We start from the raw sequence: 72,089 nt of genomic DNA on the forward strand, positions 1-72,089 counted from the left end.
ACATGGTGAAACCCCCATCTCTACTAAAAATACAAAACTTAGCTGGGCATGGTGGTGCACGCCTGTAATCCCAGCTATTCAGGAGACTTTGGCAGAAGAATCGCTTGAGTCCTGGAGGTGGGGGTTGCAGTGAGCCAAGATCCCACCACTGAACTCCAGCCTGGGTGACAGAGCGAGACTCTGTCTCAAAAAAAAAAAAAAAAACAAAAAAACAAACACACACTAACACACACACAAAACATGGTAGTGGCCATGTGTGGCAGAGTTGATATGTGTTAACATCTTTTCACTTTCCCCTTGAGCATACAGCTAGGCTGCCTTTCCTAGCCTCCCCACTGCAATTAGAAAGGCCACATAGTTGTGTTCTGGCCAGTGAAATGGGATGTGTTTTAGTTCCCTCCAGACTTTCCTTGCTACTGACTCTCTTCCCTGTTTGCCATCTCAATGTCAATTCCCAGAGCAGTCTTGGGAGCCATGTGTGGAACGTGGTCAGACTTGCACCCAAATGATGCTTGGAGCTGAGCCCCCTCTCTGCCTACCTGCATCAGACGGAAGCATGAGCAAAATGCTAATCTTTATTGGGTTAACGCACTGAGATTTGGGATTTATTTGTGACTGTAGTTAGTCTACTACTCCGTGAGCCATAAAGTCCTATACAGACATAAGAGATCAACACCTGGGGCAGTGCAAAAGCGGAACTGATAGGTCAGGCTGGCTTTTTAAGAATAGGCTTTGGATCTGAGAGAGGTCTTCTGCTCACACATACCTCTTCCCTCTATGTTCACTTGTACCACTGGGCCATTTGTTGGCAGTGCATCATAGAGCCAACATAGGAGTTGGAAGGGGAGACCAAAGACTTTGTTAGCAATGAAAAGTAGGAACTAGATATGAGGGCATTGATGCATAGATGGAGGGTGGCAGACTAGGATAGCACAGAGGCCTGAGGTTGCTAAAGAGCTGGATTCAGAAGACAGGCAAGCAGTCGGAATTCAAGGAACACATGGGTAATGTCAAGAAAAGAAATGAGGCACTTTGTCCCAAGGCAACAAACGTGCAAAAGCAAGTGGTCAGTATGAGCCAGGAGACTGGAAAAGATGGATCCTGCATTAGTCAGGGTTCTTTAGAGGAACAGGACTAATAAGATAGATGTATATATGAAAGGGAGTTTATTAAGGAATATTGACTCACACAATCATAAGGTGAAGTCCCAAAATAGGTGGTCTGCAAGCTGAGGAGCAAGGAAGCCAGTCTGAGTTCTAAACCTCAAAAGTAGGGAAGCTGACAGTGCAGCATTCAGTCTGTGGCCAAAGACCCGAGAGCCCCTGCAAACCACTGGTGTAGGTCCAAGAGTCCAAAAGTTGAAGACCTTGGAAATCCAATGTTTGAGGGCAGGAAGCAGCCAGCACAAGAGAAAGATGGAGGCCAGAAGACGTAGCTAGTCTAGTCTTTCCACGTAGTGTTGCTTTTATCCTAGCCACGTTGGCAACTGATTAGAAGATGCCCACCCAGATTGAGGGTGGGTCTACCTCTAGCAGTTCACTGACTCAAATGTTAATCTCCTTTGGCACCACCCTCACAGACACACCCAGGAACGATATTTTGCATCCTTTAATACAATCAAGTTGACACTTAATAATAACCATCACAGATTCAAAGTCCAAGAACACTGTTCTTTGCTCCCATCTGAAATTCTAACCATTTTTCAGGACTTTATTCAAATGCTACCTTTTTAAATAAAACCCCCAACTAAATTAGGAGGTTTGAATCTGGAGTCCATGTGCCTGGGGGACGTAAGAATAAATTTCCAAAGGATTCTTGAACTCTCTAAACTTAAATGCAAAATCATGTGCCCATATTTTTAGGGATAGTCTTTTCCTTTCATCAGCTTTTTAAAGGGAGTCTATGAATAAAAACGTTTAAAAATATCGTCATTGGTTTTGTGAAGAAAGGCAAGTGTTTCTTCTTATCCATCACTTCACCCCTGCTTAGCACAATGCAGTTCAGTAAATGATCACTGAAAGAATATATGTGTCTTCCTCTGAGTCTCCAAGTTGAAATTTCTCTCTTGGTCCTTGTGATTCTCAAATCACTTGGTTTATAAACCTACAAAATGTTCTTCATAGTTGTTATACTAATTTACATTACCACCTACAGTGTCCAAGAGTTCCCTTTTCTCCACATACTTGCTAGCATTTGTTATTGCCTGTTTTATGGATATAAGCCATATCCAAGACATTCGGGGTGAAATGATATCTCATTGTAGTTTATATTTGCATTTCTCTGATGATCACTAATGTTGAGCACATTTTCATATGTCTGCCATTTGTATGACTTCTTTTGAGAAATATCTATTCAAATCTTTTGTCCATCTTTTGATCAGATTATTAGATTTTTTTCTATAGTGCTGTTTAATCTCCTTATATATTCTGGTTATTAATTCCTTGTCAGAAGTGTAGTTGCCAATATTTTCTTCCATTCTGTGGGTTGTCTCTTCACTTTGTTGATTGTGACTTTTGTGCAGAAGCTTTTTAACTTGATGTGATCCCATTTGTCCATATTTGCTTTGGTCCTTCCCACTCTTCCCTCCCTTTTCCAAAGGCAGAGGAGCCACCTCTGGCCACAAAGAGTACTGCCAGACTACCACTGATTTTCCCTTAAGTCTCAAGGTCCCTTAAGTCAGCTTGTGGTGAGTGCTGCCTGTCCTGGGACTCATCCTTCAGGGCAGTGGGCTCCCCTCTGTCACAGGGCAGGTCCAGAAATGTCATTCAAGAATAAACAATCTTGACTTGCTGCTCTACACCCCTGTGGTGGTGTTGGTACCTGAAGCCAGCAAGTCTCAGAGGCTCACCAAAACCCTTGATGTAGCATAGCACCTGGGTATTACTGCTGGTTATTCAGAGCCCATGCTAGCAGGACTGGATCCCTTTCTTCAAACAGGTTCTCTTCTGGTCCGGGGTGTATCTATAAATATCGTCTGGCTGATAGGGCCTGGAATGGGGGCCTCTTGACTCTGACTGGTGCCATATCCTGCTGTGGCTAAGCTGGTATTTCAGATGCAAGAAATGATCCTCCCCACTCTTCTCTCTACTCTCCTCAAGAGGAAGAAAAGGGTCTTTTTTTGAGCTGTGAGCTGTGCAGCCTGGGATTAGGGGAGGGGTGATGCCAGCACATTTTGCCTGCCAAAGCTGGTGTCACAGTATGTCATGTGGCCTTCTAATCCATTATCTCTAGGCCTAGTTAAGCCCTTGAACTCACCTAAGAGTTGCAGTGCTTATGGGCTAGAATGCCTTTCAAGTTTACTTAGAGACTAAGAGCACTTTGGCCCTGGGTGGCAAGGTTTGCAGGCACTCAAGTTTGAACCACTGGGATTGGAAATTCCCCTCTGGCTAAGGCTGATTTGAATGCTCCCTCTGTGGGCAGGCATCAGCTGAGTTTGGTCTGGTTTTTCTTTTCTGCTCTAACAGAGCAGCACTGAGTTCAATGCTTCACAATTGCTGTGTTCTCCCTCCCCCAGTGCCCAAAGATACCCTCTGCACCAGGATTCCACTGCCAGAGATTGAGGAGGGGTGGCATCAGCAATTCAAGGCTGTCTTTTCTACCTTTTTGGTGCCTCTTTCAGCGATATGAAGCTAAAACCAGGTACTGAGTGCTCACCTTATTTTTGGTTCTTATAAAGGTGTTTTTTTCTGAGTAGATAGCTGTTAATCTGATGTCCTTGCTGGGGGAACTATCAGTGAAGCTTTCTATTCCACCATATTCCTCTACCTTCCTTGAATTGGCTTCTTTATGATCATATAGATCGTAAGTTGAGTCAAATTCTTATCTGATTTTAAACACTTTTATCATGTTCATATTATATTATATTACATTTGGCAGTATTATGTTATAATATGGTGCTACAGTGTTGTGGGAATCAGAAGAACAGAGAGACCAATGGGTAGAACAGGAGGATTTTATTTAGGTGGCTACTGGCGCAGCAGATTCACATCCAAAGGCTGAGCCCTGAACAAACACAGGGCTTGACTTTTATATACACTTCTGAAAGGGAATTGGCTAGTTTTAATGCAGTGGCAGGAAACTGAGGGCACAAAACCTGTGAGGCGGGCAGGCAGGCAGGCTTACAGAAGCAGAACAAAGGCAGTTAATCAAACTGTGACAGGTTTTGTAACCTAAGCATAGTTTGTGACCTTACAGCTGCATCGAAGGGAAAACAGGAACTTAAAAAACTTGAGAAATTGAGTAATGGTAAGGGGGAAGAGGAGATAGTAAAGGAATGTGTTTTTCTTATCCTTGCTCCAGGGAGGGGGAGGGGTTTGTTGGGAGAGTCTCCGGAGCTCATTCCTTTGGGCTCTGGCTTTCCAGATAGTGTTATCAAGATTTTGCCAGGGCCCTGCCTATTGCTGGCCTTGGAGTGAGTCAGCCAAGTATAGGAAAACTTGTTTTTCTCTTTTTAACTTCTGCTTCAATAGCTGTCCCTCAAGATTGTTGGATTGAACTGACTTGAACGGAACTGAATTGAATTTTGTGGACATGGAGTCAGCATGGGCTACCAGGCAGTCAGAAACCTTTGCTCAGGTCCAACCATCTCATGTTACAGGTGGGAAAATGGAAACATACAGTGGAGAGTGACTTGCCCAAATTCAGACAGCCAATAAATAGTTAAGTTGAGTTTCTTGCCTCCTGGATAAGTGTTCTTTCTTCCATTATGTTCTGTTCCCCCTTTGTTTCCTTGGTTCATGCTGTACTGGAGTGAGATCAATGGGTCAACAAATACAGCTAAATCTCTATAAAAAATTATACATGTCTTTACAGCATAATTTAGCTCATAACATTTTAAGATATATTTTGACAGCTGGTAACGATTATGGTTATTGATTAGACAATGCATTTTTATGCATCTAATTTTCTACATTTTTAATTTCAAATATCTTTTAAAAACAGAAGTAGAAATGTGCCAGATCTTATGAAAAGTGTAGGCTACTTAATTTGAAGCAACTGCAGGCCCTCATTAGTAATAAATTAAGTACTGAAGAGAGCAGATCACTTTAATGTGTCAAAAAGAGCCTTGTCACTTGACATAATTTGAGAAGTCAACGTGTGCATTTTATAATTATCATCCATATCCAGTATTTCTGATCTAGCTTACTCTCAGATTCTATTACTCATGGGACTTACCCAAGACACTTGTTGAGTTACAAATAGAGCCAAATATAAAGAACAAAATAGTATCATAACTTGAATCTAAGAATAGTTGGAACGACATTTAGAACTGATCCACATCATGGAACTAAGTGTACCACCAGAAGAAGCTGCATTTGGTTGTGACTGTTTCTGTTACTCCAACGTGTCTCTTCAAACCATACAATTAAAAAAATCAATTGTTTTTGTACTGATTTTTACCAAAGCAGTTTCAGTGAAAAACAAATTTTTAAAAATCCTCAACCCTCAAAATACTAATTAAAAGTATCAGTTTAGTTGATTTTTCTTTTGAACATTATTGACCTAAATGCTTGTAAACAGTATCATTTTGTATCTTTTAGTAACTATGGGCAACTGCTGAGTGAGTTCAGTCAATGATTAAATTAGTCATAAAAATGAGTTTTGATAAAGAGAAACAAAAAAGATGGTGAATGGTGAATTTATGATTAAACCAATATTGACTTGATATAAATACAAAAAATCAAGTCCCTCACAACATAAAAGTGTTTGGCTTTCTGTGAGAAATTTACCAAATGCTTTTTTATGATATTTTTACCAAATTTAGAAAAACAGGGAGTGCCAAGCAATTCTTTAGCAGAAAGGCTAATAGACATAAATATCATAACAGCATTTTGTAAATGATGAAACTATATCATCAAAAGGAAAAGACAGAAATGCAATATGAGTACAAATGTTTATAGGCACAATCTACCCATTTAACAAGTACTGACTGAGTACATACTACTCTGAGCAAACCACCAGGACCAGTGGTACACAGGTTGGAAACCTGACTATGGCAGGAGGCACACAGTCCTGCCCTCCAGGAGCTCTCAGTCTGTAGTGGGGAGAGCAGTACAGCACTAGCTGGAATAAAAGGTGTTAAGAGAAAAGAGGGAAAACACAGAATGAGGTCAGGGAAGGAAGAGAACACAGTTTCAGCAGAGGAGATATTTGAAATTGCATAGTGAGTATCTAGAGCTGACACTCCAGTTGAAAAGACTGCCAGTCTCCTGGGCACACTATTCATTCTAATGTAGTGTGATCAGGTTGCACCAGTGGTGTAAATGGAATAGAAGAAGATCTGGGAAGATGCTTAAAGATAGTCATATGTGAGCTGGACTTAAAAAATAATAAAATATAGTGCTAGAGAAGTAAGTAGGTGCCTAATCATTTAAGGTCTTAAACACCATTTGAAGATATTTGAATTTTGTCCTGTGAGCAATGGAGAACCATCAAAGGGTAGTTAGCAGAGGAGAGACTGGTCATATTTGCATTTGAGAAAGAGCACCCTAGCTGGAATGTAGAAAATAGATTGGAGGGAAGGGGAACAGGCAAGAAGGCAGGAAAATCTATTGAACTAGTTTTTAAGTAGAAGATTATTATGAGAGCCTAAGAAGGTCGTGGTGAGACAGGAGAAAGTGGAATCTATTTGCCAGTAGAAATGAAATGGAAATGATAAATCTTAGAGATATACTAGGTAGAATTGATTGGACAGGGTAAGTGACTGGATTCAAAGGTATAGGGAAAAAGGAGATAAAATTACCCACTCTGGTTTTAGCTTGGCTGGCCACATAATGAGTAATAGCATTGTATTAACGTGTATAACACAGAAGGACTGCATTTCAATGTGAGTGGTGGCAAGGGTAGGAAACTGGGAAGAAGAAAGTGAGAAACTGATCTAACTCTATGAGAGCAAGAAATACCTTATTTTTTCTTATTGCAGCTTCAGCGCCTAGCTCAACAAATACTAAAATGGTTTAATGAGAAAAATGAATTGTTTTCAAAGTGCCATCGAAGGTATTTGAATCTATGAACAGAGCTGTAGACTGAAAAGAAAGCCCATTTCATGCATTGACCTAGTACTTATTAAGCATCTACTATATGCCAGGGAGAATTCTAGGTATTGAGGATATATCAGTAAGGAAAACAGTGGCAATCCTGTCTCCATAAACTTATATTCTAGTTAGGTGGGAAAGACAATAAACAAATAAACATGTAATATTTCAGTTGATGATAAATGCTACAAAGAATATAAAGCAGCATAAAAGGGTTAGAAAGTGACAGGATGCTTTTAATATAAAGTCATCAGTGAAGGTCTCTCTGAGAAGGTGATATTTGAATAAAGACCTGAAAGAAAGGGAGTGGGACATGTGACTATTTGTGGGAAGAATATTCCAGGTAGAGAAAATAGCAAAAATGACAATATCATAAGGCAGTAGCATGCCTAATACCTTCACGTTCAACGAATAACAAGGAGGTAAGTGTGACTTGAAGAAAGAGAGCAAGAGAAGGAGGTATAGAAGATGAGGTCACAGAAACAAAGGACTGGATTAGGTAAATCTTTAAAGGCTGGTATAAAGACTTTGTTTTCCTTCTCTGAATGAGGGCGGTTCCCTTGGATGGTTTGGAACAGAGGAGTGACATAGTCTGACTTACTTTTTAACAGAATCACTTTGCTATATAGAGAGTAGTTTGTAGAAAGGCAAGAGTAGAAGCCAGTTAGAAGACTAGTTAGACTAGTTAGAAGCCAGTTAGACTAGTTAGAAGCAAGTTAGACTAGTTGGAAGGCTCTGGAAGTCATCCAAGCAAGAGATCATGACTGCATCAAGGTGAGAAGTGGCCAGATTAGATTCTGCTGTAGTTTTCTTGTTATTTTATTTCTTAAAGGTAGAAACTGACAGGAATTACTGAAGTATTGGTATGTGGTGTGGAATAAAAAGGGAAGCAAAGCTGATTCCCAAGCATTTGGCTTGAACAACTGAACAAAAATAAAGAAGCGGCCGTTTGCTAAAATGAAGAAGAATGTAGATGGAGCGAGTTTTTGAGTAGAGTATTAGGAGTTTGGTATGGACATACTACATTTGAAATGCCTATTAGTGCATATGTGTAGTTGGCAGTTAAATATATGAATTTGTATTTCTGGTAAGAAGTCCAGGGAGGAGATAAAAATCTGGAAGTCTTCAGCATATAGATGATATTTATAGCCATGTGACTGGATAAGATCACCCAGGAAATGAGTATAAATAGAGAAGAAAATAGATCCAGGACTAATCTTGGGGAATTTCAATGTTTAGTGGTCTGGAAGATGGGGAAGGTGTAAGCGAAAGAGATAGAATGAGAGAGACCAGTAAGGTAAGAAAAGAAACAAGAATGAGTGGTGTCCTAGAACCACGTGAATCAGTATTTTACAAAGAAGAGAGTGATCAACTTTTCAAATGCTGCAGACAGGTCAGATGAGAGGAGGACCGAAGATCAAGCTTTATATTGGCAACTAGGTAGTAACTTGTGACCTTGACAACAGCTGTTCAGTGGTATGGCGTGCTTCAGATGAAAGCATGATCATAGTGGGTTCCAGAGAAAATGGAAAGAAAGAAAATGGAGATGGTAAGTGGAGACAAGTATTTCTGAGTATTGATGTACAGGAGAGTACTGATGTACCTAGGAATGTATCTACCTGGTCAGAAAGGGAGTGGGGTGCAGATCGCATAGAGTCTTGCAGGTCTTTGGGTTTTACTCTTAGAGATATAAGGAATCATAATTCTAGAACAGAATGCTGAGAAACTCCCATATTTAGAGGCCTGGAAAAGATGAAAGAGAGTGAGTAAGATGCTTTTAATGAGGTAGAAAGAAAAATAAGAAAACATGCAAGCAGAAGCCAGGACAGGAGAGAAGCGAATGGTCAGCAATGTCAAATGGTGCTTTGAATTCAAGCAGGATGAAGATAGGCTTGGCAAAATGTATGCTGTGATTTTCCTTATGAGAGCCGTTTCAGATGTTTCAGTGTGATGGAAGGGAAATATGTGATATTATAGTGGGGTGAGGAGAGTTGAGAAGATCCAAGAGTAATAGTAACCAGACACATTGATCTAGGACATATACTAAAGAGGAAACTCGTGTGTGTGTGTGTGTGTGTGTGTGTGTGTATGTGTACTGAACATAAAATGATAATAGTTCCTTTAAAAAATCACTAGCAGGGATTGACATTTTAAACATTTAAATATTGGGCTTAAGGGAACTGAGAATGCTGATAAAAGAAGATTTGAATAAATTACCAATATAATTCTAACTTGTATAAAGGTACAAAATTGTATAGAGGATTAAAACGTAGAATAGTGACTGAGTTTGAAAAGTAAGTGCAATTCAGATCTTAATGTCTTCGGAGCTAAAATTAGTGCTTAATTACAATAATTATATCTTTCCCTTTTCCTGGTACAATTATCTTCCCCATCTCTCTTTGGTTTTTGAGCCCTTCTTGATATTTAAGCCACTCTATCAATGTATTTTTACTATGAGCTTCCCCACAGTCAATCTGTGGGAAATAGGCAACTACAAATAATATTTAAATGCACCTTAAGAGCTAGTATTGATGCAGAAATATTGTAGAGGAAATTATCCTAACTTATGTCTCTACCTTATAAGAATGATTCTTGGAGTGTTTTATAGAGGAGTGTTTGATAAGGGTGAAGCTGGCCAGGAGGTAAAACACTGAGAATTTTAACAGTATCCTTCAACTGAGACAGACTGATGCCCTACGAGCTAGCCTGTCAAGGGTAAGAAAATCTTTGTGGGCAGTGATCAAAGCAGCCATATACCAGGCTGCTGAATAAATATGAACTATTCTTCTCTTGTGTTTTCTCTCTACATTTTCCCCTAAATTTCATACAGACTCCTTCCCTTCTATCAACATGTTTCTCTTTGACTGAGGTTTAACTACAATACATGAGCAATTACAATGACCCAGGTATTTTGTAAAGCTAAAACAATAGCTTGTCAACAACAAGAGTCAAACTCTGTAAAATATTTGAAGAGATTTATCCTAGGCCAAATATGAGTGACCATGGCCTGTGACACAGCCCACAGGAGGTCCCAAGAATATCTGCTCAAAGGAATTGGGGTACAGCTTGGTTTTATACATTTTAGGGAGGCAGGAAACATCATTCCCTAAAGTGATTCCAAGACATCAATCAAATACCTTTGAAAAATACATTGGTTTGGTCCAGAAAGGTGGGACAATTCGAGTGGAGTGGTGGGGAGGGGGTTCCAGGCAATAGGCAAATTTAAACATTTTCTCGTTTATAAATGGTTGAGTTTGTCTGGAATTAATGGAAAGGAAATGTTCAGGTTAAGATAAAAGATTGTGGAGACCAAGGTTATTTTGAGGTCTCATAGTGGTTGCCCTTAGAGACAATAGATGACAAATGTTTTCTATGCAGACCTTTAAAAGGTGCTAAACTCTCAATTAATCTCTTCAGGATTGGGAAAGCCTGGAAGAAAAAGATCTAGCTATATCAATAGAGAATTTTTACAGATGCAAATTTTCCCCCACAATGGATGGTCTTGCAGGGCCATTTCAAAACATGGCAAAGAAACATGTTTTGGGTAAAATATTTTGATTTTCTTCTTTGTCAAATAATGTTATGCCAGAGTCAGATTGGAAAGTAAGTCATGATATATAGGGTTAAATAAAACCCATCTGATGATAATTAATCATTTGTAGGGTATGACTCCCCAGGCCCCTTAGATAGGAATTTGGGCAAGATAAAAAAGATTAAAAAAAAAAAATCAGAGCTTAGTCCTCAGCTTATGTTGAGTGGAATGCTCACTCAAAGTACTTTAATACTATTTAATATTCAGAGAAAACCTTTTTGGCAGTGTGAAAGGAAAATAAATCTGGGACCCCAAACTCACTAAGCCAAAGGGAAAATTCAAGCTGGAATCTGGGTCATGCAAACCTGCCTCCCATTTTTGTTCCTAAATAAGATGGCTACAAAAATGAAAAGCGACATACCTCCCTCATATTTTTTTCCACAGGGAAATTTGCTGTGGGCCCCAACATCTTTACCCTAAAGTGTGTTTCTGTTAAAGTTTACCATGGCAATATAAACTTTAACAGAATGATAGCTTATCTTCACAGCTGTTGAGAAACAGGACAGAACTCAAAGTTATCCCTCTGCCTACCTGAGACAAATACATATCTGATTGTTTCCTTTGCCGTATTGTCTGCATTATCTTATGTGTTAGAAATGCTTGTTCCCCAGTGCCACAAAGAAATAGCACTTGAACATAAATTTAATTATCTCAGCAAGGCCATCTTTACTTTCTGCAGAAAGGGTGCTCCACACAGATGGAACAATGGCAAGAGCATGCTTGAACAAAGGAAAAGCAGACATATTTATCCTTTATGCATTTGGGTTGTCCTTACTGCTGTGTCCTGCATCCATTGGCTAGAGCTGGACCTCACAGTCTTAAACTGATAACCAATTTGCTAATAACCTAAAACTTTCCTAAATTGGTAAGTGCAAGGAAGAACAAAGAAGGAGAGGAAGTTGCTTACAAAAGGTTCAAGGAAGCAATAACATTTCCAAGTAAGAAAGGGGCATAAGCTATGAGCTAAGACTTGCCTGGGCCTGTCCAGACATACCTGAGTAAGCCAAAGCCACTAACTGGGCTAAAGTGTAAGAACTAATAGTTCATGGGAGGCTTTAGAGTAAGAAGCTATTATTTCTAGTGTCTGTTATTTTATTTTTAAACCAAGATGAGCTTTGAAGAGGAACTTTTCTACTTTCTACATTATGTACAATTATGGGCACTCTGAGCCAGACAATGGCATGTAAGATTATTTTCCTATACCACCCTCTCAAATTAAAATTGTGTATTTCTCAATATCTCTGCCTTTCCCCTTTAAATATTGAAACCCTCAAAAGCATCGTTGGAGAAAGGCATAGATCTGTCTCCTAGGTGCATGTCCTTAACCTTCGCAAATAAACCTCCTAAAATGATTGAGACTTGCCTTGGTCATTTTCTTTGATGGCAGGTACTATTTTTATCCATTTTAAATGTGAAAAAAACAAAGTAAAAGTAAGCTGCAATAACTTGCCTAACATCACATAAGTAAGCAGAGGTGAAGCCAGATTTCACACCCAGTAGGTGTGCTGCCAGAATCTTTGGGCTTAACCACTATGTGCTACTGCCTTCCTAAGTCTGAATAACTTACTGTGTCCGGAGTTTATCCCTTCTGGTGGGTTCTTGGTCTCACTGACTTCAAGAATGAAGCCACGGACCTCATAGTGAGTGTTACAGCTCTTAAAAGTGGCACATCCAGAGTTATTTGTTCCTCCCAGTGGGTTCGTGGTCTTGCTGACTTCAGGAATGAAGCCGCAGACCCTGGTGGTGAGTGTTACAGCTCTTAAAGGTGGCGCAGACCCAAAGAGTGAGCAGCAGCAAGATTTATGATGAAGGGCGAAAGAACAAAGCTCCCACAAGGTGAAAGGGGACCCAATCGGGTTGCTGCTGTTGGCGTGGGTGGCCAGCTTTTATTCCCTTATTTGGGCCCGCCCATGTCCTGCTGACTGGTCCATTTTACAGAGTGCTGATTGGTCCATTTTTACAGAATGTTGACTGGTGCATTTACAATCCTCTAGCTAGACAGAAAAGTTCTCCAAGTCCCCACTCAACCCAGAAGCCCAGCTGGCTTTACCTCTCATTACGTCACTCAGCATTTTGATTTCCATTTTATAGAAGAGGATATTGAGGCTCACAGGAAAAAATCAATAAGCTCTTAAAGATAATACAAGTGCGAAGCAGAATTTTCATGCCAAGCCTATTTATTACTCTTTTTACACTTATGAAATACAATTTATTTATGGCTTGCTTTTTCCTTAATTTGGTATTTGCCAAAATATGTTTTTGGTCTGTTTCAGTGAGCATTATTTTTTAAAGGGTTTATTAGCAAATACATTTGGCTAAAGCTGGGTTAAACAAAGCTAAAGAGGTATCTTTTCTATGGGTCTTTTTATTACCTTTGATATGCTAATATGCCTTTTGAAGCTTTGAGTGGGAGGTATGTTTTAGCAACTTGGCCATGGGACTTGTTTTTCTCAGAGTGCCTTACCAGCAAGAGCACCAAACATACTTTGGCTATCTGTATATCTACATTCCTAAGCTCATGCATACTCTGGTGACATTAATTAGATTGAAAGGCACTCTGATTTTTGTATTCAATAAAGAAGTACCCTGATCTTCATGGTAGAGATGTAGGGTGTAGGCTTTCCTCAATAATACCAGATTTTCATGCCATTCATCATGGTAGTTTATTTTGAAGATGTCTCATATTGCCCAAGAGGATTTCGTTCAGTTTTAGAGTGATATTTTCAGATTTTGTTCCAAAGACGTAGGGCTAAGTCTTTGTAGACATTCCCTGTCCTATGCACTGAAAGTCATCTTCAAGGATGCTGCCAATAATGTATGTTATAATTTTGTGGCTTCTGTTTTTTGTAAAGCGTATTGAAATAGTCTTTTCAAGTGTTTCTGCAATTGGATGAGTTACATAAGTAAGAGCCAATATAAGAAGAAGAGTATTTAAAGTATAAGAGGATAAGAATGTGATAAATATGTTTCTTCATTGCCATCATATTTTGGCTCTAATGAGGTCACCCCTAAGAGCATATCTGCTTCAAAGATGACATCTGCTTCAAAGACTATAGTGATGGGAAGGTCTCAAACCGGAAATCATCCCCATGTCCCCATTATGACATGAAATGGATAAACATATTTTGGGATAGCGTTAAACTTTGAGAACCAGCAGGGAGAGGCAAACCCTCAAAATTATAAATAAATCTAAGAATGTATTATGCTCCAGGAAAGAATGAGCTGAAATGCAAATGCTTTTTCCCCCCGCCTCAGGGAAGTCATTAGGAATAAAAGGTCATTGTGACTTGGTGCCAAATTTCATGGCTGTTAGGAAAAAAAAAAAAAAAAAAAAAAAGCAGAAATTCTCTTTTCCTAAAAAGACCAATTGAGATGGGGCTGGGAAAGGTCCACATAAAGTGAATATGCCTTAGGCCTAAAAAAGAGAAAAAGGGTGATTACACACACACACACACACACACACACACAGATTTTGCACTTGGGTTCTACAACCTGTCACAGAATCAGGAAATCATAGAATGTTAGAGTTGGAAGAGACCATTCTGAAACTGCCATTGAAAATTACAAATGAGAAAATTATTACAGTGAAAGAGATATGACCTAATCGACTCTATCTTGCTTCTAACCTCCAAGCTGTCATTGTTCATTCCTGGGTGTAGGCCAAACTAACTTTGGGAGGAACTTAGTTTATAGTTTAACTTTGAAACAAAGACAATAATATCCCTTTTCCAAAACAAGTCCCCTACTTGCCTAGGGACTAGAATGCCTTTGTAAGACCAACAAATTAGCCACAAGATTAGAAACTGTGGTTTAGGTGTCACGCAGCTGGAAGCTACAATATTCTGACCCTCACCAGATTGTTCCTGGGGATAACATCACTATTGGTAAACCCTAAGATTGTTACAGTAGGTAGCTAGTCAGACATGAGCAGTGCAGGAGAGCCTCCCCAAAACAGGAGTGTCAGGGGACCATCAAGTGATGGTCAGGCAGTTGACAGTCTCAGCCAGTGCCAGGGAAAGGTGGTCCCCCAATACATAGAAAAAACCTGAAGCTGGTGATCAGCAGCTTCCTAATAAGATCTCAGGAGTTGGGAGAGTTGGCGCGAGCATGCTCATTAAGAGGCAAAATGGCAGTTTAACTGGTGTATGACTTTCTAGGGATATTTGACTGGTAAGGGAAGAAATGCCTCAAGTAAGCATGTATACAACTCCATTAAACACACTGTACATGGGGCCACTCCCAAGTGCTAGCAGGCCACTGTGCATGCAGGCAGCCCATCCCAAGGGAAGAATCAGGGGAGAGAAAATTCAGATGCCGGAAGAATCCCAACTAATAAAACCCCAAGTCAAAAGTCAAAGCGTGCACTTGATCTCTTAAGTCACCTATTTGGCCCTCTTCCAAGTGTACTCTACTTCCTTTCGTTTCTGCTTTACAGCTTTTGAATAAATTTTCACCCCTGCTTTAAAACTTGCACCAAGGTATGTTACTGATGGTGAATTTGTACATGTCTGCAGAAACCTCAATTCTTGCCTTCTCAGAAGAAAGAATTCAACTGAGAGGCGTAAGGTACAAGGAGAGACCAAGGTAAATTTTAGAGCAGGAGTGAAAGCGTATTAAAAAGCTTTCGATCAGGAATGAAAGGAAGTAAAGTATACTTGCAAGAGGCCCAGGCAGGTGACCTGAGAGATCAAGTGCCATGTTTGACCTTTGACTTAGGGTTTTATATGTTGGTGTACTTCCAGGGTCCTGCATCCCTTCTCCACTGATTCTTCTCTTGGGGTGGGTTGTCTGCATGCTCAGTGGCCTGCCAGCACTTGGAAATGGCTGCATGCACAGTGTGTTTACTGGAGTTGTACACGTGCTCACTAGAGGTTTTCTTCTCTTACCAGTCCAATGTCCCCAGAAGGTCATATACCAGTTAAACTCTGCCATTTTGCCTCTTAATGCGTAAGCTTAAGCCCACTGGCCCAACTCCTGAGATCCTACTGGGAAGCTGCTGATTATAAGTTTCAGGTGTTTTCTATCTATTGGAGGACTGCCTTTCTCTGTCACTGACTGTGACCAAATATTATTTTAGAGAGATGGTTTAACAACTGCCTGACCATCCCCTAATGGTTGCCTGACTTTCTTGATGGGGGTGGGGGGTCACTCTCCTGCTCTGCTCATGTCTGACTAGCTATGTACTGCAACGAGATCAGTGCTTTAGATATGTTGCAGACCCTGCACCTGATGGGTCAGCTGGCACCACCCAGATGGATAAACTGGCTTGTCTAGTCTTGTGGCTTCCACCCATGAAGGGACTCAGTGTATGAGGACAGCTTCCACTCCCTATGATTTCAACTGCCACCCAACCAATCAACACTCCAAACTCACTGGCCTCCACACCCACCAAAATATTCTTAAAATATTCTTAAAAACTCTGATATATATACATATATATACACATATATATACATACATACATATATATGTATACATATATATATGAGTATATATATATGTATATACATATATATATGCATATATATATGTATACATATATATATATGAGTTTATTAAGTATTAACTCACATGATCACAAGGTCCCACAATAGGCCATCTGCAGGCTAAGGAGCAAGGAAAGCCAGCCCAAGTTCCAAAACGGAAGAACTTGGAGTCCGATGTTCGAGGGCCAGAAGCATCCAGCACGGGAGAAAGATGTAGGCTGGAAGGCTAGTCCAGTCTCTCTTTTCACATTTTTCTGCCCGTTTATATCCTAGCCACACTGGCAGCTGATTATATTGTGCCCACTCAGGTTAAGGATGTGTCTGCCTTTCCCAGCCCACTGACTCAAATGTTAATCTCCTTTGGCAACAACCTCACAGACACACATAGGATCAATACTTTGTATCCTTCTATCCAATCGAGTTGACACTCAGTATTAACCATCACACTAAGTACGTTTAGGGAAGTCATGTTATACTCAGAATGTAGAAAAATATATGGTTGGAAGGAAGAAATTGGAAGTCATTTAAGCCAGTGGTCCTAATTATATATCTGTGACCCAGCAACATAAGATTCACTTGTAGATTTTTTTTTCCTAAGGAGACATCCACAGGTCCCACTCCCAGCACCATTGGATCTACTGGGTCAAGTTTCCAAGGTCTTGGGTAGAGCTCCAGGAACTGGTGCATGGATAGGATTGAGAAGAACTCTGTAGCATCCTCATAGGCTTTCTTGACTTTATATCTTAGACTTGTTCCAAATATTGACATATGGACCAAATATGGTGCAGAACCCCTGGAATGACCATTAAAAATTGTTTCTAGAGCTTTCCCTCAAATTACAGAATCAGAAATCCTGGGAATTTGTCTCAGAAATCTGCACTTACAACAAATACTTTAGATGGGTCAAATGTGCAGCTAGGTCCAGTTCAATCTTCTTTTGAATGCTTGGACCTATCAACAATCTTGCCAAGACATTTTATAGAAAATATCACACTGAGCTTAATTAGGCACTTACACAGTGGACCAATCACAGATTAATCCAAGAACACAGGATATATATATCTGTATTCTCCTATATCTTCATGGTCTGTAACAGAATCATGGAATTGTAAGTGTTCAGTGTTAGAAGGGACTTGAGATTCCAGTTAGTCAGCGTTTCCCACAGTATGATCTATGGCACACAAGACTCTTTTTGTTTTTTTTTTGTTTGTTTGTTTGTTTGAGAAATCTTTTATTAGAAGATGTCCCAGAAGGCAATATTTTAAAATCAGCCAATCAGTAATCACAACTAAATACAAAATTTCAGGTGAACTTGCCTCTCAAAATAAATCAGACCCTTGCAACAGGAGAATTGCCCATGAGTTTTTTTCTTATACAAAAACAGTTAACACCACTTCCCGAAAGGCATACAAAAATACAATATATAAAAAAGAAGATTCCTCCCACCACAATACCCAACAGCAGCTTATAAAACTCAGGTGAGACATCAGTAACCTACACCCAAACTATCCTCCAGAGACAGTTCCAGAAGTCAGCTGGCTTTTGTAAACCATGCTCCAGAAGGGTAGAGAGGCTATTTCCAAACATCCCCTGGGGCTCTTTGAGGCCAAGAAGCAACCTCAGAAAGAAACCATTATGGACAATAGATTTGGAAGTAGCAGCTGTTTTTCCAGAGCCACATATAGTACTTACCACCCGCTACCCACCCCAGCTTCCAAACCCAGAGCCAGCAGGCACCTGCTGTCCTGAGCAGAGTTCTGGAGGGGCTGCTGGTCATTCTTCCAGGTCAGGCTTAGAGGTGCCTGAGGTTACCCACATGACAACTGCTAGGTTGGGTGACTTTCCCAGACTGGAGGCTGCACCTGGATTCCACATGAAGCTGCCGAGTCCAGTTGGGGCAAAATCCATCGTGGTTGGTTAAGCTTATCTCCTGGAGGCTCCTTTAAAACCCACCAGAAGCAAGTCCACCTTCTGGAGCACTGGATGAGTCCCAGTGGCTCTCCCCAAAACTTCGGAAAGGCCCAGATTCTGGGAAAGAGATCTGATTCATGGCAGGCTTGCGGGGGCCCAAGGGTGGCTGCAGAGCCAGTAAGTTCCTTGGAGTTGCATGAGAAGGACAGGTTTGCATGGTTGCAGAAGAACTTTAAACTCGCCAGTCAAGGATTGAGATGAGAGGCAGGTGGGAAAGAGGAAGCAGTACAGTTCTCCCTCTGAGGTGTCTTACACCTGCCTCGAGCAAAGATTGGGCCTCAAGTGTCCCCTGGAAAACACCTGGGCAGGGATCAAGTTCGTGGGCCAGGACTCCAAGCTTTCCCCAGGACCCAGGCTGGGACCCATTTCCCTGCCACACGAGACTCTTAAAAATGGAATTACTAAGTTAAATTAGATTGGGAAACGTGGAATATTATATCATATATCTTGGTGTATTAACATGCACATTTGCACAATGACTACTTTGAGAAGTCCTACATAGATAAACCAGTTTAATTTTACTAAAATTAACACTTTTAAAAATTATGATTTTAATACTCTTTTACTAGTTTCAGCCTTCTAAGTAGGTAGGCTTCTAGGTATTCTGCAGATCACTAGTGGTCTCGATTACCATTAATATATGTTTGTATTATATTATTTTTCAACTGAATCGCAGTTGGAAAAAAAATCTTTAATATTATGCCCTTGGATCTGTTACTGCATCACTAGCACTTGTGATGCAATAGGACACTTGGCCTGTACTAAAAGGGCCAAGAGTAAATGCCTTGTTTTTTGTTGTTGTTGTTGTTGTTGTTAAAAATGTCTATAAAGTTGGCAGTTAATGCTGAATTTGTCCAATAGCCCTTCCAGAATTATACTTGTATTTAAAAAATAAATGGATCTACCTAAAAAAATTATTAGAGCACAGAACCCTTCAAAAATATCACCCATTAGCCTAAACAATTAGTGTTCTCTGGAATAATTTTGGGAAACAACGATCTTGGGCATTGTTCATCTGATGTATGAATACCTTATCCAGTTTTCTGGCAAGAACTTACTAGAGTCGGAGGCTAATAATTCCATTTTTGCCACCTCTGTTCACATATGCATCAGCATATCTTATTCTGTCTCTTGTATTACCTTAGTTCAGACCATATACTTTATACATAGAGGCAACATAACAGAGTGAAATGCATGTGAAATTCACTGTCAGAAGTCCTAGGTTTGAATCTTGGCTCTACCAACTATTAACTATACTACCTTAGAGATTATTTAGGCTTCCTGAACATCATTCTTTTTATATATACAAAATTAATATAATAACACTCTTCTTACAAGGAGTATTGAGAAGTAAGATAATACATGTGAAAAGCTTAGCACAGTGCCCAGAAAAGTAACACTCAAATAATGGCAGTATTCATTTCATTCACAGATGAGAATGCAAAATGCTTAGTTTCAATAAAGAATGAAGGAAATCCTGTCTTGTACTCACCACATTGCACCCCACCCCCATATACAAACTTCCCCCTTTCCCCAGTGCTATCCCGCCAGATTCAGGTCTGACTTATACGAATCCGTGTTGGTCTGAAATTAACATTCTGAGAAGTTTCATTTTAATAAAAACAAATCTATTGACCCTATTATTCCCTAGTATGTTATTTTGGAACAATAAATAATACAATACAATGTAAGGATACTAATCTCTCAAGAAGACATGACAAATGAAGAAGCACTAAAACAAAATAAACTTTGTGGAGTTAGCCATAGATGTTGAAGACACTATTACAAGAACTTGTATGCTATGTGAAAAGACATTCCTTGGGAAATGGTGACTATTTCTCAAGAGGAAATAGTTAGTGGCGACTTTAGTAAATAGAAACTGCTGGTAAGATTACTGACTCATTAGCACTCTACACTTTTACAGGAAAGCCAAGTTAATGGGCCATTCCACATCTAAAACATATGGCTGCTATACAGTGAAATAAAGGGTGGGAGAGAGGTGATTATGGTTATGTCTATCTATTAGCAAAGCCAAGCTAGAACATGTTGTCCAAAAAGCAGTGCAGCTGCTCCCATAAAAGAAAACAAAACAGAACAAAAGCAAGGGAGGTTTAAAATTCAAGCTCTGTAACTAGAATGAGTTATTTACATTCTTTGAGAATTGGTTTTCTTCTCTATGAAATGGGTATTGCAGGTGAGGATTTTTTTCCTATTATTTTGTTTTGTTATTTGTTTTTTATTATCTTTGAGTCAAAATTCTGAAGGCTTCCAAACAATGGGATTAGTTTAGTTTTGAAATGATCATTAATTTTTAAATTCACAAAATTGTCAAATATCATAAATAGGTAGTTAAAATAGCTCGTACTCCCAGAAAAAGATTATTAGCTTTAATTATAGTTTAAAATATAAAAATTAATATAGCAATGAGATATTATTTTTTACACATTGAAATGGTAAACATATAAAACAAAATTAATGGAATATAAAGTTTGTGTGGGTGTGGGTAAACTGGGACTCCCATATAACGCTAATGGAAGAATAAAATGGTATAACTTATTGGAGGTAAATTTGGCAGTACTAATCAATATTTGAGTACATAGTCCTTTTAACACAGAAATTCTGCTTGTCAAAAATTATTATATCAATATGTTCATAAGTGTGGGCAAATGCAGTTTGGGGAAGGGTTTTCTTTATAGTAACGCTTCTAATGACAAAAGACTGAAAGCTTCAGTGTTTTTCAGTAGGAGACTGGTTATATAAATTATGCTACCCTGTAAAAATATAAAGCCATTACAAAGAACCGAGGTAGATATACCTTACATAAAAAGAAAGAAGGTGTAGATTAATTCATATTTAATGATCACTTACTGAGTGAATGTGCTAGTAAATTATTTATTAATTCCCTTACTCTTTATATCAATACTTATGAGGCAGGCTGTATTATCACCCCCATATTACATATGAGGAATCTGAGACAAAAGTTTCAGTGACAAGGCCAAATTCAAACAGCAAAAGATCTAGGAGATATAACCCCAGGGAGTCTGGCTTCCAAGACTGCACTATACTACTATGCTTTGCTTCCTCTTCTTAAATAGAGCCTTCTGTATTCTTCCTTTTGATTAAAACACAAATGAAAATATGTACATATGCCTGGATGTGACTACAAAAGTCCTGGAAAGATATCCAAGAAACCGAGAGCAGTGGTTGTCAGTAGGGAGCAGGGATAAGACTGTGGGTGAGAGGAAGACTTAATATGGGTGATATATCTTTGTTTTTGTTTGTTTTGTTTTGTCTTTATCTCTCACCTGTATTACTTTTGACTGAGTAATAACTACAAAGGCACCTAGCTTTTTAAGGGAAGAATAAAATAAAATAATACCCACATTCAGGGGACTGAGGCCTGGAGAAATGAAGGGACACACTGAGTTCAAGGAGATAATTAATAGTTGAGTAAGAACCATCACCCTTGTCTGTTTGAGTTTTCTTTCAGCTTTCTTATCCCTCTTATCTTTGACCCTCACGGACTCTTCTTGTCACAGATAAGAGAAAGACTTCAGTTTCACTGTTATTATTTTATTTTTTATAACAATAACATATTTTTAATTAAAGAAATACTATGTTTAAAATTCCATTATAATATTAGCAAAAAAAATTCAACAGCACAGTAAAAGAGTTATACACCATGACCAAGGGGGATTTACTCCTGGTATACAAGAATGGGTCAATATATGCAAATCTATAAATGTGATATACCACATTCACACAATGAAAGATGAAAACCATATGCTCATTTCAATAAATGCAAGAAAAGCATCTGACAAAATTCAACATCCCTTTATGATAAAACTCTCAACAAATTAGGTATAAGAAGGAATATACCTGAACACAATAAAGGTCATATATGACAAGCCCACAGGTCACTTCATTATCGATGATGAAAAACTAAAAGCTTTTCTCTAAGATCAGTAACAAGACAAAGATGCCCACTCTTGCCACTTCTATTCAACATAGTTCCTATGGTTTAAATGTGTTTCTCTAAAGTTCATGTGTTGGAGACTTTATCCCCAATGCAACAGTGTCAAGAAGTGGGACTTTTAAGAGATGACTGGGTCATGAAGGCTCTGCCCTGTGAATAGATTAATGGTGCTATTACAGGAAGTGGTTAGTTAACTTGGAAGTAGGTTCCTGATAAACAGGATAAATTCCACTCCCTTTAATTCTTGCTCTCCCTCTCACCCTCTCTTACCTTAATATCTTTTGCCATGGGATAATGTGGAATGAAGTTCCTTACTTGATGTCTTCACAGCCTCCAGAACTGTGAGCCAAATAAACTTCTGTTCTTTATAAATTACCCAATCTGCGATATTCTGGTATAGCAATATGAAATGGACTAAGAAAATAGTAGTAGAAGTCCTAGCTAGAGCAATTAGGTAAGAGAAAAAAAATGCATCCAAATCAGAAAGGAAGAAGTGAAATTATCTCTGTTTGCAGATGACGTGTTCTTACACATAGAAATCCTGAAGACCCCACCCCAAATCTCTTAATACTGACTTAAAATCTCAGTGAAGTTGCAGGATACACAATGAACAAAAAAAAAGTTTTGTTCTTATATATCAAAAGCAAATAATCTGAAAAGAAAATTAGGAAGACAACTCTATTTACTATAGTGTCAAAAAATAAGATACTTAAGAATAAGATACTTAGGAATAAACTAAAGAAGTAAAAAGACTTGTACACTGAACACTACAAAACATTGGTGAATGAAATTAAAGAAGACACAATCAAATGGGGAAATGTTCTGTGTTCATGGTTTAGAAAACTTAATATTGTTAAATTGACCATACTACCTAAAGTGACCTGCAGATTCAATTTAATCCCTATGAAAATCCCAATGGCAATATTTACAGAAATAGAGAAAAAAATTCTAAAATTCATGCACATATGCAAAGAAATCTGAATAGTCAAAACAGTCTTGAGAAAGCAGAAAAAAGCTGAAAGCATCACATTTTCTGATTTGCAAATATATTACAAAGCTGCTGTAATCAAAATAATGTGGTGCTGGCATAATAAAGACAGACATGCAAGACCAATGGAACAAAATAGAAAGTCTGGAAATAAACCCCCACATATATAGTCAACTTATTTATGTTCGTTTGTTTCCCTGCTCCAGTCAAGCGAGAAGTCAACTGATTTTTGATAAAGGTACAAATAATAAATTATAGGGAAAGGATAATCTCTTTAAAAAATGCTGTTGGAAAAACTGGATATCCACATGCAAAAGAATAAAATCAGACCCTTATCTTACACCATACACACACAAAAAAACTCAAAATGGACTAAAGACTTAAATACAAGACTTGAAACTGTAAAATCCCAGAAGATGACATGAGGGAAATCTTTGTGACAGTAGTCTTGGCAATGATTTAAGAGACATGACATTAAAAGCACAGGCAACAAAAGAAAAAATAGACAAGTAAGACTACATCACACCAAAAACCTGCTACAAAACAAAGGAAACAATATAGTTGAAAAGGCAATCTATGAATGGGAAAAATATTTCCAATCTATGAATGGGAAAAATATTTGCAAACCATATAGTTGAAAAGAGGTTAATATCCAAAATATATTAGAAACTCACCTAACACAACAGCTAAAACTGATAGCCCAGTTAAAAAATGGTCTAAAGACTTGAATAGACATTTCCCCAAAGAAGACATACAAATGACCAACAGGTGCGTAAAAAGATGCTCAATGTCACTAATAATCATAACAATGCAAATCAAAACCAGGAGGAGATACTGAGATACCACCTCGCAACTGTTAGGATGGCTATTATTAAGAAAAAAAAAAAAAAGACAAAAAGCGTTGGAAAGGATGCTGAGAAACTGGGACCCTTGTACACTCTTGTGGTAATACAAAATGGTGCAGCTGCTATTAAAAACAGTTTGGAGATTCCTTTAAAAAATTAAAAATAGAACCACTATGTGATCCTGCAATCTCACCTGTTTATTTGTACAAAAGAACTAAAATCATGATTTCAAAGAGATATTTGCACTTCCGTGTTCACTGCAGCCTTATTCACAGTAGCCAAAATGTGGAAACAACCTAAATGTCTATCAACAGATGAATGGATAAGTAAATTGTAATATATACATACAAGGGAGTATTATGTGGTTTCAAAAATACGGAAATTTTGCCATAAGCAACAACATGAATGAACCTGGAGGACATTATCCTAAGTGAAATAAATCAGTCACAGAAAAACTAATACTGCATGATTCCACTTATATGAAGTATCTAAAATAGTCAAATTTATAGAAGCAGAGTAGAATGGTAGCTGTCAGGGGCTGAAAGTAGAGGAAAATGGGGAGTTTCTATTCAAGTGCTTTCAGTTTTGTCACATGAATAAGTTCTAGAGATCTGATGTCCAGAGTTGTTTCTGTACTTAAGAATAGTGAAATGTACATGCAAAAATCTGTTTTAGAAGAACTTTTGAGGGATAGGATTTTTACAGGCAGAAAACATGTGAGTCAAGGATGATGGAATGTTAGACACACACACACAAACACACTCAATATGAATATACTTAGTGTCTTTGAGAAGCAATGAGTCGTCATGTGTAAAATGAGATTCAGTAGGAGGTTAAGTTGGAAAATTAGGTGAAAACTCGCTCATAGTTTTTCTCTGTTTCTCTCTCTCTCTGCCTCTCTAGCAGGTAATGCAAGCAAATGGCAAAATAAATTCAAACAGTACAATAGAGTTTATAATGAAAAATAAATTTCATTCCATTGCTATAAAAATCTGTTTAGGGGATACATCTCATGTTAACTGTTCTTAAAACAATAAAACAAAACTTTCATAATAATAATTGAAAAAAATAATTTGTTCTGGGAGCAAATGGGATGTTGTTATCTTCCAGGATACAAATATCACAGGAGGCCCAGTCTGTACAATTGAGACCTGATGGGGAGTATTGTAACAAGTAGTCCCAATGACAATCATTACAGTCTAATAGTAACGCATGAGGTATGATAGTGCTTTGTCCTTTATTTACTTGTTCAGTTATATAAAAAGTGAAGTAAAATTTTTGGTATTATAATACTCATCATATGAGGATACAAACTCTAGAAAAAGTCATTCTGAAAATTCTAGGTAAAATGTCTAATTGAGATCATGCTAATGAACTTATTTGTCCAGGAACTAGTCCATAGTAGGATTCAGTAACTGCCAAAACTTGGATCATTATTAGACAGGAGTTAGGTGGTAGACAAGAAGGGGACTACCTTAATCAATCAGTTGTTTAATCTGCAGAAAACCAACCAATCAGCTTGGCTACTAGTGCCACTGCATATATAGAATCCTTGGTGCCGGAGCTATAGAGCATTTGTAAAGTATTCTGGTAGATTCGATTTTCTAAAGTTGCTGAAATTTTTTTTCCAGCTCAAATTCTCAAACCAGATAAAATCGTGCATTCTGCTCAGGCATATAAATTTTCCAAGAAGTTATTGGCTCTTTGATATGCTGGAATTTCCTTAAGTTGGACAATTTAGTATATTTAATCACTCTTGGTGTTTTATCAGCAGTCTTATGGACAGACAACAAAAAGGAAGAAAAAGATCTATCACCAGATGGAGAAAGGCATTAGCCACACATGACCTTTCAAGTGTTATGCTATCTTTTAGATCCACATAGGGGATGTCTCTGTTGGATAAATGACAGAGCTCAAGATGTAGCCAGACTGTGTGCAGCGTGTACAATAGTAAAATCTGAAAGAAAACGCAAACAAGCAAGCAACAGTGTCTGAACACATTAAGTCACAGAAAAAAGTCTGAAGTGTTTATTTGTGAATTTATCTAGAAGTTGAGGGTAGATGTAAGGAAGGTGAAAAGAGAAAAAGAAATCCAGTTCCATCTTCTAATAAAAAGATAACAATTTTTTTCTAATATTCTATTATTCTATTATAATGAGTCATTTGAATTTGTTTATTCAAGTCATTTATAGTCAGTTTCTTTCCAAATTAATTTTGCCCCTTGAAATTTCTCATTTTTTGCTGTATAAAGTGGGTAATGATATTTAATGCCAAAAAATGCTATTATCATTTTTCTTTTTTTCTTTTTTTTTTTTTTTTTTTTTTTAGGTTTTTAATAGTTATATTTATTAATTTCATACTGAATGCATCCATAAGGTCTCTGGACTAGAGTGGATCAATCATTATTTACTTTACAGTAAGCAATTTCTTTTTTTTTTTTTTTTTTTTTTTTTTTTTTTTTTTTTAAGTTTACCCCTATCCTGGGCTGCCACATAGAAGACCATGACTGTAAAACAATTTTCAGTCCTGCCAGTAGTGACAGGTAAATCTACATATACAAGGAAGTAAGAAGAAAAGAACAGCCATTGCTGACCATAACATGACAAATGATAGAGCACTTTAAATCTTTATTGATAATTCGGCAACTTGTTTTAAATCCACACAGAAAAGCATACATATTATTTCTTCCCCTCCCTTGCAAAATAGCAAAATATAGAGAGAACACTTCAGAGGAGTGAAACAGCAAGGATGGGTAACACCATCTAGCCTCAACAAATGTATTCAGAGACTTTTTTTCACTTGTCATTTCAGGCTGAGATTCTAAGCCAGGCTCCTCCTCACCATTTTGCACTGAAGACTGGGTTTTCTGTCTTTCTCTGTTGCATCTTTGTGGGGATCGAGCATCATTTGCAGGGGAAACTTCTGCCCAAGTCCGCTTCCCATGAGACATGACTGACTCCATCTCTGTCAACAGAAGCTCCATGGGAAGAGGGATGGTGTAGACAGTGAGTCTTTCATAGTGAAGATGGCATTTTTTTAACCAGTTTTATTTTGGACCCCATAGAGATGGAAATACAGCCTCGAATTAGAAAGTTGGCTCATTCTCTTCACTATTAATATTTGACTTACTTGGATGTAGTATTTGAGACCGAAGTGCGACTGATTAGAACACCCTGCTTGCTGCTTTATTTCTTTTTTTTTAAATTTATTATTATTATACTTTAAGTTTTAGGGTACATGTGCACAATGTGCAGGTTAGTTACATATGTATACATGTGCCATGCTGGTGTGCTGCACCCACTAACTCGTCATCTAGCATTAGGTATATCTCCCAATGCTATCCCTCCCCCCTCCCCCCACCCCACAACAGTCTCCCGAGTGTGATGTTCCCCTTCCTGTGTCCATGTGTTCTCATTGTTCAATTCCCACCTATGAGTGAGAATATGCGGTGTTTGGTCTTTTGTTCTTACGATAGTTTACTGAGAATGATGATTTCCAAGTTCATCCATGTCCCTACAAAGGACATGAACTCATCATTTTTTATGGCTGCATAGTATTCCATGGTGTATATGTGCCACATTTTCTTAATCCAGTCTATCATTGTTAGACATTTGGGTTGGTTCCAAGTCTTTGCTATTGTGAATAATGCCACAATAAACATACGTGTGCATTTGTCTTTATAGCAGCATGATTTATAGTCCTTTGGGTATATACCCAGTAATGGGATGGCTGGGTCAAATGGTATTTCTAGTTCTAGATCCCTGGGGAATCACCACACTGACTTCCACAATGGTTGAACTAGTTTACAGTCCCACCAACAGTGTAAAAGTGTTCCTATTTCTCCACATCCTCTCCAGCACCTGTTGTTTCCTGACTTTTTGATGATTGCCATTCTAACTGGTGTGAGATGGTATCTCATTGTGGTTTTGATTTGCATTTCTCTGATGGCCAGTGATGGTGAGCATTTTTTCATGTGTTTTTTGGCTGCAGTTTATTTCTAAGATAAAAAATGAAGCCACACTCAAAATATGAGCTCTGTTTACAGAAAGGTGACAACTCATCAAGACCCTCCTTCCTCAAACAGTAGAGCAGATAGCACAGAATAGAAAACAAAAACAGGCTCTTTCTTACAGAGTAAGAGGAAAACAGAAAATGAAGGCAAAAAACAAATGAAAAGATGCCCTTTCTATTTTCTGAAGCCAGAGGCTAGGGCAAACTGGTAAATATACTGATATGGTTTGGTTCTGCGTTCCCACCAAAATCTCACCTGGAATTGTAATCCCAATAATCCCCACATGTAGAGGGAGGGATCTAGTGGGAGTTGATTGAATCATGGGGGCAGTGTCCCCCATGCTGTTCTCATGATAGTGAGTGAGATCTCATGAGATCTGATGGTTTATGTATTTGACAGTTCCTCCTTCACACACTCTCTCTCGACTGCTGCCATGTAAGGCATTCCTGCTTCCCCTCACACCATGACTGTAAGATTCCTGAGGCTTCCCCAGCCATGCAGAACTATAAGTCAATTAAACCTCTTTCCTTTATAAATTACCCAGTCTCAGGGAAGTTCTTTACAGCAGTGTGAAAACGGACTAATTCAAAAAATTGGTACTGAGGGTAGTGGGGCATTGCTATGAGATACCTGAGAATGTGGAAGTTACTTTGGAACTGGGTAATGGGCAGAAGTTGGAACAGTTTGGAAGGCTTGGAAGACAGGAAGATGTGGGAAAGTTTGGAACTTCCTAGACAGTTGTCGAATGGTTTTGACCAAAATGCTGAGAGTGATATGGATGATGAAGTCCAGGCTGAGGTGGTCTCAGATGGAGATGAGGAACTTCTTGGGAACTGAAGCAAAGGTCACTCTCGCTATGGTTTAGCAAAAAGATTGGAAGCATTTTGCTCTTGCCCTAGAGATCTGTGGAACTTTAAACTTGAGAGAGATAATTAAGGGTTTCTGGTGGAAGAAATTTCTAAAAAGTGATGTATTCAAGACATGACCTGGATTATTCTGAAAGTGTTCAGTTATATGCATTCACAAAGAGAATATTTGAAATTGGAACTTACAATTAAAAGAGAAGAACAGCATAAAAGTTTGGAAAATTTGCAGCCTTACTATGTAGTTGAAAAGAAAAACCCATTTTCTGGGGAGAAATTCAAGCCAGCTGAAGAAATTTGCATAAGTAATGAGGAGCACATGGTAATAGCCAAGACAATGAGGAAAAACGTCTCAGCAGCATGTCAGAGATCTTCATGGCAGCCCCTGCCATTACAAGCCCAGAGACCTAGGAGGGAAAAATGGTTTCCTGGGCTGGGCCAAGGGTCCCCCTGCTCTGTGCAGCCTTGGGACATAGTGCCATGTGTCCCAGCTTCTCCAGCTCCATTAGTGCTACAAGGGCCCAAGTTACAGCTTGGGCTGTTGCTTCAGAGGGTGCAAGCCCCAAGCCCAGGCGGGTTCCATGTAGTGCTGGGTTTGTGGGTGCACAGAAGTAAAAAACTGAGGTTTGGGAACCTCCACCTAGATTTCAGAGGATATGTGGAAATGCCTGGATGTCCAGGAAGAAGCTTGCTGCAGAAGTGGAAACTTCATGCAGAACCTCTGCTAGGGCAGTGCGTAAGAAAAATGTGGGGTTGGAGCCCCCACACAGAGTCCCCACTGGGGCACTGCTTAGTGGAGCTGTGAGAAGAGGGAAACCATCACCAGACCCTAGATTGGTAGATCCATTGACAGCTTGCATTGTGCACTTTGAAGAGCAGCAGACACTAAATGTCAGCCAATGGAGGAACTGCCACAGGTTGTGGGAGCCAACCCCTTGCATCAGCGTGCCCTGGATGTGAGATGTGGAGTCAAAGGAGATCATTTTGGACTTTTAAGATTTAATGACTGTACCACTGGGTTTTGGACTTGCATGGGGCCTGTAGCCCCTGTGTTTTCGCCAATCTCTCCCATTTGAAATGGATGTATTTACTGTACCCCCATTGTATCTTGGAAGAAGCGAACTTGTTTTTGATTTTACAGGTTCATAAGTGGAAGGGACTTGCCTTGTCTCAGATGAGATTTGGACCATGGACTTTTGAGTTAATGCTGAAACGAGTTAAGACTTTGGGGGACTGTTGGGAAGGCATGACTAGTTTTGAAATGTAAAAAGGATGTGAAATTTGGGAGGGGCCAGGGGTGGAATGATATAGTTTGGCTCTTTGCCTGCACCCAAATCTTATCTTGAATTGTAATCTCCATAATCCCCACATGTCAGGAGAGGGATCTAGTGGGAGGTGATTGGATCATGGGGGCAGATTTCCCCATGTTGTTCTCATGATAGTGAGTTTTCACAAGATCTGATTGTTTTATAAGTGTTTGACAGTTCCTCCAACACGCTCTCTCTTACCTGCTGCCATGTAAGATGTAGCTGCTTTCCCTTCCACCATTATTCTAAGTTTCCTGAGGCCTCCCCAGCCATGCAGAACTGTTAGTCAATTAAACCGTTTTCCTTTATAGATTACCCAGTCTCAAGGAAGTTCTTTATAGTAGTGTGAAAATGGACTAATACACATACAGACAATGTATAGAATTGACAGAGGAAGGTGCAGGGACTTTGCCTTGAATGGAATTGTTCAGAGCTGTTAAAAAAGTCTGCAATGCTCAGGTTTTTCATCACAGAGATGCCTGCAAATAATTAGAACAACACAAATCCCTGCAACAAATGCTTAACTTGAGCTTAGTGAAGTACACCCACCAATAGAAGTAGGAGTAATGCACCACCATCCCAGCTTTCAAAGTTTTAAAAACAGTAACCTCAAACTCACTCCAGGGTCTTGCTGAAGTAGAAGGAAATACAAGCTTTTGCACTAGATTGAGAAAACACTTTAACTTTATTCCTAATTAAGATTGAGGATTAATTGCCAAAAATACAGGCAGATGCATGATTTAGGCTAATTCTGTAGCATAGCTACATAGTGAGATTTTTGTCTAAACAATATATCTGTGTTAAGAGAAAAGCTACTGAAATGAACTGAGGTACAGAATCTTTGAAGGAGGGGAAGAGGTCTAGTTTTTTTTTTTTGTCTTTCCAAGCAACTGACACAGTATTTATTCATTCATATATGTGTGTGGGTGAGTTCATTCAGCTAATATATAACAACTACTATACTGGCAGGCCTGGTGCTAAGTACTGAGGTCGTGTGCTGAATCATACATGGCAACTTCCTTGAGAAAAACAAAATAATCAAGCCAAGCATGTCAAATAAAAACAAAAATCTGAGCTTAGGTAAGGAGATAATTTACTTGAAAGAACTGTTGGAAGAGAGGGAAAAGAGAAAACTGCAGTGGAGAGGGAGGCCTGTTGTAATAGGGAGAAGGCTCCAAGCATGAGATCTGCTAGTGTCTCAATGGTCAGGCCTGGAAAGACTTTTCTTTTTTTTTTTTTTTCTTTCTTTCTTTTTTCTTTTTTTTAGATGGAGTCTTGCTCTATCACCCAGGCTGGAGTGCAGTGGCATGACCTCAGCTCACTGCAACCTCTGCCTCCTGGATTCAAGTGATTCTCCTGTCTCAGCCTCCTGAGTAGCTGGGACTACAGGCGCGTGCCACCACATCCAGCTATTTTTTTTTTTTTTTTGGATTTTTAGTAGAGACGAGGTTTCGCCATGTGGGCCAGGCTGCTCTCAAACTCCTGACCATAGGTGATCTGTCCGCCTTAGCCTCCCAAAGTGCTGGGATTACAGGCATGAGCCACCCCTCCTGGCCAAAAGATTTTTCTTTTACATGGAGAAATAAACACACCTAGAAAGGGCTGGTTGTGGAGAAGTGGGATGAGGACCAGGCAGAGTGGCTCACACCTGTAATCCCAGCACTTTGGGAGGCTGAGCCAGGCAGATCACAAGGTCAGGAGTTCAAGACCACCCTGGCCAGTATGGTGAAACCCCGTCTCTACTAAAAATGCAAAAATTAGCTGGGCATGGGGGTGCATGCCTGTAGTCCCAGCTACTCGGGAGGCTGAGGCAGAAGAATAGCTTGAACTCAGGAGGTGGAGGTTGCAGTGAGCCGAGATCACACCACTGCACTCCAGCCTGGGCGACAGAGCAAGACCCCATCTCAAAAAAAAAAAAAAAAAAGGATGAATCAGTGAGTCAGGGTGACATGACTGGATATAAGGTTTTACTCTCAATCCAGCCTATTCTCAATGGAAGCCTTTAAGGAGTGCTGGCTCAGGCTGAGGGTGAAAGATCAGCAGCCCATGGACAAAACAAAAGTCTGACAACATTTGGTCAAGTCAAGTTAGTGAGCATTTTGTTTTGATTTGTCAGTGGAGACAAACATTTCAGCTAATCACTTATGGGACAAAAGGTGGAACTGTGGAGGGTCTTTATCTGGCCTTGTTGTAGGTATTCAAGAGTACATTCACCAGAGTCTTAGTCATATGGGGAGAGTGGTTTATGACAGTAAAACATTTTAGGGAATACAAAACGGTAGGAGAAGTATTTCTTAACTATCATTCGTTTCCAAGAGCACAGGGCTCAGGTAAAGTTCAGCACTGTTAAGGGAAAAGACTTGTAAATAACCAATTAAGCAAGCATGCAAATCCGTGCTCTTGTGGAGGATTGTTCAAAGACCTTTGAGAGTAAACAGGGGAGCACCCCTAACTGAGGGTCAGGTAGGTGTCACAGGAAATTCACATTGTAGCTGCGCCTAGTGGAGTAATCGTTTTCTCTGCCAGGACCACACCACCTTTCTTCTAGCTGTTTGTGTCTCCCCTACCCTATGGCCTTCACCAATGTATCCTCTAACTATGATGTAAAAGTTAGAACTATCACTTTGCAATTTCATTAACTCATTCAACAAAATTATTAAGCCCCTACTTCTTGCCAGACATCAATCTAGGTACTAGGAATATAAAGTACAGAAAACAGATGAACATTCCAGCTCTTGTGGACTTTATATTTTAGAGAAAAAGAGAAGGAGAATAAAAAACATAGTAAGTTAATCATATAACACTATAGAGAAGGGTAAAGATAGGATTTGGAGTGTGGGGGTTGGGTTGTAATTTTACTTTATTTTATTATTATTTTTTAGACGGAGTCTTGCTCTGTCATCAGGCTGGAGTGCAGTGGCACGACCTCGGCTCAATGCAACCTCCACCTCCCAGGTTCAAGCGATTCTCCTGCCTCAGCCTCCCGAGTAGCTGAGACTACAGGTGCCCACCACCACGCCCAGCTAATTTTTGTATTTTTAGTAGAGATGGGGTTTCACCATGTTGGCCAGGATGGTCTCAATCTTCTGACCTCGTGATCCGCCCACCTCGGCCTCCCAAAGTGCTGGGATTACAGGTGTGAGCCACCGCACCTGGCCCAGTTTTAAATTAAGCAGTCATGGTAGGCTCTGTTGAACAGGTAACCTTTAAGCAAAGACTCAATGAAGGAAATGAAGGAGTGAATTATTAGGCTTCTTGGAGGAAGAGTGTCCCATGAAGAAGAAACTTATAAAGATCAGAAAATGAAAATACGTATGGCATTTTCAAAGAACAGCATAGCTAGAACAAAGTCAATGAGGAAAAAGTAATAGGTGGTAAGGTCAGAACAGTAGTGGAGGTTAGGTTGTATAGGAACTTATAGCCCATTATAAAAACTTTAGCTTTTAATTTTGAGAGAAATGGGGAACCATTGTGGGGTTTAGAAGAGAGAGGTGACATGACCTCATTTTAAAATATCATTTTACATCACTTTAAAATATCCCTTTGCCTACCATGTTAAGAACAGACTGAAGAAGTACAAGGGTAGAGGCAGGGAGACCAGTGTGAAGGCCAGTGCATTATACAGGAAAGATAAAATGATGCTTTTGACCTAGGTGATAGCTGTGGAATAGTGGGAAGTGGGAAGTTTCTGGATATATGTTCAAGTTATAATTAACAGAATTTGTGGATGGATTGGTACTATAGTTTGAATGTCCCCTCTGAAACAAATGCTGAAATTTAATTGCTATTATAATGGTGTTAAGGAGTAAGGTCTTTAAGAGGTGATTAGGTTATAAGAGCTTCACCCTCATGAAAGGATTAATGCCTTTATCTTGGGAATTGGTTAGTTTATCAAAGGAATGGGTTCCTCATAATGAGGATGTGATCAGCCCAATTCCTCTCTCTGTCTTGCAGGCAGATTTCATCATGCGATGTCTTCCATCATGGCATGACCCTCACCCGATGTGGGCACCATGTGCTTGGACTTCTCAGCCTCCAGAATGATGAACCATATATATTTATATGGTTTATAAATTACCCAGTTTGTGGTATTCTGTTATAGCTGCAAAAAATGAACTAAGACACTTGGTTTGAGACAAAAGAGTGGCAGAAAAGGAAAAAAATAGAGACAAGTAGAGATGTCAGCTGAAGAGAAATACTCAGTAGTTTCCTGTCATTACATCATAGCCAACTTTACACTTTCCCTGTCTGTGATGTTTAATGCTGAGTGTCAACTTGATTGGATTGAAGGATGCAAAGTGTTGATCCTATGTGTGTCTGTGAGGTTGTTGCCAAAGGAGATTGACATTTGAGTCAGTGGGCTGGGAAAGACAGACCCACCATTTATCTGGGTGGGCACCATCTAATCAGCTGCCAGCGTGGCTAGAATATAAAGCAGGCAGAAAAACATGAAAAGACTACACTGGCCTAGCTTCCCAGCCTACATCTTTCTCCCGTGCTGGATGCTTCCTGCCCTCAGACATCAGACTCCAAGTTCTTCAGTTTAGGGACTCGGACTGGCTCTCCTTTCTCCTCAGCTAGCAGACGGCCCATTGTGGGATCTTGTGATTTTGTGAGCTAATACTTAATGAACATATATATATATATATATGTATGTTCTGTTCCTCTACAGAACCCTGACTAATACACTGTCCCTCACATGGGTTCCTGAGATTCTTTAGCACTTCCTAGAAAATTCCCCTTTTGTCTAACCTAATTCAGTTTGGGCTTCTTTTCTCTTGCCATCACAAGAGGCCTGAAGAATGCCAACATGCCTAGCACCATTTCTCACCATCCTTTCATATATAGTGCCTTGCATGCATCCCAGACACTTGTTTCTCTGTACCTTTGTTAGGCTGTCTCCCTGACCTTCTCTGCTACTTTTCCAAATTCACCTATACTTTAGCACTAAGATTTATTGTCATCTTCTCCACTACTGATTTCTACAGGTGGAATTAATCTCTCGCAATTTCTTCTTCTCCCTATGGCATTCACCTCTTTCAAGAACATCTAATATTTACCTGTGTATATGTCTTATTTGCACAAGTCTTGTGTTCACTGGACTGTAAGATGTGTGGACAGGTACCACATCTTATCCACATCTGTGAATAAGGGGCTTGTACATAATCAATGCATCCTAATTCTTCAATGAATAAACACCTTTTTCCCTCACTATCTTCATTCAAACCATCTCTATGTTACTGATCACTTGGTCTCTAATACTTCAGGTCATCACTGACTTTTATTGTTCCCTATCCTCTGAATCCAATTATTTGCCTTTTTGTGTGTTTCTCCTTTCATCTTCTAGGCCTGTTTCAGTTATCATCTGCAGTAATATTTTCCAAACTTTTATTCCATCCCACCAGATTTCATGGATTTGATACTCTAATTAGTAAAAGTAATTCATACTAGAAATGATTCTGAAAGGCAGGGGTGAAGGTAGGATTTAAAATACACATACGTGGTTACCCCTTCCCTAAAATTTTGTTTCACCTTTCAAGGTGGAGCATGCCTTTGTACTCCCCAGTTGACAACTACTGATCTGTACTGTATCAATAGCATCTGTGGTGATTATTGTTCATCAAACAGTCACTCCTTTCCCTTTAACTTCCATGGGAAGAGTCTTTTTTTTTTCCTGCCTCGTTGATGTTGGGCTTCCTTTTGTACCTGCTTTGGTCAATGATAAGATACAAGCAGGGGCTTGATATACACTTGTGCAGTTGGGTTTGTCCTCTTGTACTGGTGACAATGCTAGGTGAAGAGCTTCCCCTGAATGTCCAGTTTCCCCTGAATATCCCAGAAGAATAAGGGACAAATCAAAAAGATAGAACTGAACCTTCAATTTGGTGATAAAACAGCCCGGATCAGTCTAGATCAGCCAACCCACGCACCTGCAGTCTAAAGCAGAGCCTACGCAATTGACCTACAGACCCATAGGCTGAAGTAGCCAAACTGCAGTGTATGCAGCTGAGTTTGAAGGCAGTATTTTAGGCAGCAAAAGTTGACTGATATTTGAATTTTCTAATTATCTTTATAATATCCTAATTATCTTCTTGCCTTCATAATTCTCTCTCCAATCTCCACAAATTAGCAGACTCATCTTCCCAAAATAAAAATGTCAGATAATGTCTCTCCGTTCTCAAAAATCTTCAATGGCTCCCCATTGCCTGCAGAAAAAAAAAATCAAACATCTTAACATGGCCTCCGAAGTTTTCAATAATTTGACTCTAACCCTCTCACATTTCATTTGCTGTCATAACCATTAATATATTTATTGATTCAACAAATTTCTGTTTACCACATACTACCTTCTAGGTACTATGCTAGGCATTGGTGATAAAAGATAAACAGAATATAGATCCTGTGCTCCAGAAGCTCTTATTTTAGTTGTAGGATACAGATAAGAAAACATGCCTTTCTGATTCAAGGTGCCAAGGGCTGAAATGCATTAGCACAGTGTACTATGGGGATATATAGGTGGGGCTTCTTAGGGGAGGTGGTGAATAAGCTGATATCTAAGATAAGAACAGAAGTCAACATGGCAAAGAGAGGAATAAAGAGTGTTTTAGACAGAGGGATGCAAACTACCTTGTCCATTTAGTTCACCATGTCACATAAAATATGAAGAAAGAAAGGGAGTCTATGGTGGGAGTTAAGGCTAGAGAGTCTGGCAAAGGCCCAGCCATGCTGGTTATGTAGACCATGGTAAAGAGTTTACATTTGGTAGGAGCCATACACCATGATACAGAAAATTGTGGGATATATAGCCAAAATGCCTGGGTGTGTTTTCCAGCTTTGTCACTGGAACCAGTGTACAAGTGTACCAGTGTACAAGTTTGGGCAAATTTTAAAAATCTCCTTTTGCTTCCATTTTTAATCCGTAAATTAGGGACAATTGTAGTGCCTACAACATAAAGTTGCCAGAAGAAAAGATTGGGGAAAAGTTTTGTGATACTGATCTTGCCAACATTTGTTTGATATCATGCCAAAATCTCAGGCAACCAAAGCAAAAATAAACAAGTAGGACTATATCAAACCAAAAAGCTTCTGCACATCAAAGGAAACAACCAACAAAGTGAAAAAGGTAGCCTACAAACTGGGAGAAAATGTTTGTACACCATATATCAGATAAATGGTAAATATCTAGAATATAATTTTTAAAACTCACATAACTCAATAGCAGAACAAAAAAAAAACAACCTGATTAAAAATGGACATAGGACCTGAATAGACATTTTTTCAAAGAAGACATAAAAATGGCCAACAGATGTATGGAAAGGTGCTCAACATCACTAAGCATCAGGAAAATACAAATAGAAACAACAACCTATCACCTCACACCTGCTAGGATTGTTATTATCCAAAAGACAAGAGATAAGTGTTGGTAGGGATATAGAGAAAAGGGAATTCTTATACACTATTGGTGGCAATGTAAATTGGTACAGCCATTATAAAAAAACATAATGGAGCTTCCTAAAAAAATTGAAACTAGAACTGCCATATGATCTAGCAATTCCTGTGCTGGGTATATACTCAAAGGAAACTATCAGCACCTATAGACATATCTGCAGTCCTGTGTTCACTGCTGCATTACTTATAATGTCCAAGACGTGGAAATAATATAAATGCTTGTGTATATATAAATAGATAAAGGAAATGTGGTATATACATACAAGAGAATATTGCTCAGCCTTTAAAATGGAAATACTGCCAATGAGCCCAGGGGACATTATGCTAAATGAAATAAGCCAAGCATAGAAAGAAATACTAAATTATGTCACTTATATGTAGAATCTAAAAAAAAAAAAAAAAAAAGCTAATGCATAGAAACAGATAGAATCCTGGTTCCCAGGAGCAGGAAGAGGGAAGAACTAGGAATAAGTAGGTAAATAGTTAGAAACTTGCGTTTATTAGGAGGAATAATTCTGAAGATCTAATGTACAGCATGACAACTATAGTTAATAATATTGTATTATATACTGAGTATTTGCTAAGAGAGTAGACTTTAGGTACTCTTAACACACACGCACAAACGGTAACTATAGTAGGTGATGGATAGGTGAATTTGCTTGACTACAGTAATAATTTCACTATGTATAAGTATATCAAAACATCATGTCATACATCTTACAAATATATACTACAAAACATTCATCTGGGGTTCAATAAATAGTATAAATGGCAAAAAAAAAGAGTTAATTTAAATGGCACCTGCTAAGTGCTTAGAACAATGACTGGTAGGTAAGAAGCACTCAGAATCCCCAGGTCTTGCTGCTGTGGGGTGAAGGATATAGAGGGGCTCAGGATGATGCCCAGGATTCTAGCTGGAGTATCCAGGTAGCTGAGGGGCTGGGCACTAGGATAGCAAAGACTAGAAGAATATTCTGTGCAGAGAGAATGATGAACTCAGTATGTCATATTTTGAGCTTGGGGTCCCTTTGAGTCAGAGGGACATGGCAGGTAAGCAGTGGAGACAGCCCTCAGGAGGTACATGCTCCAGCCACACTGAACCATCTAATATCCCGAGAACACCAAGCTTCCCCACCCCTCTCTGCTTTTGTACACACTATTCTCTCAGCTGGAACATCCCTCTTCTATCAAAATCCAATCCATCCTTCAAAGGTTAGGTCACAATGTACCTCCACCATGAAGCCTTCCTTGTGCCCTATAGCTCAGCGCCTGCTCAAGTAGCACATTCCCTTTATGTTACAGCATTAAGGATGTGATATTCTAGTTAGTCACTTTCATACCTGCCTCCTCTACTAGATTGTAAGCTCCATGGGAACTGGGTGGGACTTGGTATAACTCTTCTGTCTCTTCCATCATCCAGCCCAGAGAAAACACATAGCAGGCATTCAGGGCATGTGCATTAACTTGAATTTAAAAAGCATTCTCTATTAAGGAAAAATTTCCATGACAGAGTAGGGGTGGTAGTGGGGTTTTCCTGGCCGAATTTGTTTCCGTTCCAAGACCACAGAAAACAGCTAAAGCTCCAAGATTCCTCTCTTTGTTCCTCATCTCTGTTGGGGCAGGACTACTAGACATAAAGTCATTTATAAAGTGCTAGAGTTTGGTGAGCTTTCACCACAGCCCACCCCTGTTGCCCTCTGGTGCTGACTCTAGGTGCTCACTTCGACCTCCTACTCTGGGCATAATCCTGCTGCTGGCTTTGCTGTTTCCATGTCTCACCACTGGAATCCTAAAGTCTTTCTTGCACTGATCTTTTGCTTTCACTTTGCCCAGTATTGTGGTCCTGATTATTCTTTTCCATTTCTCATCCACCATCTCTTCTCTCTGTGGAGTTTCTTTCTCAGATTCTGTCTCTTGTTAGGGAATGGAGTCCCACAGCTGTTCTGACATCAGTCTTTCATGCAATCTCAGTGAGGCCAATACCAGAAAAGCATGCTTAGATAGCACTGCTGTCTCTCAGCAACACTGGACATAGTCAGTCATGGAGTCCTTTGCGGAATGCTCTTTTCTTCTTTGCTCCCAGGACCCCACAGCTTCCTAGTTTTCTGTCATGCTGTCTGGTCACCATTTCCCTCTTTTGCAGGTACTTTATCTTCTAAGTTACCTAACAGTAGACACTCTCACAGTTTAATGTAAATAAGAATAACCTAAGAACTTCAAAATGGACATTCCTTGGGTCCTGACCACAAAAATTTTGACTCAGAAGGTCTGGGATGGGGCCTAAGAGTGAATGTTAACAAGCACCTCAGGAGATTCTGATGCAGAATGCGCACAGTACAGATGACACTGAAAAGGAAAGCTCTAAAGCACCTGCAGTCATTGCAGGGTCTTGTTTTTTTTCATCCTATGACTTTCTTCCATGACCTTCAGTTTCAAAACGATAATAATTCTCAATACTGTCTGTGGCCTAAGCTTCTCCTCAGAGATCCTGTTGAACAAAGTCAGTCAACAATCTGACAATTTGAAGACTCTCAGCCATTTCAAATTTAACACGTCCAAAATGGAACTTTATTTTATTTATTTATTTATTTATTGAGACGGAGTCTCACTCTTGTCGCCCAAGCTGGAGTGCAGTGGCACAATCTCGGCTCACTGCAATCTCTGCCCCCCGAGCTCAAGCGATTCTCCCTCCTCAGCCTCCTGAGTAGCTAGGATTACAGGCGCGTGCCACCACACCCGGCTAATTTTTTATTTTAGAAGAGACGGTGTTTCACCATGTTGCCCGGGGTGGTTTTGAACTCCTGAGCTCAGGCAATCCGCCCACCTCAGCCTCCTAAAGTGTTAGGATTACAGGCGTGAGCCACCATGCCCGGCCACCAAAATGAAACTCTTTGTCTCGTAATGCCTACCCTCCACAGCCACCGCTAACCTAGAGGTCCTCATTTCAGAGAATGGCATCTTTATCAGCACAGGTGCTCATGGCACAGAACTCAGGGTTTTTCTTGATTCCACTGTCACCCTTGACCTTCATATCCAGTATATTGGCAAGTGCTATGGAGTTGACATTCAAAATATAGCTCACAACCATATTCTTCCTTCATCTTAGCTTGGATTAGGTTTATAATTGGTCAGCACTATAGCAAGAGCTTCCTGACTTCTTTCCCCACTTATACTCTGCTCCTCACCATCTCTAGTCCAGCCTCCAGAAGCAGAAGGAAGTCTGTTGGAAACAAACCTAATCATGCCACTGAACTGCTTTTAAAAAACCTTCATTGACTTCCCAAAGCACCTGAAAGTAAAACTCCTTCAAGGCCCTTCAGAATCTAGCCAAGGGGTTGACACCTCTGGCCTGTAGGTCAAATCCATCCCCTGGCTTATTTTGGACAACAAAGTTTTATTGGCACACAGTCACATCCATTTGTTTACCTGTTGTCTGTGTTTGCTTCTGTGCTACAACAACAGTTTAACTAGTCGCAGCACAGACAATATGGTCTGTAAAACCTCAAATATTTGCTATTTCAGAAAATTCTTTCTGAAAAAGTTTGCCAACCCTTGATCTAGGCACCGCCTACCTGACCAGTACCACATAGTGAGTTAATTCCCACACTGGAGTCAAAGCCCATGTTGTTCTCTCAACCTCAGAGGCCCTCCTCAACCCTACTACTGCTCAGCCACTAATATGAACTTCACCCTTCAAGACTTTCATTTAAATGTTATTTCCACAAGAGAGCCTTACCTAACTGGCTCCCACTCCTTCCACTCTAATATGAATGATGTGGAATGAAAGCCACTAAGGAGACATCAGATGGGACTTCCTGAGAGAAGGTTAAAGTCGGCCTCTCTCCTTATTGGTCTGAACTGTACCAGCTTTACCCATGGTAAGACTGAAGGATACCAAGGAGGTCTCCTAATCCACTGCTTGTCCCAGGCCTGAAACACCATTATTTGTTCGACTAACATGGTCTCCTCTTCCACTCCTTGATGTCCTTTTTTTTTTTTTTTTTTTTTTTTTTTTTGAGATGGAGTCTCGCACTGTCACCCAGGCTGGAGTGCAGTGGCCCAATCTCGGCTCACTGCAAGCTCCGCCTCCTGGGTTCACACCATTCTCCTGCCTCAGCCTCCCGAGTAGCTGGGACTACAGGCGCCCGCCACGGCGCCCGGCTAATTTTTTGTGTTTTTAGTAGAGACGGGGTTTCACCGTGTTAGCCAGGATGGTCCCGATCTCCTGACCTCGTGATCCGCCCCCCTCGGCCTCCCAAAGTGCTGGGATTACAGGCGTGAGCCACTGCGCCTGGCCAATGTCCTCCTTGAAAATGTCTCAGAGTACTGACATATTTGATGGGCCTGTGAATTAGCGGCATGTGAATCTGGTATCTGAATTTGAATTATCAGAAAAACACTGTTAAACAGAAACAGTTTTAGTGAGGGTGGGGGCATATGGCCACTATCATAAGAGGTAATGTTTGAATGAGGAGCTATGAGGCTGCCCAGGGAGCAGGGAGGTAAAGCGGTAGCATCCATAGGCATGTGAGATGAAGAGAGGGAAGGCCGGAGGGTCAACATGCCTTGGACATCAGTGTTAAGTCAAAGTAAATATTTTTATTCCCTTCTATTCTTCTCTACTAAAACATAAAATTACTTGGGCAGAGGTTATGTATATGTTTAACACTGTGACTATTTAAAAGTGAAGTATGACTCCAAAGTATAAAACTGCTAATTTTGAATGAGTTGCTGGTACCTGAGGGAATACTCTTTGTGATTAAAGGGACCAGGAATTGCGTGGTAGCCGCATTCGATGGAACTCTAGTTAATGATATGGATGGAATAAAGAAAACCTAGAAATTGCATTTCAGAGTCATCCTGGGTATACCCAGAATCTTTAAAAATTAATAACATCCCAAATAAATAAACCAAACAGTCCTTGAGGTCGGAGTGGTTTTATTTTCCCTTTACTATTTTATTTTAAAGAAAACTATCTTTATGGAATAAAATTCAAATAAATATTTCTAATAATTTTTACAGGTCAGATAATTTGCAGTTTCTATGCTGAATATAGTCTGTTGAGCTGCAACCTGAACTGCAGTTCTTTGGAATAAAGTTCAGTTCTATCTTATTGAGAGTAAATTATAAAAAAAATGCATCCAACTCCAATTAGCAAAGATGATGTTACAAGATATTAACCTTTGTGTTCCATTTGCCAAGCTCAAGAAATATTCTCAAAATTGAAATTTAGGATTGAAATAACATATACCAGCATGTCTCAGCATTTCCAGTGTGGGGTTGTTACTACAGTGCCATCTTCAGTGCAATGTACAAAATACTTTGTTTTTCCTTTGTAAAAAATTAAACATCAGAGACTATTCTTTTTGAAATGCTGACACTTAAAAACACAAACATTATATAGTGGGGAGATTTCACTCTATGTCCCTTTTATCATGATGCCTAATACCTAACTGGTATTTTTGGAGTTATTAATTTGTTATTCTACTAGTAGAGATCATCTGCTAGTCATTAAACTACAAAGATCAATTAATTAAATATTTCAGATGAAAAATATTTGATAGTTTTGACTTGCTTGGTAAATGATTATAGTGTATACACTACAGAATCCTTAGTGTCTTAGAGTTTCAAGTGTCCTCCAAGATCACCAATCCAAGCGCGCATTCAAATAAATTTTCTTGAATAACATCCGTCCTCCTTGTTAGAACCGTCCTCAGCTTGAACACTTCTAAGGACTAAGAGCTCTGCATTTTGTATCTAGTTCATTCCAGTTATAGAGCATTCTAAAACCTTACAGAAAATGTCCTTATGCTGCATTGGAATGTCTGCCTGAAGCTTTACCCACAGATGCTCATTTTCCTCTCTGGAACTTGCAAACAAAGCAGTGTAATGAAAATAACATGATCCTGCGAGTGAGGAGAATCAGGTCCTAGACCAGACTAGCTGTAATAATTTTTTGACCTTGGGCAAATCACTTGCCCTCTCTAGCCCTAGTTACTCTTTCAAAAGAGAAGAAATTGGAACCAAATAATCTGACTTGGAAATTCGGAGTACATACACTCAATCCTCCTGTGATGGTCTTTAAACACTGAAACTGACCAATAGCCTCTTAGTTTACCCCTGCTCTGATAACCTTTAAGATGAAATAAAGGTTATTCAGTGAAGTCTCAATTGGCTGTAGTAAAAATATTATGTTAGAAACTGGCCATGTCCAATGTGTTAATATTCAAATGAGCAACTGGAAATCATATATGCATTTGGGATTTAAAAACAAAGTTACTGTTCACACATTCGACACTGCAGCACGGCCTAGACAACCAAGAAGAATGAGCAGAGAGTGGAAATGCTGCGTATAAACAGAGTCCTATTCCCCTTATAATGCATACATTGGAGTCTTCAAAAAGTCGACAAGTTCAAAGGGAGGTGGTAGATGTAATTTTTAATAAAATGCCTGCATTTCGCTTCCTTAAAACCCTCTTTTCTTATGAACACACTAGTTATCTTCTTTATCCTGATGTTTTTATCCAGTTTCCAACACACATTTTTGTGTAACTGCTCAGTTACATATAGAAAAAAAATTCTTTTTGAATTTTCATGGTGAGAATTGATACAGCAGCATTTCAGCAGCTGTGCCAAATCTGAGAGAATGAATATCTTCTGAAGTAGACAGTGCAAGGAGAAAATAGCAGCCATGTTTATGGCAACACATGGCAAACCTGCCCACATGTCAGCAATAATATCATTTCTAGTTATTGCGCGGCCCCAGAGTGAAAACTGATTTCACTGGGTTCAGCTCACAAGCGAAGGCATTGAAGTCTAATTGCAAAGCAAGGAAATCTAAAACTTAAGAAATGACTTCCTAAAGTTGTTTTTTTCTGGTAAGTCACTCTGTCTTCATATCATGATTTTCTTGTGTGTCAGTAGGACTTCCTTTTAAATCCATCACTTACTGTACTAAATTTTCTATATTTCTAGAAGTTATAGAAGGAAATGGACACATAGAAGTGTGATGATTATTTCTATAAATAACTGAGATTTCAGGATGGTGATCAGCTTCTACTTTGAAAGAGAGGGATGAATAAAATAACTAGTAGCTTCTGTGGGATGGAGGATAACTGATGAATAAAAACAAAGATGCAGTGTGTAAAATATACAGGACCCAAATGCTCTCCAGTATGGTAATATTACAAAGGTAAATATATGCTTGTATTGAGACTCCTAGATTTTTTGTGCGTATTACCACTAACTACCAAAAAACAGTGAAAAAATTCTCCCTAAGCTAGCCAATGCCATAGACGGTGTTGGTTGCTTGTAACAGCAGAAGAGAAAAATTTCCAGCAGGGAGGACTTGGCAAATGCGACACATCTTGCTATGGAGCAAGGGGATCCATGGCAGATACACGGCTTCCTGGGGATTCGTACAGGAAATAGCTTCTGAAGTAGGCACTTGATATATTTTTTTAAAAAATAAGATTTCTGAAAACAGCTCAAAAGGTCTAGCAGCTTTTTGACCACAAGTTTTTGTATCTGGGAACCCAAATGTTTGTACTAATTTATTTTGCTCCCTATCATGATGGTTTTCTGTGATATGCATTTTTCACCTCTTATTCTCATTAAACACAAATGCTACTTATCATTTTTTGACAGCTAAAACTGTATTGGGAGGCTTTGAGAATCAGTCAATCCTTGATGTTAGTCAACTAAGAAAAAAATCCATAGGGGTTGCAAAGGTAATTAAATGTTTTAATTGACCAGTGGATTCTATAAAAACTATGAATTACTATTGTGTTGACAAAGCCTAGATTTCATATCTGTTTAAAAGAAATAAAGCCTAGGCAAATAATAAGGAGAAAGAAATCTACAATTTGACTTATGATACATTTGTTCACTATTTAAGTTCTGAATTCTATCTGATAAGTAAATATTTTTTTCTCTTAATACTCCTTTGTTCTCATCCTGCTCTTTAGTCATAATTTTCAACCAACTTTTCCTTCTTTAAGGGAAAAAGACATACCTGTTCCAATAATTTCCAATTAAATCCTCATTCTGGGATTATTTTTGATTTAAATGCCCCTGCACGGTTCTCTGAATAACGTTTGTGAAAGGTAGTAGCAGCACTGATTTGCACACCTGGGCTGGTTGCCTGAAAATTGTACACAGCACTATACATTTATTAAGCATATAATTTGGAGATGATAGTGATGAAAAATGTTAACAAAGAAAATCAAAATAAAATCTCAAGACAACAAACATAACTGAAACCCAGAGAAGTCTTGGGAGATAAGCTGGGCATAATTTCTACTATATATGACAAAGTGGTCAGGTTTTAATTTCAAGTGTAGGCGAAAAAAAAAAGGACAATTAATATTTAGGTCCCAATCCACTTGGATTTGAAAAATCTAGGTAGTCAAGTAGGTAATCAAGGTAGAAATATTTTGTTTACATTAACTAGATAATTCCCTTTGTGTATAATTCACTATTTGCACACATTACTCTCTATCTTTCTTATGTGTATGCACGTGTATGTGTGTAGGGAGACCTGGCCTAGCCATGTAAACTAATATAATGATTGCATCAGCTAAGAACCAGACTATTTGCATTTCTTTTTGAGCTTGAGCTTTACTAATCTCACACTAATAAACACACTGAATGGCTACAAATGTGACCTATAAGAAAAAACTTTTATTTGTGAAAACAGCATTAAAGTTATTCCATATCAACTCCAAAAGTTTACCACAATGGTTCAGTTTACATGAAACAATGATGGAAATATACATAGCAAGTCTTAGCAGGGAGAACAAAGCTTACTATGATTTTCACATACTTCCGTGAGCAATATCCACTACACGACATGCCTTCCTTCAGCTATTAACCAGCAGCATCTGACATGATCTAGTATTTGTGAGGTGCCAAGTAAGAGAAATATATTGTTCAGAAACATAAAAAGACTATTTCCTTCCTATGGCTAATTTAAAGGCACTGCTCTATGGTCATTCATTATATTATTAATATTATTTCTCTGAAGGCCTCATTCATGACCTTTTTAAGTTAAACAGGTAATTTGTCATTTTTGATGTTATTGAAATCACCAGAATTTCTATTTCTATTTAGGCAGTGTCTACAAAAGTAAACTAAAGTGGAGGGTTGAGAATTCTCTCCTGGTTCTGGGTCCTATAGTCAGTGGAAATGTCAATTATGGATTAATGAGAAGTTTGAATCTTTATTCTCAATAGCAATTATTTGGTCTAAAATATTCAAATGCCTCAGAGCCCTACTTATTTTCCCCCTGTAGACATAAGAACAACAGGATAAAATAATTTTTTAAAAATTAAAGAAAACATCATTTCATATAAGATAAACAACACAATTTCCCTTCCTCGATTTTCCCTTTTAAAACACAATCCTATCAACCAGTAGAAACTAAAAAGACATTAAATAAATAAATAAATAAAACAAAATAAAATTCCAAATTAGATTAAGGGCAGTTTTGTACAAACTAGGTTATTAAAATTCATTTGAGTCCTCATTTGCTTTTAAATTAACAAAGAATAGATCCTTAGGAAATCTGAAATTGAGAGTTAACAATTATCAGGTGAACTTGATATATGTCACCAGTTATTCTAGGTAAGTGAAGCCACAAACAGGATATTTTATTTTAGTTCAGCCCATCTGACCACAGTGACTAATTGGATGAGCACTAGAAATGATGCCAAACCTTGATTTGATGCCACTTGTCTACATAACAGAAGTGGCTGGAACCCAAAGCTCTGTGCTCAGTACTCATAAATAAATAAAATAACACAATCCTACGGTGTATCTCCTCAGATGCATAAGGCATTTAGTCTAAAAGTTACTTGTATATGCTATCTATACTGTTCACACCTTCAGCATACCTATGTATACGTGTAAAGCAACAACAATCTTAATTTATATTCTCTCTCTCTCTGTTTCTGTCTTTACTTTTCTTACCATAAATATATGAACCTTAAACCCATTGTATTGGTCAATATAGTCAGTTACATTCATTTCTGCCCTCAAGTTAACCATAATGCAATTAGTTCATTTTCCACAACAGTAATAATTTTGGTAAAGTGATGGATTGATAATTTTGGTCATCTTTAAAAGAACCAAATACAAATCACAATTCACTCCATAAGTGGGTAACTAACCTGTAACCAGGCAAACTGGCAATGGAATACAGAGGTACTGAAGGTTTTCTAAAAGTATTTGAGCAGATAGTTAAGACTGAATATTAGTATTTGCTTATCTGAAGTTATGTCAGAATCCAACTGATTCAAAATAATGGGCAAGAATCAAAGCATGTTGATCTTGGCACTGTCTGACTCTTCTCCAAAGGGGCTGCCAGTGGGAAGGAACACAGATTGAAAATATGTTTCTAAAGAAAGCATTTTTTTTTAACAGAGATTTAGCAGTTAAGTTGAATACAAACAGTAGTCTAAAGCTATATCTTACCCTCAAATCTGGGTGAAATGATCAGTTTGGTTACTGCTTTATTTTTTTCTGAAAAATAATGGAAAGACAAATATATGTAACAAACTGTGGCTTCAGAAATATCATTGTAGCAAACAATTTTATTAATACTTTCATAAAAATGGCAATTAATAAATTCTAATACCTTGATGTTATTAAAATCAAACAAAAGTCATTAAAACAGTTCTTTTCTGTGATTTACATTAGCTTTTACAGCATTACTTGATTTTTCTCTTACAAATTAACCTAAAATACTGATAATCAAATCAGGGTAAAAACAATACAATGTTTGTTTTACTTTATTTTAAAATAGTGATTATAAATACATTCTTAATATAGTTTCTCCCCAACTCTTTGGATGCGACAATAACAACAAAAAACCTCAGTGTGCTCATTTCATACAATGTCAATGTACAAATCATGCATAAAATATTATAGATTAATATTACCACCATACATTTCTAGATGTGTTCTGTTATTTCTGAAATACCTGTTGATGTTACTCATAAGGTCATGCCCTGTATAATTTATGCATCCTTATGGCTTAAAAAAAAAAAGTAAATGTTTAAAAAAAGCAACAAAAGAAAGATGGTCTTAAATAAATTTCTAATTCATATATTTTTTCAGTCTATTCAGAATGAAAAACTAAATATAGAATATAAATTGCCTTATAGACTTGAATCACTCTACTTTAATAGCTGCTTTCTCATAAAATTACACAAAGACTTTTAAAGAATTGAATAATCTTTATTGATTTCATAAAAAAATAATTTAAAACTTGATTTATATTACACGGACACAATATATTATCTCAACCCCTTCACTGATTTCATAAGATCTAAATTTGTTTGCAATCATTCTAACATAGTCCATACACATGAATATAGTGCCAAGAAGCCCATGATGTGTCAGACCGCATTAGAAATGAGCACTTCTTGGATTTTATAGGTTTGCATCCAAGTTCCACTAAAAATGCTGTACTGATGTACATGTCGTACCTCAAGGGGTTAAACTAACATCAAGGTTATAGTTGAAGCCAACAAAATGTAGATACAGTATTTTAACTGTTCTTGTACTCAACTCAGAACTTATACCTAACTACATTATCATAAAATGTACAACTAGAACTAATGAGAGACAGGTGCAAAATTGTATACACTATATAATGTAGGCACAATGACTTTAGTTAAGGAAAATATATTAGCCTTAACCAAGAATTTGTTACTTTCATTTACAATTTGAACCTCCAAATAACCACGTACGTTAAATTACTTTTTTAAAAAACTTGAACATTTATACCTTTTAGCAGAAGAGTATGAGATAGCCAATATGCTACAGCAAGCTTTTGAGATGGTGGCAGGTACTCTTGCCGTTGAGAATTCTGCAGAAACCTTGAAACATCTTCAAAACATCACCACACTGAATAAAAGTATCATTCAAATGACCTATTATCCCCAGATCATGAATGGAACTTTCTGATTCCTCCTATAAGTGTCTATTTAAGATCCCTCAAGCCATACTTTATTGACAGACTAAACTAAAACACTTTCTTTGAAGCCTTTGCATCTTTATCCCGTCAGTATACATTAGGAGCCCTTTAATCCATGGATGTGTGCATGCGCAGTAATGGCATATCAAAAGTCCTCATGAAATTGTAGATGAAAAAAGCTGTTGGGCACACATCTTGTCTTTTCTTTCAAGATCAGAAAGCAATTATTTGTTTGAATTATTTTATATTCATATAAAGTTTTCACAGATGTCATAAAAATTAAAATTACACACTAAAGTTTTTAGAGCACCAGCACATACACATGGAGACGGTTTTTGCTATTTAAAAAAGATTTCCAAATTATCTATATGTATGAATATATACCCACATATATATATATAAACACACTCAGACACACACACACATACACACACACCCAAGAAAGCCAAGCTTCTTTTTTTTGTCTTGCAACAAACACATAAAGCCCTGAAATTAGTGATTAATAAAGGAACAGCTACTGCAACTATAAACAGTATCATTTTGGAAGCTGCAACAGAAAAAAATATGCCACTTGCAATCATGAGGAATGGCTATGTTGTTTACCTTCTTGGTTATCTTACTGATTCATAAGGTAATTATAAGAGATAGGACACACACACTCTCACACACGCACACACACACACTATATATATATATACACACACACACATATATATATGTATATATATATACACACACATATATACACACGCATATATATATACACACACACATATGTATATCTATATATATCTATATATCTATATATATATATATGCAGGCAGGCCAAGAAGACAATGTGTTTCTGAATATCACTTTGTTAATCGGGAGCTCCTACAAAAGTTCCGACATCACCCATTATCAGTTACTTTATTCCTTTAACAAATTTTGACTTAGATCTTAGCAAAAGCAAACACAGGGGCATATCATTTGTAGTTGCAGACTGTGAACTCATCTGAAACCAGTGCAAGCATTTTTACAGTGTGGCTTTCATAGCCAAGATTACCATGATGTGTACAGTTCTACTAGATTATCTGATAGTAGTCTGAATGATGAAAGAACAGGATACTGATGCATACAAGATATAACTATTAACCTTATTCATTATTTTTTAAATACTTGTAGCAAAAACTATTTGAATTAAGCTCATAGAATCCTGAAAAGCAAGACAACCGATGGCAAATAACAACTGCCCCAGACACAATACTAGAAAACTAACGAACTTATTTTTAAATGCACAATTGGTAACAAATCTGAAGATAATATGCTAAATTCACAAGAATAGCACAGAATTGACTTTTCTTTTGTATCTTTTTCTTTTTTGTTTGTTTTTAAATTTTTTTGTTTTGAAGTTACACCTGATCACAAAGTCCAGAATATTTCTGTACACATCAGCTTGTTTCAGTTTAGTATATTTTTTTCTGTCTACATTTATACTTGGGTAAATTCACCGTGATCAGGAAAACAAGTCAGGCATATTAAATACATATTAAGGAGTACATATTTTCCTATTTAGTATACAAAGTACTTCATAAATATGAATTATGTTACAAAAATAGCTTTGGGTGCGCTCACACAGTAAGCACTCTGCTTATTTTGGACAACCTTGAAGGATTGTGGGTGTTTCACGTAACTGAGAACAAACTCTAGTGTTAGTTTAATTTGAGCCATGTTTAATTCTGATAAACATCACATATTTCTTCAGATCATCACAAATGCTATCTAACTCACGTTGATTTTTTCTTTTAGATTTTTATGTATAGACAGGTAATGCTTAAAGTGTTCAAATTTATTTTATAGTTATGTAATGTATGTTATATTTTAAACAAGTATTTGCACAATTGAACATTATAAATCCAGCGGTTTCAAGATGCAGGCCATGAAGGTTACCAATTTACAAATACTATCGAGTGTTCTCTCTTTGCATGCTTTTTTTTTTTTTTTTTTCTTTTCAGATAATCTTTACACGGAGTTGTTACAATGCCACAAATCAAAAGGATTATTCCAGTTCCACCAACTTAATCTACGTGCAAGATAAAGGACGCAGCTGAGGTACAAACACCTGTACTGGTTTTCTTGAGTTTGCTTTACAAAGCACAAAGAGACGAAGGTTTTGCATTGGGGTACAAAACAGATTTGCCTCTTGAGGTGAAATTCAGTATTATGTGTATAAAGCATCCCTTTGGCAATAGAGTTTGCAGTATCCCCACAGGACTCCACAGTATAGGTTGTGTGTAGTAAAATCTATTAAACAAATTCTCTTCTACTTGACACATCTTTGCAGCTACAGTTAATGAGACACCCTTGGAAACACCTGCCTCCATGCCTATTGATAATATAGTATTTGGAAGTTAGAAGTCAACAAAAGGCACTTTCATCATTAAATAAATGTCCTCTGTATGAAGTAAGATTACATGACCTAGATCTTGTTCAAAGCTGTTTGCTCCTCAAGGACCTGTAGGTAGTCAGGGGAACTCTGCAGTTTCGCCTTCAGTTCAAAATACTCGCTCTTCCTTTGTTCCACAACAATTTTACTGTGATTGCCACCTATCAGCGACTTCTTCTTTTTTTTGTCTGGTTGTTTTTCTGGATAGCGGATCTCAAAGCCACTGACACCTATGCTATTATACTCCTTTTTGCTTTCAAGAAAATTCTGAATAAACACATTGGAATCCCTGCTAGGGAATAATTCATCCAGCTCATCAATTGTGCTCAGTCTCTTCCTGGTATCTACATGTAATAAATCTTTCTCCTTGTCGGCCACATTTCTCATAACAACTTTCTGTCCTGGAGGATCTGAAAACATGAACCCAGTTTCTGACTCTTTCAAGCCACAAGTGTGGCTCTTGCTCATCTGTTCTATAGTTTGTGGAATGAAAGCTTCTGTGCTCAGTCCATCTTTTTTATTGGTTTTGTGGTCATGCTTCCTTAGCTGCAGCTGCATGGACCCACAGTCAGGATTCCCCAGGCCTTCGTGCTTCACTGTGGGTTTCTTGTTGCGTCGCAGGACAAAAACAAGAAGGCAAAAAGCAACAAACACAGTTAAAATGAGGACCACTAAGATACTTAAGATTAAAATAGACAGAGGCACTGGCCCACCAGGAGGACTTCGAATGGGACCCAAAGGAGTGGTGAATGTAATGGCAGGCGCAGGGCTTGTGAATGGTGCAGATGGCTTATTTAAAAGTTTGGGACATAAGATTTCATTTCTGAGGGACTTCAGTTCAATGTTGGCAAACTGAACAGGCGTCTCACATTTCAGTTCTTTCACAACAATCCCGTCGCTCAACTTCTCCACCCACAGCTTTAATGCCACCAAGTCACAAGTACAGTCCCATGGGTTGCCCTCCAAGTCAATCTGTGTAAGAGATTGCAACTGATCAAGGACCCCACTGACAGGCAGGTACATGAATTTGTTGTTCCTCAGGTTCAGTCTAGCTAAGGGTGCTCCGGAAAAAATGTAAACAGGCAGGCTCTTTAGGAGATTATTGTTTAAGTACAGTAACTGCAAATTTGGCATGGAGTCAAAGGTGCCTGCTAAGATTTCCTTAATCAAATTGTATTCCAAATACAGATACTGCAGGTTATGAAGACCTGAAAATATTTCAGGATAGAGTCTTTCAATTTGATTGCCATTGAGATATAGCCTGCGTAAATTAGTGAGATTGTGAAATACGTCTCCCTTAATCACTGTAATTTGATTGCTGCCTAAATGAAGCAAATCCAGTCCTTCAAAGTCAGTGAAGTCTGATACGTCCACATCCTTGATGCTATTGCCATTGACGTGCAGCTTCTTCGCATTTAAAGGTTTCGGTATCAATTCAGACATAGACTGTATATTTTTCTCTTGGCAGTTCACACTTAGTCCCAAATCTGAAGGGTGTGTCTTGCAGAAGCAAGGTGCCGGGCAAGGTGTTAGAGGAGGCACCCTTGTTTGGTAAGACACAATCTGACTGAGATTGCGGTTGGAGAGGGCTTTGCCTGCAACGATTCCAGAGATCTTGGAAGGATTTGTTGTTTTTGGTGGTTTAGTTACTAATCTGTGTAAAGATGTTTGGGTAGTGTGACCATTGGGAGTGGTGTAGCCATTTTCCAGCTGAGATGGAGGCAGGATGCGCACATCAAAATCACTGCCGGTGCCCATGGGACATAGTTCTTGTTTGTTGGTTTCTTTTAAAAGCCTTCCATATAAGTCACTGGGAGTTTCACAGATAGCTTCTCCTATGTAAATGTTATATGGCATGTTCTCCAGCCAAGCTTTTAAGGGCAATAAATCACAGCTACAGTTCCAAGGGTTATCTTCCAGTTGCAATTCAACGACACGGCCAATGTGTTCCAGAACCCCGATATAAGGGAGCTTCTGGATTCTGTTCCCTCGTATATCCAGATGGGTCAAAGATGCGAATCGGAAAATATTATCAGGAAGGAATGAAATCAGATTGTCATTAAGAATGAGAACTTTCAGTTTGTGGAGCTTATTGAAGGCTCCTCGTTCAATATACTTGATTAAATTGTAGTCAGCCTGGAGATACTCCAAGTTCTCTATGCCAAGGAAAGTGTCAGCTCGGAGAATCTTTAATTCATTGTTGTTCAAGTGCAACTGCTTTAATGCACTGAGCCCAAGAAAGGCTCCTCCCTCAATGTTCTGCAGTTTATTATTTCCCAGATGCAGGGAGACTGCATGTGAAAAATTCAAGAATGTATTTGGATACAGAATATTTAAAAAATTATTTTGGAAATTGAGGTGATAAAAGTTAGACCAAGGTGGTTTCAGCTGATTTGGTCTGTAGACTGAAACCTTCTCACAGTTGACATAGAGCACATTCTCAACTGACACGCAGGAACACACATTGCAAATTTCCACCGATATGTCAGAATCTGCATTTGTCGAAGAAATCAGGGCTGACAAAATCAGAAGCAGCCAAAGAAACATCTTCTTGCAATCAGCAAACAACTGTATGCTTCTGAATAAAGAGAAATAATCTAAAAAATAAAAAGAAAACATTTTTTCAATGGTCATTACTTGAAAAATTACTTGTATTTAAATCATACCATAGTGAACACATGGCTATAATTACCAGAGTTGTATTTTTAAGGCAACCAAACCTCCAAATATTCTCACTCAGTCGAACAATAATAACTACTAAAACTGCCATACATTTTATTTTCCATACCTGTGGTTTATACCAAATTCACATGTGCAGAGCACACAACTAACGATAGGAAAAGATATTATTAATCATGCTTAAATCTTACAATCTGAAAATATTTTTTCCACGTGGACCGTCAAACTCTGCCCTTGAACACAGGCCTTAAGCTTCCTACTTGCACTTCAAATGACCGAGACCATCAAGTATGCCATCGAGTTTCCACCACAAAGCCATTTTGATTAGTGGATATCTATTCTCTAAGCTTCAGCTAGATAGAGAGGCTGAATTAAAAAAAAAAAAAAAAAAAACACAACATATTAGAGCCCAGAGTTCACTGGAGGATGGAAATGGGAAGATTGGGCTGCTGTAGCGAGGACTCTTAAAAGACTAAGGGACAGTGGCCTGGGAAGAGATTTGCTTGTGCTGTAGCCCCATAGGTAAGTTCATTGCTGTCAATCGGTTCACTCCTGTACACTGCTGCCTTCAAAGACACGGATGACGCTGTGCGGTTCTAGAAAAACAACTGAGTAAGGGATGGCCAAATTTTAGTTTCTGGTAAATAAACAGTCTCTAATTTCCCGTCAGTCATCTCCCAAAGAGGGAGCAAAAAGCCTTTTGTCTTTGAGCCTCTGAAAGCAGCAGAGTAACCTGCTTACTCCTGCATTGCTTAGCTAATCTCCAGGCAGCCTTTCCACTTTGAGAACTGGCTCTCTTGCCTCCCTGGTCCTCTCCCACATCTTTATTTACCATTTTGAACCCAGGTCCGACTGCTTATCTCTTTCACTTTGACCACAGACTGCAACTGCTGAGGAAGAGGAGTTCACACAACACAATCTTTGAGTAGCTTTTTCTACAGCACCAAATATGTTCAGTACAGCACATTTTTCGTCCTAAAATCATCAGTTCCAAACACCCACCCGCCCTTCCTAATATTACCACCCCATGTCCCTGACTATAAACACATAAAGAATCACTTGTTGGTAGAGTTTAATGCTTAGCAAAATAACTCATCGTATTCAGGTCCTCAAATACTGCATATATACACAAACATACACGATGCTTCCTGGAAAAGATTAAACAACACAAGCAGAGTGCATTTTATTGATACTATTTTAGCAAGATTAGTCTTTTCCATTGTGAATGGGAAGCTGGGTGCAATTTCAATATCGTTACCTCCAAATATTAATTAAATACATAAAATACCCAGGAACACACAACAAGGAAATGATGCAAAGAAAGAAGTGTCGCACAGAAACTCCTTTGTTTATTTTACCCACGAGGAATCAGCTAGTGGTAAAACCGAACATGTCTCAAGGTAGACAGTCCATTAGCCATGACCCAGGAGGATTTGCATTTTAAGTAGTTTGGTTCAGAATACAGCCAGCACTGCTGAGATGCTATTTGGCTGCCATATAGACGTGCATTTCCCCTATTCACCATGAGAGCATGATTGGCATTGCAAAAAGAAGTCATAATTCTTAACTATGACATCACCTAAAGCAACTTTCATTGTAAAATCAAAATTTCACTTGATATTTTTTGCCTTGTTATGAATGTGGTTTTCAACAGCTATTTTGGTTCAGTTGAGTCATTTCTTGTTACTAAACCACCACCCCACCCACCTCAAAACAAAGAAACCCAAAAGCAACCAAACTAAAAACCAAACGCAGAAAATTAAAAAAAAAAAAATCCTTATAATCCGAATTCAGTACAAAAACAAGAACCAGGAATCTCAACACATCTGAAAATGCATAAGGAGCTGCCCTCCTCCTGGCAATTGCTACTTTAAGTAGCAAGGGGGGAAAAGGCACTAGTAGGAGCCAGGAAGTTCCCAAATGCAGCTCTTGTGAAACAGAGGAAGCCACAAGCAGCTGGAGGAGCAGGCAAGAGAGAGAAAGAGTCCAGTTGGTCCACCAAGGAGAGAGGAAAAGAGGTACTGAAAGGGCAAGAGACCATGGAAATGTAGAGAAAGGAAGAAAAAGAGCTCGGAGAAGGGAGCTACAAAGAGGGTAAAGGGAGCACTGAATGTGTGCGAATAAAGCCTCACACTCGCGTGGTACCACCGAAACATGCACATTTAAACATCAAGGGAAAAACGCAAAAAAAGAAAGAAAAAGCCCACAAAGTACCAGTTGGGTACCAAGAGCCTTCTCTGTGGCTGCTGGGAGCTGTCCGTCTCCCTCTCGGTCTCTCCGTCTTCCTCTCGGTGCCCTGAAAGACCCTTGGCTCTCACGACCCGCCAGGACTGAACAAACCTAGCCCTACCAAAAACAAATCCTGCATCCACCGGAGTGCAGCGCCTGGCACTCCGCGACTGGGAGGAGAGAGGCGGCCTGAGGGGGGCAGACCACTGATGGGCTGCAGGGCGGTGGGCCGAGGTGGCTCCCCGAGGGCTCACTCGGGAAACCCCGCTGGCCCGCCTAAGGCTCGGATGGAGGTGGAAGAGGTTCGCGGAGAGACCCGGCCATTGCCGCCCGGGTGCGCTACCTCGGGCGGGCGGCGAGGAGGCTGGAGGGGCTGCTGGCGCGTACCGCAATGTTTTGCCGCATCCCTGTTCCCGGAGCCGGCGCTCAGCCCCCTCCGCGTCAGGGGCCCAAGCAGCAGCCTGGCGGCCCGTGTAGCGGAGGCGGGGTACCGCGCGGGATGTCGCGGGGGCCTTCAGTCCCGCCGCTCACACATTTCTCCGCGCGCTCCCGTTCCACAAGGGGCAGCTGCCGGAGTTTCAGTGGTCCTCTCTAGACCCAGGCGTGCGGTGGGTGAGGAGGAAGAGATGGCCAGATCAGGCCCCCTCGAAGACGTTGGCACTAGGGAGTCACTGACCCGCTTGCCACGGGCAGAGTGACCCTGTGGTTTTGTGGCTGCGAGCGGCGGCCCAGGCTCCCCCTTGCCTGTTCTCCCTCCCTGACCAGCTACAAAAATCCTGCTCTCACCATGGCAGAAATCAGCTCAACATTTAGGCACCTTGCAAAGTCGCGCTGGCAGCGCTCGCCAGGCTTTGCAGAGCTTTTAGAGTTACCCACCGGCTCTTCCTCTGGTATTCCTAGTCTTGCCGAGCGCTAGCAATCTCCGACCAACCCGCGGGCCACTGCCCGGAGCCTCAGATCCACGTCTGCGGAAAGTGGCTGCGAATGGGGTGCACAAATAAAGCCCAACCCAGCCCAGCGGCCCGGCAGCCGGAGCCACCCGAGACCAGTACAACTTGCCCCGCCGCCCTGGCCGCTCGGGGTATGGTGGGGGGGGGGGGGCAGCGATGCCAAGGACACCCGGATCCTTTCCGGTCCTCAGCGGCATGCGACCGCGCCGTAGGCAGGCAAGTGGGAGGTGGAGGGCAGGATGAGCCACCTCGGCCACTTTGGCCACTCAACCGGCCCCAAACCAACAGGACCCAAACTAAAAATAATAAGCTACCTGCCCCCTCCGCGCGCGTGCGCGCGCGCGAGATCTCTCTCTCTCTCTGTCTCTCTGTCTCTCTCTCTCTCTCACACACACACACGCACGCACACGCACTACTGAGCTGAGCGGGGAAGAGGCAGCGCGCGTGTCGGTGCAGCTTGTGCAGCCCCCGCTGAAAATTCACCCACCTCTAGAGCCCAGCGTCTCGTGCAGGGCCCGCGGCGCCGTGACCTGCGCTGCTGTTTCCACGATGGTCTCTATGTGATTCCGGACAGAGCTCCTCCGCGCCCGCTCGCCCGTCAAACCCACGGAGCAGCCCCAGCAGGCGAGCAGGCGGGCAGGCGGGCAGGCGGGCAGGCGGGCAGGCGGGCAGCGGCGCGCGCGCGCACCCGAGCAGACACCGCGCGCGCACCCAGCGCCTAGCACACGGGCTGCACCTTTACATACACGCGCTGAATCCCCGCCCCCGCTCTCCACCCCCCCAACCCCGCACACAAGCAGTCCTTCCTCCCAACACTCGACCACTTCGACCCCCTCACATTCCTGAGCTCCTACCCCCGTCCCCCATCCAGACATGCCCATTTGATTCCTCTTCTACCCACACACCCAGAAAGACAGCGCGCTTTCCTCCCGGCATCCGCCCCCTCTTTTTGCCTAAAACATTCCCTAGGGAGGAGCGACCCCTTTCCTCAGGCGTGGAGACCCCAGTCCTCTAACAAGGGCGCACTTGCCTCCATCCCCCCCACCACATACACACACACTCGAGCCCTTTTCTTCTCTTCCAGTCCCCTAATAACGAAGGAACACACACACACACACACACACATACACACACACACACACACACGGGGCATTCCTTTGAGAGAGCAACCAAGAAGCCAGGAAAAGCCAAAGAAACACTGGAGAGCCTGGGGGAGGGGGGCCGAGGGAGATCGATAGGGTCGTCGAGTCTACGCGGAATTGAATAATTACAGGATAGAGGGGAATGAGTCAACAACAATGACATTCAAATGCAACAGTCATACTTGGATTTTGTATCACGGGTACGGTACCTTTGGCTAATTGTCACCCCGCAGAACGGAGGGCTCCTGGAATACTTCTCCGTAGCGGTCGATCCTGGAAGGAGCCTTCTTGGGAACCAATTTCCTAGGATCCAGTAGTATTCGCACTCCCCCTACCTGTCTGCGCATAAGGGGCCGGGGGCTTTAAGGCGAAAGTGTGAGGCTTTAGCCTAAAGTGAGACTATTTAGCCGGGTTAGAAGGAGACGGGTTAATTATCCGCACCTTAGAACTCCGTGGGCCTTTGGTGCAGAATGGGTTAAGCCGGATGATCTTGGAGCTGGGGGTGGGGATAGGGGATAGGGGATAGGGGTTGAGGAAAGAGAGGCGTGGGACTGGGAGAGATGCCGCACTTGCGACCAAAAGAAAAAAAAAAAAAAAAAAATCTACTTTGGCTACTGAGCATGCCCAGTTCCCAGCTCAAGCCCTGTAAGGGAGGCATTGTGTGCGTTCCACTTCTCCGGGCTTTGGTGGTGACCGGGAGGGGAGTTTGATTGGGGAAGGGGGTGGTAGTTGGGAGACATTAGGGAAAGGGGGTTGGAGAACAAGGTTTGAAGCTTTGGGACTGCTCAGGAGGGACTGTGAAGAGAGAAAGGGAAGGGACCCACGGAATACCTTCGGGAGACGGGGAGAAGGAGAGGAAATGAACTAAGAAAAGTCACTTCAGTCGCCCCTCATTGTCTATACCAAAGAGGCTTTAGCAGCTGAATCTGAAATATCCAGTGGCTGCAAATCCAACGTGTGGATTGTCTAGGCCCCTTCTTCTACCCATTTGTTAGTGCTTCCACAAGAGGGTGGAAATATTCTGAGGAAGGGCCAATGTTCAAACCAGTTGCATGCAGATTGATAATTTCGTTAATAAGCTTGTTAAGAAAATAAATAAACCTGGGGGAGGGGAGCAGAGGAGTTGGCTATCATGTATGTATTTCAGATACCTGGCTTCCCTAAACAAAAGGCATAAACATTGGATGTGCTCCCATCCCCCAACCTTGCTGTTTTTTGTAGGAGCTTGGCTAAGAAAAACAACTCTCTCTCTCTTCGTGTCTGTGGGAATAAACTAGCTTTAGGTAAGTAGAGCTAAGTTATAAATGGGAAGTATTTCCCTAGGACTCTTGGTGGCCTATTATTTGCCACATTCAGGTAATACTGCCAGGCCCATTTCTTCAGGACCAGTGTGCTGCCCAATTCACTTTTTCAAATCCCAGCGGCTCTAGCCACAATAGAGCACAACCGGTATCCAGAAATGTTCTTGCTTAAAAATGAAAAAAAAAAAATCTTTAAGCTAAAACTAGCAACAGCTTTGAAACCAGAATTTGGCTGTCTGCCTGAACTCCTACAGTTAAACATTTACCATAATCGGTTGATGTTTAAAGGCCCCAAATCTAGGTAGAAACATCTGATGGGCAAAGGATTTATTGCATTATTTGTGAATAATGGCCTACCTTCTGTATCGTCTATAGTAGTCATTCATATACATGTTTCATTGTTTTTCATTTTTTGTCATTTTATGGGACTTCCTTCGGGTTATATTCACACAAATGTTCGCCGGGCACAACATGTATACGGAGATGCACATACGATATGTAAATGAATATTTAAATAGATATGCGTATATGGGCATATTTCTTTATGACCTTGCTAAATATTATGTCGTTCATGAAGATCTCTTTCTCTACCTTCACTCCACATTGCCTTGAAAACTGTAATCATCCTCTCTTTTACAAACAACCTAGAGACAGAAATTGGGCAGCACTGGTAAAATTTATCTTATTCAATGTGAAATCCATTATGAAATAGCATTAAGGAAACACTAAAATATTTGTCTATAACAACATATGTACTTGTGCAGCTCCTTTTAGTAAAGTGAATGATGTTTCCTTCGTAGGTAACAGCTGCAGAATGTTGAAAAATCCCTCTACTGTTGCACATTTGGACAAAACAGATCCTGCTAATTAATAACTCACATTTGCATTTTATTGTGTAATGCAATTTGAAAGTAGTAATGGGTATCAAAACAAGTTGGCATTTATTCTAAATGCTAACAATTCAGGAAGCTGAATATATTTTATCCAGATAGGTGAAATGTTTGTCTTTCACTACAAATGTTAACAAGAGTCAATAGAATGAGCAAAAAAAGTTTACCTGAAAATTGTAAGTACTGTGATAACTGAAAAGGCCAGATTTGGACAGTAAATATCAGATGATTTAAATGCCTATCTTTATTCAACTTTAGAAACTGTTCTGAGACTTGGCTATATTTAACTGCAATAACTGTGAAATGTTATTTTTCATATGGATATGGAGACAAATCTGAAAGCCACTGCAGCTAGATCATCGATAAATTACCATTCATAATATTCCTAAGAACTTATCTGTGAAAAATATTCAACTTTTTAAAATGAATGCTTTAAAATAAAATGTTTTGCTACTTAAAAAGATAAAGTGGACACTCAGAAAATAAAACAGAAGTAACAACTTCCATGATTTATGCTCATTTTGCTTTCAAAGTAGTTAACCCAATCCTTTAGTCCCGCAGTCCGTTTTCTGTCTCCTAGAACTACAGGTGACATCCCAATAGAACAGTATGAAATGACACAGAATTGCTAGCTTAACAAAGGAAGTGAATATATACATAAATAAAAGTGTTAAGAAACCTCCAGCACTATTTATGGCCATTGAAAGAAAAACAAATTTGATGTTCTTCCTAAAATGTAAGAATGCAAATATTGTGAGTTTTGCAATACTCTCACAGTCTTCCTCCAAATGTTTTACCTTATTTCATCTTGGCTTTTTAGGAGTACAACCAGAATCCTAGGTCTATACTGATATACTGTGTCTCCCTCCATCAGGGAAAAAAACAACTGCACTAAGAATTTCAACAAGATCCTGTATACCCTTAGTTCCAAAGGCAGTTTGGAATTAAGTCATTAAAACACTACCAACCAAAAGTGATTATAATGCCAAGTCTTGGCCCTAGTCAGTGGTCTTTCAGTTTCACTGTATTCCTCATTTATCTTGCCTTGTCTTGCCGCTGTTCAAAATCAAATCAGCCTTAATTTTCGTATCCAGGTATCACAGATGATTCAGTGTATTTTAATATTGAAGATTCATTTATATTCTGGCATTTTAACAGTTACAAACTTGCTATTTCTCTTTCATTTTTATTTATTTATTTTTGAGACACAGTCTCACTCTGTCACCCAGGCTGGAGTGCATTAGTGTGATCTCGGCTCACTGCAACCTCTGCCTCCTGGGTTCAAGCAATTCTCTTCCCTCAGCCACCTGAGTAGCTGGGATTACAGGCATGTGCCACCATGCCCGGTTAATTTTTGTATTTTTAGTAGAGATGGAGTTTCACCATGTTGTCCAGGCTGGTCTGGATCTTCTGACCTCAGGTGATCTGCCCATCTCGGCCTCCTAAAGTTCTGGGCTTACAGGCGCATGCCACCGCGCCCGGCCACACACTTGCTATTTCTCTAAGTGGAATACAAAAAAGTTCTTAGGATGTTAATATATCTTCTGGGAAGAAATGTTTCCATGGTCAAATAAGTTTAAAAGACCCTTGGTTCCGTAAAGCTAAACATTTTATTTTTACTTTGGGATTCTTCAACACAATTAATTATGTTTAAATGAACTTTTATTTACCAAGGGGAAAAGGGATATGGCATGTGGCATTTCACAGACTTACTTAACAATGGAACCCTTTTTTCTATCTATATAATTTGAAAAACAAACTAATAGCTCATTTTTACAAATTTTGTGGAATTTAGAACATGAAAGGAAGTTTTCAGATCATAATTAACTCATTCAATAGTAGCTACTGTCTGTTGAGTGCCTCTTCTTTGCCGTGTTGCCTACAAATATTATTTCATTTAGTTCTATGAACAAGGAAGGGATTATTATACTTATTTTAAGAATGAGGTTAAGTGACCAGGCATGGTGGCTCATTCCTGTAATCCCAGCACTTTGGGAGGCTGAAGTGGGGAGATCGCTTGAGCCCAGGATTTCAAAACCAGCCTGGGCAACATGGGAAAAACCGTCTCTACAACAAATACAAAAATTAGTGGAGCGTGGTGGCACATGCTTGTAGCCCCAGCTACTTGGAAGGCTGAGGCGGGAGGATCACTTGAGCCCAGGAGGTCAAGGCTGCCATCAGCTGTGGCCATGCCACTGCACTCCAGCCCAGGCAACAGACTGAGACTCTCTTAAAATAAAATAAAATAAAATAAAATAAAATAAAATAAAATAAAATAAATAAATAAAAATAAACTATTCAGGGAAGGTAAACAGTTTGCCCAAGGTCACATGGTGAGTAAGTGACAGTCAAGATTTGACTCCAGATCTTTGAAGTTTTTCCAATACACCACATTTCCATTTTCACAGGGGAATTAGGGAATTTTTAACTTTGAAAGCAGAATAGACTTGAAAGCAGGCTGGGCAAGGTGACTTACGCCTGTATTCTCAGCACATTGGGATGCCAAGACAAACAGTCTGAGCAACAAGGTGAAAAGCCATCTCTATAAAAAATAAATTAAAAAAATAGCCAGGCATCGTGGGGTGCACCTGTAGTCCCAGGTACTAGGGAGGCTGAGGTGGGAGGATCGCTCAAGCTTAGGAGGCCAAGGCTGCAGAGAGCCATCATCACGCCACTGCACTCTAGCCTGAGCGACAGAGTGACCTTGTCTCAAAAAAAGAGAAAGGGATAGATTTGAAAGCAGAATAAATTTTCCAAAGATGAATACTTGAGACACAAATGTTTTCAAGTATTAAAGTATGAATACCCAGCACAGGAATAAACGAATAAATGACATTAAAAACAGTTCACATCAATTATGCATGACAAGGTCTCTTGAATCAACTGATTTTACCCTTTGCCAATAGTAGCCTTGTTCTATCCATTCTGCTCTTTCAACTCTCGTACCTGAGTTGATTCTGAATCTGTGATGATGTCTCAAATGTTCCTTATTAGGGATAATCACTTTCACTATCACCAAATGAAGCCATGTGTATTAGGGTTCTCCAGAGGGACAGAACTAATATATGTATGATTATATATCTATTATATATAAAATAGATATTATTATTATATATTATATATTATTCTATATTATATATTATATAATATTATTATATAATATATAATATATAATCATATTATATATTATATATAATCTTATATATGATATATATGATATATATTATATATATTATATATATTATATATATTATATATAATATATATTATATATGATAATATATTATATATTATATAATATACAATATATATAATATATATTGTATTATATCTTATATAATAATATATAATATATTATGTAATATATAATATATAATTATATATTAATAATATATAATTATCTAATATATATAATTATATATTATTATTCATATTATATATAATATATAATTATATATTATATATAATTATATATTCTTATATTATATATAATTATATATTATATATAATTATATATTCTTATATTATATGTAATTATATATTATTATATTATATATAATTATATATTATCATTAAATATAATATATTAATTATATATTATATAAATTATATATTATCATTAAATATAATATATTAATTATATATTATATAAATTATATATGATATATATAATTAATATATTCTATATAATTATATTATATATAATTATGTATTATATATTAATATGTATATTAATATATTATATATTATACATAATATATTATTATATATAATATATAATATATTATATATTATACATAATATATTATTAATAATATATAATATATTATTATATATAATATATACCATATTATTATATATTTATATATACTATATTATTATATAGTATATATACTATATATTATATAGTATATATAATATATTATTGTATATACTATATAATATATAGTATATATACTATATTATTATATAGTATATATAAATATATATTATATATTATATGTTATATATATAACATATAAATATATATTATATACTATATAATATATAAATACATAATATATATTTATATATAATATATAAATATACAATATATATTTATATAATATATAAATATATAATATATATTTATATAATATATAAATATATAATATATATTTATATAATATATATATTACTAACATATATGTATATATGTACATATATACATATATACATATATACATATATACACACACATATATTTTATATATATACACATATATATTTTACATATATATGGGAGTTTATTAAGTAGTATTAACTCACAGGATCACAGGGTCCCGCATTAGGCTGTCTGCAAGCTGAGAAGCAAGGAAGCCAGTCTGAGTCATAAGGCTAAAGAACTTGGAGTCTGATGTTCGAGGGCAGGAAGCATCCAGCATGGGAGAAAGATGTAGGCTGGGAGGCTAAGCCAGTCTCACCTTTTTACATTTTCCTGCCTACCTTATATTCCCTGGCAGCTGATTAGATGGTGCCCACCCAGATTAAGGGTGTGTCTGCCTTTCCCAGCCCACTTACTCAAATGTTAATCTCCTTTGGCAACACCCTCATAGACACATCCAGGATCAATACTTTGCATTCTTTAATCCAATCAAGTTGACACTCAGTATTAACCATCACACCAAGCAAAGCAGTAGTGTTCATCCCTAGACTTATTCCAGTTAAGACAAAAGGATTGTTGTAAAATAGGATACCAAATGAATTGGAAAATGTGAGACTAGTTGATTATTTGATTAGGTTATATCAATTAACCTGACCTTCCATTTTCCTCAGACTTCTTTATAGTACAGCTGGTAACCCGGTGTCCTTTTCAGAAACTAAGGCATCAGTTGTGAATGTATCACAGTCTGTGTAGCAAGGCATTGGCTAATTTTTCAAATAACATTTCACTGAGAAATTATTATTTCTAGAATAGTAATAAAGAGGGGTATGTTGTTTTGCAGGATCTTTGCAACTTTGGCCCCTAATGAGTGCTTGTTCCTATGGCTAACTAGAACCACCTATGTGGTTTAGAATATTGCTAAGCCAGGGATGCTGACAAAATAGTGTCTCTTTTCCATATATTCTCTAACTTGGAGAAATCTCACTGTCAAAGATTAGGGCCCAGCCACAAGCTCAACAGCTCTCAGACAACTCAAAGATAATAAAGATCATAAAATAAAAAATAGGAAGTTAATAGCTAAACAATCTAGTGTGAGAATTACTCTTATGGGCTGTAAAAGTTCCATAACACCAACTGAAGCTTTATCAGAGAGATAGTAAGTTGATAAAAATCTTTCTGTTTTTACCATGTTCAACTCTATCTTGGGAACCACAGTGTTGTCCCTAGCTAGCAAAACATTATTGTTTTGCAAAAACATTGAGGGTCTTTTTTTCAATGCTTTTATAACAATATTACTTTTCCTTAGAAATATAAACTTAAATCTTTCTTTCAAAAGTGATCTTAACTGGGGTGAGATAATATCGAAAAATAATTTGAAAGAATGGATGAGACCCACTACTTGATAGCACAACAGGGTGGCTATAGTCAATAATAACTTAACTGTACATTTAAATAATTTAAAGAGTAATTGGATTGTTTGTAACTCAAAGGACAAATGCTTGAGGGGATACATATCCCATTCTCCATGATGTGCTTATTTCACATTGCATGCCTGAATCAAAACATCTCATGTACCCCATAAATATATATACCTACTATGTACCCACAAAAATTAAAAATAAAAAAATTAAAAGTTGATCTTGTTCTCAGCTCCTCCGCCTTTGTTTTAGAGGCTCTTGAACAATTCAAAAGTTGGGTCAAAAACGGAGGCATAAAACAAGGCAGAAAAGGCATAATATAAAAATATGAGTTATGGTATGACTGTATTGCAATTGCTATATTAAAATAAAGTTTATCCCTTTCCAAGCCTCAAAGAGTGAGTCAGAGGAAAGCAGAACATCTGTGTAAGCTAGTGTCATGCATCTGTGATTGACTACCTTCTTTTTCAGTTTGAATTTGGAGCTGCTAATTCCCAACTCTCACTCAAATTGAGTAATGTCTACCCACGTAAGGTTGCCGTGAGTAAACAGTCCTCAGGTCCCATGTAAAGGGATCAGGGTATAGGAAAAATTGTCATCACAGAGAATTTCTTCTCTTTCGGGTGCACAGTTTGGTTATCAATTAGAAACAGGGTTTGAAGAAACCTCAAAGTTCTTCTAGTTTAAGCACTCACAAAACTGATATCTTATCAAATGAACACTCAGTGCTTGAATACACCCAGTCATGGGGAGCTCACTGAGGGTAAGCTCTCCAGTGAATTATTCAGAAAATTAATTACAGAATTTTAGAAATTGTTGCCGTTTTGTAAATATTCAGGAAACATAAAATTAGATCTATCAGGGTTTCAAGAGTGTGAAATTTGGAAGCAGATGAACTTGGTGTTAATTTCTTGCTTCACTATTTAATAGTTCTGTGATTTAGGGCAGTTAACTTCTCTGAGCTTTCATTGCCTTTTCTGTAAAGTGGACAGGACACACTCAATCGTCCTGAGTTTATGAGGATTAACAAGTATAACGTTTGACAAACACCTAGCACTGTGTCTTTCTGGCAGAATATTTTTATTTCCTTCTGTTTATAAACAGAAAAGTCTTCCACATGTACAAAAAAAAACCAAATAATTCAGACCATATCTTATTTCCCTTCTTGAGTCTAAGGATGGCGAGTAGAAGACAGTGGTTGGATTAATTCAGCGTATCTTTTGTTTATTTCAAAAGCTAGAACTATTATTTAAAAATAAATCCACCTGTTCTTGCCCCACCTGATAGCCTTTACTTACTTTTCTATTCTCATTTCACATATTATTAGTTTTTTAAAAGTTAATTTTAAAAACAATCTCTGTAGAATTGAGGATTGCAGACTCCATTACTATTTTTTAAAATAATCTTACGTGCCTTGCTTGCCAGACTAACCTAGAATCTCATCCTCTACATGTTAGACCCACAAAAAGTGGGTATTATCATTATTGCAACAAAATTCCTCATAATGGCCCTGGAGAGAATGTTAAAAATATATTTTTCTGAATCTTATCACTGATTTTTTTTTTAGGGAAACAAACAGGAAAAGAGAAAGAAAAGGAAAAAATGAACCAATGTGTATATAGCTTTATTGTTTGTAATATATGCGCAAAAAAAGTTCAAGTGAGTTGGGGGCACTAATTTTATCATTTTGCCAGTGGAAATGTATATTTTTAGAAACTTAATGACTTAAAGAACTAGTATTCTTTTTTTCTATTTATTTATTATTATTATTATTATTTATTATTATTATACTTTAAGTTTTAGGGTACATGTGCCCAATGTGCAGGTTTGTTACATATGTATACATGTGCCATGTTGGTGTGCTGCACCCATTAACTCGTCATTTAGCATTAGGTATATCTCCTAATACTATCCCTCCCCACTCCCCCCACCCCACAACAGTCCCCAGTGTGTGATGTTCCCCTTCCTGTGTCCATGTGTTCTCATTGAAGAACTAGTATTGTTCTATCTAAGATTATTTTGTCATAAGAGTAGCATATGCTGTTTTTAGAGAAAAGCAAGTCAGATCTGACAAGGTGTGATGCAATTATACCTAAGATCACATTCGTGTGATAAATTATGTGTAAATTAATTCAATCTCAATCATCTAATAACTATTCAGACAGATATAGTGCCTATTTTATCCATTGTTAATTGACTTTGCTTACAATATTCATTGTTGGAAATGTTGACATCTAACTTACATCATCTCGATTCTATTTATACCTTCTCTAGTAAAACAATTCTAAGGTTAAAAAAATATTCTAAGGATGGCCTCTAGACAACTTTTTTTTTTCCCCATGGAGTTCAAGTTGTTGGGCATTTAACTTCCATTTGTAGCTGAAGCTGTTCTATGAAATTTCATTTTTATTATCTTTATAGATGAAGAAATATCCAGAAAGCCAAACTATAGGATTCAGCCACTCAGGGCAAAGAAAAAAAATCACAAATGGACCATATAATGATTATTCCTTTCATTTCTTTGCCTGTGTTTTGAGATGTGAGTTTCCTGAGCCTTGAAAAGAGAGGAATTTTGTTGAAAATCATCCAGATTTTCTCCTTGAGAATCTGTCCTCTGTGACATATGGCAGGCTATCCCTGTGAGGGGACCATGGTTCTGGGACTCATCTTCCATTCCTACCCCTCCTTATATACTTTAAGAGGATATCTGGACAAAGGTCAAAGAAACGCCATTTTCCAATCTAAAATTTAGTGAGAGGCCAGAGTTGTGCTGATCTTTTCTGCAATTATGTCTTGCAAACAGAAAGATTTACATGATAGTTTGACGGTCTCAAAGTTACTACCAAAATTTAAACACGAAATTAAATATATTGACAAATTCTCTTTGGTTTAAAAGCATTTGTAAAAGGTTGTCAGATTTTGTAAAAGAGAAATTTCTGAGGTAAGGGTGTCTTACTGTAAAACAAGTTGAGTTTGGTAAGCCGTGGAAACTCTATGAGATAGTTTCATATAGTGTTTTCGTAGTAACAAAGGACTGTCAAGGACTGATGGTTAACTGGATTGTGGCTCAAAAAGTGAATGTGTTTGGGTCTCTTTTTCAGCTCATTATTAAATATTATATAAGGTATCTCCAATTCATTTGAGATTCTGATTTTATCATTTATTAAGACTAGTGGCAAGAACAGACTAGCCTACAGGGGAAAATGGATAAAGGAGAAACAAATGGCATTTCAGCATACTCCTGCACACAATATCTAAATTACACATAACTCTCAAGCAGGTTTTTGTTCTTAGTCAACTCATTAACCACTTCAAGTAATTACCTTTTTTAAAAAAAACGAAGCATATTGTCCTCTTTATCACTGATTGAAAATTCTGAATTAAACACATTTGTACTCAGAGCTTTTCTGGGAAAGGGCAAATTTAATTCCGAGACTTCCTAGTGAGCCACATCACATTGTGAACCACATAGACAAAAGCTCTCCAGAATTGAAACAAACCAGTACCACTCGCCCTTGCCATCCCCATCCTAATGGTTGATTTGATAGCTGCACATTGGAAGAATCAAAATGTACACCTAAAACAAATGAGCATGTTTTATTCTGTCCTAGTAATAGAAAATTATCTTTCCTTTTGTTCTCCAAGAACTCCAAGAATTTCAAGAATATATGGAGTTTTAGTAGAGGTGACTGACTACAAATAATCTGCTCAACCATAAAGTACAGTTTATTAAATCTTTATTGAATGCCTATAATTCATCAGACTTTGGGTGCCAAGGTGAAGGAAACTGACTCTGTCCTCCATGATCACTTAGTTTAGTGATAAAGCAGATGAGACTATGTTATAATAAACAATACTGTATCATGTGTTATAATAAACAATACTATATAATGTATTGATTGAATATGTCTTTTAACTACTGACCGCTCATTTTCAAACTTTACTAAATTTCTTGGTTTTATAAAATGTTGTGAAATACTATAGTTAAAGGCAATAATGGTAAGCTTCCATGGCACATATTCAAGGAAATTAAGAAAATCAGAACACTGCCTTCCGTCACATGGCAAGGTCAACAACTTGTATGTCCTTCTGGAGATGACACAGTCCAAATTTTTGATATTCCTCCAGAATATAGAGTCAAAATTTACCATGTGCCAGGCATATTTGGAAAGTACATTAACAGGAAATGTTCTATAAAATAAGAAATTGAATCATTTGGAAAGGCCAGAAATTGAAGTAGTTCCCATACGCAAAAGAAATAAAATGGAAGAAGATACCAAAACAGTAAGGGTCTTCTCAAATTTGATTTGCAAATCATGAAAAAGGAAGAGATCCTCATGTTGTTTTCAGGGGTGTGAACATTACAGTCCTCTCTTGGTATCTGTGGGCAGTTGGTTTCAGAAACCCCAGGATACCAAAATTCGAAGATGCTCAATTCCCTTACATAAAATGGCATAGTACTTGTATATAACCTATGCCCATTCTCTTGTATACTTTAAATTATCTCTAGATTACTTATAATATCTAATACAATGTAAATGCTATGTAAATAGTTGTTATACTGTATTATTTTTATTGTTCTATTGTTATTTTTATGAAGATCTTTTGAAATTCATATTTTAAGTTCTGGGGTACATATGCAGGTTTGTTACATAGGTATACATGTGCCATGGTGGTTTGCTGCACCCATCAACCCATCACCTAAGTATTAAGCCCAGCATGCATTAGCTATTTTTCCTGATGCGTTCCATACCCCACCCCCTCAACATGCTCCAGTGTGTGTTGTTCCCCTCCCTGTGTCCATGTGTTCTCATTGTTCAGCTCCCACTTACAAGTAAGAACATGCGGTGTTTGGTTTTCTGTTCCTGTGTTAGTTTTCTGAGGATAATAGCTTCCAGCTCCATCCATGTCCCTGCAAAGGACATGATCTCGTTTGTTTTTATGGCTGCATAGTATTCCATGGTGTATATGTACCACATTTTCTTTATCCAGTCTATCACTGATGGGTATTTGGGTTGGTTCCATGACTTTGCTGTTGTGAATAGTGCTGCAGTGAACATATGCGTGTGCATATATCTTTATAATAGAATGATTTATATTCCTTTGGGTATATACCCAGTAATGGGATTACTGGATCAAATGATATTTCTGGTTCTAGGTCTTTGAGGAATCTCCACAATGTCTTCCACAATGCTTGAACTAAGAACTAATTTACATTCCCACCAACAGTGTAAAAGCGTTCATATTTCTCCACAACCTTGCCAGCATCTGTTGTTTCTTGACTTTTTAATAATTGCCATTCTGACTGGCGTGAGATGCAATCTCATTGTGTCCACAGTTGGTTGAATGCACTGATACAGAGCGCCAACTGTATACAGTGTATATAGTGTTAGGGACTTGGCTTCCCA

The 72,089-nt window shown here is 38.6% G+C and overlaps 1 protein-coding gene across 3 annotated transcripts; it reads right to left on the minus strand.

Annotated features, from left to right (window-relative positions):
• Positions 1-46,185: 46,185 nt before the first annotated feature.
• SLITRK4 (SLIT and NTRK like family member 4) lies at positions 46,186-59,430 on the minus strand. Of its 3 annotated transcripts, none has more exons than XM_054472922.1 (2): positions 58,274-58,502; positions 46,186-54,525 (listed from the first exon to the last, which is right to left on the minus strand). In XM_054472922.1, the coding sequence occupies exon 2, from the start codon at positions 54,473-54,475 to the stop codon at positions 51,962-51,964; it is 2,514 nt and encodes an 837-aa protein (XP_054328897.1). In that variant the 5' UTR covers positions 54,476-54,525; positions 58,274-58,502; the 3' UTR covers positions 46,186-51,961. The 3 variants fall into 3 exon arrangements, with proteins under 3 accessions (XP_054328897.1, XP_054328898.1, XP_054328896.1); XM_054472923.2 differs by lacking the exon at positions 58,274-58,502 and adding an exon at positions 57,713-57,889; XM_054472921.2 differs by lacking the exon at positions 58,274-58,502 and adding an exon at positions 59,138-59,430 and having other exon boundaries at positions 48,046-54,525.
• Between the last annotated feature and the right edge of the window lie 12,659 nt (positions 59,431-72,089).

The sequence above is a fragment of the Pongo pygmaeus genome, chromosome X (genome assembly GCF_028885625.2).
Source record: "Pongo pygmaeus isolate AG05252 chromosome X, NHGRI_mPonPyg2-v2.0_pri, whole genome shotgun sequence".
NCBI classification, from domain to species: domain Eukaryota; kingdom Metazoa; phylum Chordata; class Mammalia; order Primates; family Hominidae; genus Pongo; species Pongo pygmaeus.

What these genes read in the sequence shown, in the direction of transcription:
- SLITRK4 (XM_054472922.1), bottom strand. Translation starts at nt 54,475, where the DNA reads ATGTTTCTTTGGCTGCTTCTGATTTTGTCAGCCCTGATTTCTTCGACA.